This window comes from Homarus americanus, unplaced genomic scaffold (assembly GCF_018991925.1).
Source record: "Homarus americanus isolate GMGI-L3 unplaced genomic scaffold, GMGI_Hamer_2.0 scaffold51859, whole genome shotgun sequence".
NCBI classification, from domain to species: Eukaryota; Metazoa; Arthropoda; class Malacostraca; order Decapoda; family Nephropidae; genus Homarus; species Homarus americanus.
Genome location: NW_024711292.1, coordinates 18,107,977 through 18,180,065, shown reverse-complemented (window position 1 = coordinate 18,180,065; position 72,089 = coordinate 18,107,977). Strand labels below are relative to the sequence as shown.

Below are 72,089 nucleotides of genomic sequence, written 5' to 3'. Positions count from 1 at the left end.
GTGTTACAGGAGGGTATGTGTTACAGGAAGCTGTGTTGTGGGGTGGGTATGTGTTATAGGAGGGTATGTGTTACAGGAGGGTATGTTTACAGGAGGTATGTGTTACAGGAGGGTATATGTTACAGGAGGGTATGTGTTACAGGAGGTATGTGTTACAGGAGGGTATGTTTACAGGAGGTATGTGTTACAGTAGGGTATGTGTTACAGGAAGCTGTGTTGTGGGGTGGGTATGTGTTATAGGAGGGTGTGTGTTACAGGAGGGTATATGTTACAGGAGGGTATGTGTTACAGGAGGTATGTGTTACAGTAGGGTATGTGTTACAGGAAGCTGTGTTGTGGGGTGGGTATGTGTTATAGGAGGGTGTGTGTTACAGGAGGGTATATGTTACAGGAGGGTATGTTTACAGGAGGTATGTGTTACAGTAGGGTATGTGTTGCAGGAGGGTATATGTTACAGGATGTCTGTGTTACAGGAGGGTATGTGTTACAGGACGGTGTGTGTGTTAAATTGATTTTGCCGTATACAGCGGCTACTTTATTGTGCACCCCACACTCATCCTGTGAGCGGTAGCGCAAAAGGATTACAGAGTAGAGTTGACAAAGGGTCATAATAATTAACCCCCGTTGTCAGGATATTATGGCACTGAATGTAACACAGTCTTTCAATTACATTATTTGTTTAGTTCTATACATAAAGGGCAACTTATTCACAATTGCGTGAGTACAGGTGTGGAAGGCAGTATGTCTGGCCGCACACTTTGTTTATTCACATTTGAGTGAGAAGTATTGAAGCACATTGTGTATTTGGTTTTATACATGAGAACTGATATAGTTACTAAGTGCAAAAAAGTGGATACAATATTAATATGTCGGCTATCTTGCCATTAGAGATGAAGTGTTGTGCCATTTCACACACAGTATGCTTGGACCTGTCCCTAAAAGGTTCTATCTTCACACAGTCGAGGACGTAGTGTTCAAGTGTATGGCTATATGTCTGGCCACACACTTTACATTTAGTCTTGTTTACTGCTTGAGGAACATACTGCCAGAGGTACTTATATCCTAACCTTAATCTAGCTGTTACAACATCTTGTAATCTAGTGATTTTGTTACTTGCTTCATATACATGTAAACTATGGGTCGACTAGTGCCTATTTGCACTTGTCTACTTGCGTCAGATTCATCAATAAGTTCTTTCCTAATTACAGTTTTAAGGGTTCTTTTTTGACAGACCCAAATTGTATTCAACGGTGTCTTTGTTAAACGCGAGTTTGGCGAGGGCATCAACTCTGTCATGTTTTATGAAGCCTATGTGAGAGGGGATCCACAACAGTTTGACCTTGACACCCCGGTCAACAAGGTACGCATATTTGTATCTGACTTCAGAGACAAGCACGTGACAACTTGAGTTGAGGGTGTCAAGGGCAAGTAATGAGGATCGAGAGTCAGTGATGATGAGACTGTCAGTGACTGGTTTCAATGAATTTAATAGCTGTGAGTATGGTAACTAATTCAGTTTGTAGAGTGGATGCCCAGTTGTTAATTCTAACTCCTTTTTCAATTATATTACCGTCAGGTTGAGTCACAACAATAGCACTTCCAGCCCTCCCAGAGGCGGTGTTAAGAGATCCATCAGTGTAGATGGTCTGTGTGATTTTATCATCAGTCTGTAGAGTGTGTATGTGTTCAAGAGCTCTCACTTTGACAGTGTGTTGGAGATAAAAACTTTGTATAATTAATTTTTAGGCGGAAATGTCGGTATTGTGATATCGATGGGAACTGTCCGCCAGGGTGGCAGGAAGCGCTGTTGTGTCTCAACTTTGTACAGGTTGTCTAGTCCAAACGTCTTCATATATGTAGCTGTAGTTTGGATTCATTTAGAATCACCAGTCCCATGGTTCATACATTTTAGCAATTTTAAGGAAACAATGTTATGAGGATCACCACGCAGAAGCCTCAGGGCTATCATGAGGTTGACTTCACTTATTCTATCTTTGACAGTGGATATACCTAGTTCTTTCCTCATAATTATTAAGTACATTAGTGCTCATGGGACATCCTAGGGTAATTCTAAGGGCTTTATTTTGCATTTTCTGGAGCTTTTCAACGCCTTTTCTGTCACGAAGGACCAGGGCTGGTGCGTGGTAATCTATCATAGATCTTATATAGCCTAGGTACATTGTTTTAACAATTCTAATATTAGCACCATAATGTCGGCTGCACCCCGCTACACTTCTAAGAGGTTTCAGTCTGTCAGTACATTGGCGGGTTAGCTGTTGTATGGCAGGTAGGGTACAAGGGACGGAGACACCAAGATATCTAAAAGAAGAAACATAGTCAATAGTGTTGTTACCTATCTTGAACTTGGCGGGGCCGCGTTTGCGGTTACCAGCTTGTTTGTTGAACACCTTAGTTTTCTCAGTGGAGATAATAAGACCGAGGTTCTCACAGGCTGCATATACATTAGGGAGTGACAGTTTGGCAAAAGTTTTCAAAATCAAGTGGCTTCGGTTGGATTATTTGTCTATCGGCCACGCTGGTTCCGAATATGTTTGAATCTTTAACATCAGTGCATTAGAAGGTTTGTGGATACTTTTCGGTTCGACATAAAAAAAAAACAAGAATAATGGTAGACATTCTTTATTATTGGCATGTATGCTTCAATTTATCAGCAGCACACTAGCACAGTTGGCACACTAACATTGGCTGTCCCCACAGTGTCCCCTCAGTCCCAGTGTCCCCACAGTCTAGCACTGGTAGTCCTCTTTCTTAGCCCTCCGCTTGTTTCTCTTCCTGGCCTCCAGCTTGTTCCAGGTGACCTGGTCCTGCTGCCAGGCAGAGCTGGCCACGTCTGCCGCCTCCGTGGTGAGCTTCACTCCTCTTTCCACTGCGGTGGTGGTGCAGGGCAGACCTGGCTCACTGTACGGTTCCTCCAGAAATTGCTCCAGTTCCTGGTCACTGTGCTGGAACAGGATGGGAGGGGAGGAGCTGGCCTTCTGCAGATCAACCAACTCTGACAGCTTGGTGGCTGCCAGATTCAGTTGAGGGTTCCTCACTTTCCTCACTGTCTTTCTCTTGTGCCTTTTTTCCTTCTTCCTCAGCTGCTTGATGATGTTTAGGGCCAACTCCCTCTCACTCTTGTCCATGGAGGCCAGCAGTGAGACCAGCACCACCTCGTGCTGGCCGAAGTAGCCGTTGAACTGGAGGTATGGAGTAAGCAGCTCCACTTCCTCCAGGGTGCAGTACGTCCTCACCCGGTTGATGATGGCGAGGAGGTGGCGTGGGCCCTCCAGTAGCAGATTCCTCTGCCTGATCTCCAGGAAGGAGGGCACGTAGATAAGGATGATGAAGGAGGTCATCCGTCTCTGTGACTCGCTGGGGGAGGTGGTGCTCATGTAGGCCCTCAGCTCCCTGCTCTCCGTGTTTTGCCATCTGGCGTTGGTCATGGCTCCGGCCCGTGCCCTGGCCCATCTCTCCTCAATGTGGCCGGACTCCACCGTCTTGGCCATCTCCAACAGATACCGGGTGTCCCAGCTGAACTCCTCCCAGACGACGGAGGGGATGGCATCCAGGAGAGACCTGAGGTAGGTGTTGGTGACGGCCTCGAATTCAACCACCGGAAGGTCCCACACGTTGCCGGTCAGCTTCCGAGCCTCCTCACCACTCCAGGAGGCGGGACCAGTGGTTGGGCCAGCGTAATGGTTGAATAGATGGCCGAAGAGCTTCTCCAGACTGTGGATCAGGCAGTGGATGTGGAGGAGAGGCCGTCCCAACAGCCTTTCAAACTCGGCGATGAAACCGTGATTATAGCCACTCAGTTTGTTGCAACCGTCGCTAAGGACAACCAGGAGGTCGGTGGTGTCAATACCGCGCTCCTCCAGGAAGGCCAGCAGGCTGGTGGCCAGGTCTACCCCCTTTCCCCCCACCGGGACCAGGTGACCAAGGAACTCCTCACCAGGGAAGCCGATCACTGCACAGTCTTCCCTCTTTTCCATGGCGAATCTCTTGTGGTTCTTCTCACCTACACCAGTCACTATCTTGTTCTCATTGATCCTCTCATCTACCATGAGACCTCTGACCTTGAATCCCCTGAACTTTTCTTTTTTCTGTTCTCGTGACCTCTTCCTGACTCTCTCCACTTTCTTCCAGTTAGTCACTTTAGACTTGTCCCCTTCAGTTATGATGTTGTCTGCAGCTCTGATGGTGTTTGCGATGTGAGCCACTGCATCATTGGATACCTTGAACCTGTTAGCAGTTTCTCCGATCCTGTCCTCGGCTTCTTTCTCCCTTTTCCTTTTCTCTGATCTTGCTCTCCTGTCGACCATAGCCTTGAACTCATTGTCATTGACATCCTTATAATCACTATCTTCTTCCTGAGCACTGTCATCCACTGCCGACACTTTACACGACATCCTCTCCATCTCCTCCTTACTCTTTGACCTCATCTTCTCAGTTTTCCTCTCTTCCTCAGCCTTTTCTTTGCCCTCTTCGCTTCCTTCTCCCTCTCTTCTTTCAGCTTGGCAGTCACAATTTTGTCAACGCCATCAATGCAGCCCTCCCTTCCCGGTTTCCTCTGGGCTGCCAGGAAGCTTTTCTCTCGTTCGTGCACTTTGCTGTCGTCTGCCACATCAAACAACTTCTCAGCTATATCCTCGAACCTCATCTTCAGCTTCCCGTTCTTCGTTTTCTTCCTTTTCTGTTTCTGTCCATTTCCCTTCATCATCATCGTCTCCCTCCGCATCCTCCACAGGTCGTGGACTCTCATTTTCACCCTGATTTCAGAGATAGTGGGGACAGTGGCCTTCCTATACACATCCAGTACCTTCTCAGTCACCTTGTTGGTGGCATCCATATAATCAAAAGCATTTGTTCTTCTCCTTAACCTCTCGTTTTCTGCTTCATAAGCCAGGGCACTTCCAACTTCCTTGTTCAGAGGCAACTTGTTAGATGGCAGAGGCATCCGAACCCCGAACACCTTATCGTTACCCTGGCGCAGCTGAGTGTTGCTAATCTTAGGACGACCCATCTTGGTGGCGGCCCTTTGAACTAACTGCAAAACAACACAGAAAAAACAACTTTCAGCACTTCAATATCACCACCTATTGAACAATATTTTATTCAAAAGTACGGACTGAGATTTTGTCCTTAACTGTCCAAGTCAAGCTACTTGGGCTGAATTCATTGATCAGTCCTGGGACGAATATTACCAACGGCGTGAATAGATTCCGTGGAATAAATTCAGGGCATTCCCGTCCAGGGAGCCACAACAAACTCTGTAAATATTGCCATTGGCCTGCCATTGGCACATATACGGAGTTTGGTAATGTTCCATGAGCGGGAATATCCTGAATTCATTCCACGGAATCTATCCACGCCGTTGGTAATATTGGGCCCTGGTTTTCGAAATATACGTATGTGGTGACTTGCAGCAAAAATATCGGCATAATTTGTAGCGTATTGAGTTGTAAAACAATAGCATATTATGAACCAGTGTACACAGTAGTCGAATAATCCAATTCAATAACTTGATTTTAACAGGTTGTGCCACATTGTCAGTCCCTTTATTATTTACAGTTTTTTCGCGTTTTTCATGCCAAACCCAAAAGTATCCACAAACCTTCTAATGCAATGATGTAAAAAACTCAAACATATTCGGAATTAGCGTGGCCGATAGACAAATAATCCAACCCAAGCAATTAGATTTTGAAAACTTTTGCCAAACTGTCACTCCCTAATATACATGGTTCAGGGTGGTTTGCATTTCACGATGAGTTTTAGTATGTATAAGAATATCATCAGCATAGCTGATTGTGATATTGCTGGGGTTGTCTGGTATTAAATTTAATAATGCATTCATAAGAACATTGAACAAAGTGGGGCTTAGAACTCCACCTTGAGGGGTATCAAGTTGCATGTCTTTAACTTCACTTCTGTAACCCTGAAACAGTGCAGCAGCCCTTCTGTTGGTTAGGTAACCACTTATCCAGTGTAACAGCCTACCTCCTATATCCATTTTGGCTAGTTCGTACAATATCAGTTGTCTATTTGCAATATCAAATGCAGCTTTTAGGTCAAGAAATGTGGTGTATCTGTGCCTTTCATCACCATGCGCAGTTAGGAATGTGGTGATGCAATTATGTACATCTTTACCATGGGTGAAGCCATTTATGTTAGGAGACATGTGTTCTCTGATTCTTTATAAGAGTCTGCAAAGAACCATCCTCTCAAAGGTTTTACACAGGCAGCTGGTTAGTGATATGGGACGAAAAGCATCAGGCTGTCCTAGTTTCGGTATTGGTACAACAATACTGCTGCTCCATGATGTGGGTCGTTGGCCCTTGGCATGACTCATATTGTACAATACCAATAATGGATTGCCCGGCACACGCCTTAGTAGTCTAACTATGTTGTAGGGGACTCCGTCCTCTCCAGGGGATGTAGACCTACCCCTGGCGAGGGCGGCGTCAAGCTCCCACTCAGTATATGGAACATCACACACATCGTGCTGTTTGCCCAGCATAAAGTTAATATGATTACTTCTCTCTACAGACTTCGCATCAAGGATTCCCCGAGTCCTAGTTGGTAACATGTCATAGCTAGACACATGAGCCCACTTTGTTATTAGCTCATTCGACTTTTGCAGAGGGTTTGGATGGGAGACGTGTCTACTGTTTTTGCCTCTGATTGTGTTTATGTCTTTCCAGGCTTTGCTGAGGGATGTATGTTGGTTCAGGCTGTTGACATACATCTCCCATGCATTTTGGCTGAGCTCGTTTACACGTTCCCTGACAGAAGCAAGGGAAGCTTGATATAATTGCAACATTTGAGGTGTTCTAATTTGTTTGTAACACTTACCCACCCTCCTGACTCTAGCCCTGAGTTTTTTCAGTTTAGGGTCATCATATCACTGCTGTTGCCTGTTCCCATTATGCTGACCACGTTTTCTCCTTTTTTTGGTGGAGGCATTGTTGGTGAAGTATGTATAAGTCCTATCTATCAGATCGTCATGGAAACTTTGGTAGTTGTCAGGCTTGTAGTCCTTGTACCAGTCATGGATGAAGTCTATGAACTGGCTTTCATGTTTTTGCTTGACTGTGATTCTACGTCTGTTGAGTTTACCACCAGTGGGGGTATCATTGGCTACATGTATACTAGCTTGGATTGGGCTGTGGTCAGACATAAGATCAGTGACAACATCAGAGCTATGAGTTGTGTATGATAAATTAAAACCAATACACTTGTCTAGAGCCCCGCCATAGATGTGCGTTGGTTCATTATTACCTATAATTTGAACATCTTCATATGCGCTGAGAAGTAAGATAAGTCTCCTACCATTGGTGTTAGTGGTGGAGTCACATAATTTCTTGTGTCTAGTATTCAGGTCACCCATCAGGACAGTGGGCTCAGTGTGTAAAAAGTCTGGGAGATCTGTGTACTGAAGCTGATCTGAGGGAGCATAGGCGTTTAGCACGTTGAGTGTGGTACTGAAGGTGGGTAGTCTTTTTGGATACAAGAGGTACATGTGGGAGTGACTTCTTAACATACATCAAACATGTGTGAGTAGAACTGGGATCATAATACACATAATTGGGCAGACTGGGTGGGGGCTTACCATTAGGTGTGAGACACTCCTGCAGACACACAATATCGATGTCCTCAGTCACAACTTTATGGTGTAGGTCAGGGTATCGTTTTCTAAGGGATGAGATGTTCCAACTCATCACCTTCACCGCTCTGTATCTTTGTCTGGTATTAACACTGGCCATTATTTGGAAAGAAGCAAAAGGCACTGTATAATACTGTTCTTTTCTACGCTGCCTGTCCCTTCGGCAGCACTGCTCAATAATTGGTGAATTTCAGTGACAGACAAAAACACACTTTGGTTACACTCGACATAACCACCATTTTCTGTTTGTGTATGTTCATCTTCACTGACCATGTCCACAGAGGCATCAGTATCACTATTTTCCTCTGCGTGGACACTAGTTCCTGGTGGGTCTTGAGTTTCCACATCTGGTACTGACATCTGAATGTCTTCAGTTTGACTATAATCTTTCCATAGCTGCTGCACTGTGTTGGTGGTGTTCTTTTCCTGTAGTGTATCACAGAGGCTCTTTAACATATCAGTTTGAGCTATAAATTGAGCTTTGAGTTCTTTCATTTAATTTTTCAAATCATTGATCTCTTCACTTTGGGCGTGTTCACGGGGTGTGTTGGCAGCTATCTGTTGTGTCGGTACGTCTGTGTTGCCCCATGCTGATCTTTCGATAACTGCTGGTGATGATCCTGGAGCTTTGGTGGGGAGGGTGGGCCAGGGGTTGGCTGTAGGGAGTACCCTAGCAGCAGTAGTGTTTCTTGAGACCTGCCTGGGTGGCGGGTCTGGGCGCTGAAGGGGCGTAGGAGCTCTAGGACAGTCAGGGTACCATACAGGAACTCCAACTGTTTTGCAGTTAATACACTTCTGTTGAATGACACCCCCTTGAGCAACTGTATCTCTGCAAGCCTGTGTTGCATGTTGTCTTGAGCAGAGACCACACCGCGGCTTAGTCGAGGGGCATAATCTGGCCACATGGCCCCAGTGTTGACAATTGTAACACCTCCGGGTAGGGGACTGATAGAGAGTTACCTTCAGAGTCCGATAGGCACCACGGACCCGAATGGTCTTGGGTGGGTCCCCCGAGCCAACCCAGTCTGCAATGACTGCGTTCTTGCCCCTGAGCCGCTTCGTCCTTCTGATGGCGGGATGAGCTTCTAGTAGTGTAGGGGTCTTGTACTGATCGAGCCCTATGATTAAGATGGTTTTCTTGTTCGATGGTTGGGGTGATTGTTCCATGGTTATTCCCTCTATGCTATTTGTGAGGAGATCCTGTATGACTGCTGGGTCGCTTCTAATCAGAACATGATCTTGTGTACTGACTTTGAACTGAAACTCAGCGCCTGGGTGTTTATCTTCCGCATCGTTCAGCCATCGATAACTTACTTCAGGTGGTGTACCTACAAGGAAGTTTAATCTTACTCTCATGGGGAGTTGAGGTTGTAGTTGATGGTCTTTAAGTTGTTCTGCCTTTTTGGCCTTCTGCGTGTTCCTGGACTGAACTAGTTGAAAGCCACCATCTCCATTGGTGTCAATGTCAACACCATAGTTACCTGGCTCACTCAGAGCATCATGAGAGTTAAAGCGAGAAGCTGGGTCTCCAGTCAACTCATACATGGTGGAGTTACAGGACTCGACCTATATGCCTACGTCAGAGGGCCGAGGACTGCTTGGCACTCCTAGGATCTTGTTGTTCTGCCTTTTTGGCCTTCTGCGTGTTCCTGGACTGAACTAGTTGAAAGCCACCATCTCCATTGGTGTCAATGTCAACACCATAGTTACCTGGCTCACTCAGAGCATCATGAGAGTTAAAGCGAGAAGCTGGGTCTCCAGTCAACTCATACATGGTGGAGTTACAGGACTCGACCTATATGCCTACGTCAGAGGGCCGAGGACTGCTTGGCACTCCTAGGAAGTCAGTGGAAGGTTGAAGGAGGGTGTGTGTGTGTGTGTGTGTGTGTGTGTGTGTGTGTGTGTTACAGGAGGGTGTGTTTTGCAGGAAGCTGTGTTGTAGGGGGGTATGTGCTACAGGATGGTGTATGTTATAGGAGAGTATGTGTTACAGGAGGGTGTGTGTTACAGGATGGTATGTGTTACAGGAGGGTATGTGTTACAGGAGGGTATGTGTTACAGGAGGTATGTGTTACAGGAGGGTGTGTGTTACAGGAGGGTGTGTGTTACAGGATGGTATGTGTTACAGGAGGGTATGTGTTACAGGAGGTATGTGTTACAGGAGGTATGTGTTACAGGAGGGTATGTGTTACAGGAGGGTATGTGTTACAGGAGGGTATGTGTTACAGGAGGTATGTGTTAAGGAGGGTGTGTGTTACAGGAGGGTGTGTGTTACAGGATGGTATGTGTTACAGGAGGGTATGTGTTACAGGAGGTATGTGTTACAGGAGGTATGTGTTACAGGAGGGTATGTGTTACAGGAGGGTATGTGTTACAGGATGGTATGTGCTACAGGAGGGTGTGTGTTACAGGATGGTATGTGTTACAGGAGGGTATGTGTTACAGGATGTATGTGTTACAGGAGGGTATGTGTGTTACAGAAGGTATGTGTTACAGGAGGGTATGTGCTACAGGAGGTGTGTGTTACAGGAATGGTATGTGTTACAGGAGGGTATGTGTTACAGGAGGTATGTGTTACAGGAGGGTATGTGTTACAGGAGGTATGTGTTACAGAGAGGTATGTGTTACAGGAGGGTATGTGTTACAGGAGGGCATGTGTTACAGGATGGTGTGTGTGTTACAGGATGATATGTGTTACAGGAGGGTATGTGATAAAGGAGGGTGTGTGTGTGAGTTACAGTAGGGTGTTTGTGTGTGTGTATGTGTGTGTGTGTGTGTGTGTGTGTGTGTGTGTTATAGGTGTGTGTGTGTGTGTGTGTGTGTGTGTGTGTGTGTGTGTGTGTGTGTGTGTGTTACAGGAGGGTGTGTGTGTGTTTCAGGAGGGTGTGTGTGTGTGTGTTACAGGAGGATAATAATGATAATAATAATAATAATCAACGGTTTATTGAAAAAGTTCTGCAGCCCGAAGGCTGAAAATATACATTGGCCATAAATGACTTATTACATACATTGGTGGTTTAACAAAAGCCTTCATTAGAGAAAGGTAAAGGAACATACAGTGAACATTCAGATTAATGAAGGTGTTGAACAGCAAACACGTAGTGTAGTAACTCTCTCCCAGATGGTGTTATGAGGGGCCTCACGTGTAGTAATTCCCTCACAGATGGTGTTATGAGGGGCCTCACGTGGTGTAGTAGTTCCATCATAGATGGTGTTACGAGGGGCCTCACGTGGTGTAGTAACTCCCTCACAGATGGTGTTATGAGGGGCATCACGTGGTGTACGAATTCCCTCACAGATGGTGTTATGAGGGACCTGACGTGGTGTAGTAATTCCCTCACAGATGGTGTTATGAGAGGCCTGACGTGGTGTAGTAATTCCCTCACAGATGGTGTTATGAGGGGCATCACGTGTTGTAGTAATTCTCTCACAGATGGTGTTATGAGGGGCATCACGTGGTGTAGTAATTCCCTCACAGATGGTGTTATGAGGGACTTGACGTGGTGTAGTAATTCCCTCACAGATGGTGTTATATGAGTGAGGTGTGGCCCCAGGCCTTCCTATCGTAGACGGATTAACACATCGCCGGTTGTTGGATCTCACGGGCCGTTATCACTGGGTACCTGGGACCTCACTGTGTGAAGGTTAACTTGAATGCGACTTTTACTGTTGAGTTGTTCTCACTGACTCAAGCACTGTTCACCAATGTTCACCTCTGTTTAACACTGGTTCCATTCCTTTCCCAAATGAAATTGTAACTTCTGGCGAGAACCTGTTGATACTCCGGTGGGGAGAAGTGGTTCAGGGGAGGGGTTTGGTATGGGCCAACTTAACAGTTGACCTGGCTGCTCCGAGAGGAGCGCCAGGTACGTCTTGACCCTTCGGTGGTCAAGGATGTGTGTGTGTGTGTGTGTTAGAGGAGGGTGTGTGTGTGTGTTACAAGAGGGAGGATATATGTTACAGGAGGGTGTATGTTACTTGACGTTGTGTGTTACTGGAGGGTGTGTGTGTTACAAGTGGGTGTGTGTATTACAGGAGGGTGTGTGTTACAGAAAGGTGTGTGCATGTGTTATAGCAAGGTGTGTGTTATATGCAGGTGTGTTTTACAGGAGAGAGTGTGTTACAGGTGGGTGTGTGTTACTGGAGGTTGTTTGTTACATTAGGGTGTGTGAGTTATATGTGGTTGTATTATATGAATCTAGGTAAATTTCTCGAAATCAATTGCTCGACAGTAAATTGCTCGAAGTCAATTGCTCGAAAAATAATTTCTCGAACTATCAATTGCTCGACAGTAAATTGCTCGAAATAATTTCTCGAACTCGACAGTAAATTGCTCGAAATCAATTATTTAACGGTTGAATACTGTAGCAGTTCGAAGCTCGAAGCACCACGTCAGTTGAGCACTGCGCCTGCGCCGTCGAACGACACGTCAACGTAGCAGGTTATATAAGGAGCCTCAACACTCACCTTAGCAGTCAGACTTCTCGGGCTTTCTCTCTGGGCTGACTTACCACACGGTGGCAGGGCTACTCTCTGTACGTGTGGTTCTCCCTTTTTTCCCATAGCAACCATATTCATTGTCATTAGACTTGCCTTACAGTCTTCCCTTAATTGTTAATACTCGTCACTGGATTGTCTATTGTTGATATTGTACATTTTCTGGATTTAACATTAATATAACACCAAAAAAACTTCAATTGTTTCCATCAACCAACCATTAACCTACAATACTACTGTTCATTTTTCTTGATCTTTAAATACTCATTTTTTTCTTATATTTGTTTTCCATTTCTATTTCAGTAATTTTGGAAATCTCGAACCCTAGAGATGGATATAACTTTTGTTGAGAGCGAAAAAGGAAAGAAGAAATTATGTTTGATGCATATCTATATATTAAGGACAAAACAGTGAACAATAAGATTTACTGGAAATGTGAAATGTGCAAAAAAATGAAATGTTCAGCACGTGTTACCACTGTCAATGATAGTATCCAGAAACGAAGTGGGAATCACAACCATGCAGGAGACGCTGCTGAAATTGATGCCGCTAAAGCCATGGAGAAAGTGAAAGAACATGCAATAAATAGTCAAGATACACCACATTATATTGTATCATGTGCTTCAATGGAAGTAAGGGGTGCTGCAGCGGTGAAGCTCCCTTCAGTATCAAATATGAAAAGAACCATACGTAATATACGGATCAAGGAAAAATACTGGACCTGCTTTGCCTATTAGCTACCTCGATCTTAACATCCCAGAAGAGTTTACCAAAACCATCAAAGGAGATTTATTCCTTTGCGATTAAAGGATATTGTATCAAACTATGACGAAACAAACAATGTAGAAGAATATTTAAGAAGTGTTGCATACAATATTTCATACTAATAGAGTAAATATTGGCAATAATACATTTTTATTTTTTTAAGTATGAAGAACAACAAAAATAATAAAAATGTACCCGTTCTTATTTTAAACTATGACGAAACAAACAATGTAGAAGAATATTTAAGAACTTGTGTATAATAGAAATGTACCCGTTCTTAATTTTAACTGTTCAATTAACAATAATAAAGTTGTATTTTTTTATCTTATTTTTGGATATTCTTCATTAAACCACTATTTTAGAGCAATCTGCCTTTCGAGCAATTGATCGTTCGAGATATTATTTTTCGCGCAATTGATTTCGAGCAATTTACTGTCGGGCAACTGATTTCGAGAAATTTACCGGATACCGTATTATATTAGGGTGTGTGAGTTACAGTAGGGTGTGTGTTATAGCAGGAGGTTTTACGGGAAGGTGTGTGTTACAAGAGTGTGTGTGGTACAGGAGTGTGTGTGTTATAGGAGGGTGTTTGTGTTATAAGAGGAAGTTCTACAAGAGGGTGTGTGGTACGGGATTGTGTGTGTTATAGGAGTGTGTTTGTAATAATAATAATAATAATAATTAACGGTTTATTGAAAGAGCTTGGCAGCCAGAAGGCTGAAAATATACAGTTACATATTTGGGGAATGGGTTACGAATTACAAATAATATACAAGTAACATAAGTGACACAAATAAGACATATAATAACTTAGATGGGGAAAAGCTCAAACTACAGTTCATTTCAACATAGTGAAAGTGTAAGGAGCAGTGTTTACTGGGAGTGAATACACTGATTTATTACAAGTTATTGATAATTTTTACAATGGTTGGGACTGGGCTGTTCTTATAGCGATCAGTTCGTGCACGTATGGGCTGGATGCGGTTGTGGTGTCGAACAGCAATTCTCGGACAAGGGATCTCAGGTGGTAGTAGGAGCCGGTGTCGGGGATGGTGTAGAAGCTTCTTACCAAATTTGCAGATGAGGTCGTGGTGATGGTCAGTGAGAGTCGAAAGGGTCAGTGTGTTGAGCGCTTCTTGATATGTGGAGTAGGAAGGGGAGAGAATAATCTTGCATGCCCTCTTTTGCACTTTTTCTAGGTGTTTACGTTGTGTGGCATTTAGGGAGGAAGACCAGGTGGGGAGGCATAGGTGAGCTTGGGAAGTATGAATGTTGTGTAAACACTGAGGAGCTCGGTGTGCAGGAACTCCGAGGGACTTGAGTCGGCGGAGGAGGTGGAGACGGAAACTGGAGGATTTGACAACTTCACTGACGTGTGGTTTCCAATTTAGTTTGTTGTCTATGGTGACGCCGAGGAGCTTTGTGGAATCTACAACCTGGAGTGTGTTCGGACCTAAAGTAATGGAAGGAGGTGGGACAATGTCGGAGGAGAGGTTGATGTGCATAACCATGGTTGTTGGTGGCCCAGTTTTGGAGACTGTTCAATAAATCCTGAAGGGACGGTATAGTTGGAGCAGAATTGTTGACGCTGATCCCAATGGTGGAGTCGCCGACATATTTCCAGCAAGCAGGGGTTTATCTTAGGGCATCATTGATGAGCATAAGGAAGCAGAGTGGTCCCATCTTGTGCCTTGGGGACGCTACAGGAAAGTGGACTGAAAGGTGGAGTGACAGCTCCCCGGAAGCGTGCTGAAGCTTATGTCGGTCACTGAGGAAGTCTGTGTTATGGTATGAGACTTCTCCGAAGCCCGAGGTCAATAGCTTTGTTGATGATTATATTGTGGTCGACTAGGGTCGAACGCTTTAGTGAAATCAATGAAGGCGACAGTTGTTGATGTTTTTCGTTTCCTCGAGATGGCGGTATATGTAATCGAGAAAGCGACAAGACAGTGAGTGGTGGAGGAAGTTTTCATGTTGCCAAATTGCTGAGGGTCTACGACTCCTGCAAATATCAGCATAAGCCCAGTCGAACACAAAACTTTCACAGATTAGGCTGGGTATTGGGGTGATTGCAATAGGTCGTAGCTGATTTAAGGATTGTGGGCTGGTTGACTTGGGCACTGGTGATACATAAGAGGTCTTCCAGTCAGCTGGGCATCTGGCTTGACTGAGAGAAGCATTGATGATGGAGCAGAGGGGTTTAGCAAGCTCCGGGGAGAACTCCTTGAAGAGTTTCATTGGTAAGTCAATGGGGGTGGTAGAGCGTTTTAATTTTAGTTTGTCCAGGCGTTTTGCTACGTCAAATTCTTCTACTAAGTCAGTGGGAAGGGGGGCTGGTAGGTAAGCAGGGAGAGTGGTTGTGTCAAGCCGTGGGAGCGTCTGGCATATAGTAGCGAAATGGTTATTTGTTTGCTCAGCTGCGTCAACATTAGTGAGATGGCTAAGGAAGGGGAGGGGGTGTCTTATTGTTTAGTCCATAGAGTTCTTTAAGCTTACCATACCATTGACTGATGTTGGTCTGCTTCAGGTGTTGTAATTTGGTTGGGTAGTGGGACTTCTTTGCAGTGCGTATTTCGCGGATGACTCGGTTGCGAAGTGACCTGTAGCGGATGTGGTCATTGAGATGAAAGGCTCTGTCTCTCTGTTGCATAAGTCTTTTGATCCGAGGTGTGATCCAGGGCAAGTCAGCTGGGTGAGATCTGACGGACTTCTCGGGGAAGAAGTGGTGGTGAGCTTCCGTGGTGGTGTTGGTATAATTTATCCATTTGGTTTCCACGTCATCCACGCTAAGTACTTCAGTCCAGGGATGGTGAACTATCCACTGCCCGAAGAGGCGCACTGCAGAGTCAGTAATCGGCCTGTAGGTCTTGATGTAGGGTCTCTGTACTTGAGTGGGAGTGGCAGCTGGGGACCAGAGCACTGATAAGTGTGTGCTACACCCGATAGGAGGCATTGGTTGAGGTGGTTGGTACTGGTCCGCTAAGTCAGTTAAGATAAGGTCAAGGGTATTTTGACCGTGTGTGGGGAAGGTCACAACTTGTGATAGTGATAGCTGGTCCTGGATATCAGTGGTGTCAATTTCATTTAAATCCCCACATAATACTAACTTGGCACATGGGTACCTAACTCTGAGGTGGTCTGAGGTGGTGATGAGATGATTGATAAGAGTGTCTCTGGTGGGTGATCGAGGCGGATGGTATGCCACACAGATTATAATGGAAGCAGTGTTGCGTGGGTGGGCCCGTAGCACGACACGTCCCCATAATGCTTCCACATCTGCTGGGACTTGAACATCCAGGCGTGACGGGCGTAGGTCATCTTGACAGAAGAGGGCAACGCCCCCTCCGCGTCTTTGTGAACGAAGGTGATGAAAGAGTTGATATCCCTCAATATGACACGTTTCAGGCACAATTTGCCAAGCCTCACATATGGCAACGACGCTCGCTGCGGTTGACCTGACTGTAGTTGCCAGCTCGTCGAACTTGTTAGCTAGGGAAGTGACGTTGGATAGCAGTAAAGACGGGAGATCATACCATATCCGTGGAACTTCAGTGTGGTGGTATGGTCTGTCAAGGGTGGGTTTCTCCGGTTTCCTAGTGGAGGTTACGGTTCTAATGGGCTTATGTGCATGACGGCCTTGTCTACGGCTCCGCGCTTGGAATATGTTTAGTGAATTGAGTGGCGCGATAACACTGCCATCAGGATAACCGTTCCCACGCTTTAGATGGTACAGAGTGCGTCGGGAGTAAGTGATTGGTGGCCATCTGTTGAAATCTGTTGTGGGCGGACGGAAGTGTTTGTCACTGGCGGCACTTTGAGGGACACTGACACTGGTAGGGTGTGTGTGTGTGTTATAGGAGGGTGTGTACTATAGGAGGGTGTGTGGTACAGGAGGGTGTGTGGTACAGGAGGGTGTGTGGTACAGGAGGGTGTGTGGTACAGGAGGGCGTGTGGTACAGGAGGGTGTGTGGTACAGGAGGGTGTGTGGTACAGGAGGGCGTGTGGTACAGGAGGGTGTGTGGTACAGGAGGGCGTGTGGTACAGGAGGGTGTGTGTTATAGCAGGGGGTTTTACAGGAGGGTGTGTGTTATAGGATGGTATGTATTACAGGTGTATTCTGAGGACACGCTTTGTGAGTGGAACTTACCCATCACGTGCTTTGAACATGCTACTCCACTTAGGGTCAAATTAGGAACCTGATGCAAAGGAATTAAATCTGAAGTGAAATTTAAGTTCAACGAAAAATGATGATGGGTAGGCAAGGTCTTCAACGAATGACATGATATTACACAGTAATCCGGAGCCTTATAGTAACCTTTCACAACTAATTAATTATTTACCATCATCCTGGCACCGTAAAATGACGTTAGTTTCTTCAGGGAAGAAAAAATAATGCACGTTATGTAGATGTGCATGAAACACAGGTTTCTTTGCAATTGGTGTACACTGACATTGTTTTAGCGCTGTGCCAACTTTAGTTTGAATAATCACCAATTCACAAATTCCTTCAGCTGCAGGAATGCACGTGAAGACATAGGCTGGGCAAACGTAAATATGACGATTTACACCGTGATAAAACCCCAGGATCATTTACTGCCAACAAAGAGTAATCTTCATCTATTAGCAAAACTTCGGTTGGTCTATCCAGAGTAAACAGTGTGTCATTAGAATACAAAGGGAAAGGTTCTAATGCCATGTATTAAATTTGCGTTGCGCTAGCATAGGTATGTGGATGAGGATAGCATTGTGCTTGAGCGTTGACTCTAACAGAGGGTAATAATATTCCATTGTAAAGGCTGTAATGAGCGGGATGGTCTGCCGCTCGTTTGCTTGTTCGCGGCCCCACTTGTGGGGGGAAGGGGTAGACGGAGGTGAGAAGGTCACTGCTGCTTCGTCGCACACCAGACACTATCCAGCCAGCACCACAGCTGCTACTTCCCCAGCTGTTCGATTCCAACTCTGGTTGTTTACTCATCTGGGGCTTGTGGGCTGATTCCCCAGTCCTTCACTCTTCAGCTGTATGCTCAATACTCTGGGTGATAGAATGTATATAATGAATATATGTCCTTAGCCCATATTTATATAATATTAATTGATAGAGGCTAATACATAGTGCTGTTTATTTAATGCTTGAGTGAGTGGTGTCAGAGTTAAATTATTGTGATTATTTTCGTAGGAAAGAGATGTCAATTTCTAACGGTTGTTTGTTACCCCTTGGAAACCCATGGTTCTTGACTTTCCTTTTATAAGATCCTGATTAGGCTGGCAAGAGATTTATATCCCAAAGTCCAGGCCTTTACACCCATCTCATGTTCTGTGAAAATAGGAGTTAACTGATTATTTGTCTTGGCTATTTCTAAGGCTTCAAGAAGAATATGCAGAGGCACAAGCTGTGAATCCACACGCCCTAACCCGTCATCTACAATACACGAAATTAGCTCGTTTTTACCATTAAATAAAGCTTGAGCTGAAGTTTCTGCAGCATGCAAATACTCAGAAAAGTAAAGGAGCCACTCCAATGTAGGGACTGAATTCATTAAATCATAAACAACCCTCGGTAAATGTTTAGACTCTGAAATAATCGCATTAACTTTTGATTCCAAGGCATTAATTGCATGAAAAGTTTGAGTTACAACATGATTTTGTTCAAGAACGGTTTGGACGACAATGTTCAAACGGTCTCCTAACTTATCTACATCCTCGGCAGTCGCAGTGCCAAACAGTGCTTTGTATAAGACCAACAAAATTAAAAAATTCTCGCTTCTTCGCGTTTGGGAATGCACCTTCTTTGCAAGATCATATTGAGATGCTGGAATAGAACGTCCAGCTGCGATGATAGTCTTGTGAATACCATTGTCGAACTGTTAGGATTCTTACTTGGATCATCAAGGACGGACATAGCTGTCTGCAGTTGGGTATCAATGGACTCTATCTGGCGTGGAAGCTTGAGTAGTCCGTGCAACTCATAATTTATGTTCACTACATCTTCGACAATGAGAACTCGTCCCAAAGGTGCAACAATAGCACCTGGCTTGAGAACTTCCGTAGACGTATCCATCAGCACCGTGGTAACATGAAGGAATAGGAGCATTAATACGATGATCCAAGCTATACTGTAAAAAAAAGTTTGATGCATCTTAATACGGTTTCGTAGAACGTAGTTTTAAAATTTAAAGGATAATAATACAACACAAGATACACGACTCATTTCAAGAAAACTTTCTTGCGATCGAAATTAACTGCCCAACAGGACCTATTATAATCGGCACCTGTTATCTCCCTCCGAGAAGACCCATATTCCCACTAGCAGACATGCTTAAACTGATGAGAAGAAATATACCAGCATATTTTCTGGGTGACCTAAATGCACGACACCACGTCTTGGGGCACCAGGATAACAACGCCGTAGGCAAGATTTTAAACGCATTACTGAGTCACGGCAACGCACTACACCTTGGCCCGGAATTCCCCACATACATCAGAGCAGGTCAAATCGGATAATCCAGACATGGTACTAACAAACCAGCATCACCATCTTAACCTGCAAATGGAACCCGGCCCAATAACCACCAGTGACCATCTCCCTATCGTAGCCACACTCTCCACGTCGCCAATACAGATCTCTGCCAGGAAGAGATACAGCTACAGGTGGTCCAACTGGGAGGAATTCCAAAAGGAGTTAAACAATCTCCAAATCACCCAACTAAACAACAAACACACTTCCCAAACACACAACACACTAGAGACATGGTAGGAAAACGTGAGCCAAGCAATGGAACACCACATACCCAAGACCACTCACCGTACATTACCACACCCTCAATACTCACATTATTCCGAACCTTGGCCTCTTAGGTTGTAACAAAATCGCAAATTCAACTTCTCTTTGTATTATAGGTCCAAGGAATAGATCCCACCAAAATCATCATCTCATTACTATGGGGTATATTGAAATTCATGCAGTAGATTTAATTACAGAATATATTAACAAACAAACAATAAAACAAATATATCAGTTACGTACAATAATAAACAAATACAAACTAAATCTGATCAAATAAGTGACTCAACCGAATGACAAAATGATGAACATAAAGGTAAAGACTAAACACTTATTTAATTTAACATCCACCATGAACAACGTGGTTATCCACCACAGGAAACCTCATAAATAAGTAAGTTATTTTCCGTGGAATTCTAAAATATGATTAACAATAATCTTTCACAAATAATACTTGATGTTCTGAAAGTCGAGCAAGTTTTACACGTTATATCACTAGAAATAAACTGCACAATAAGAAAGGAGATACTCTGTACTTAACTTATCACTACCAGCCCTATACTAGCGTCACGCGGCTTGGGAGCTAAACAAAGGGAGCAGAAATGACGTCACAAACGAAAGACGTTCACGTTGCGAATCCACAACCAAACATTGAACGCTCACTCGTAACATCTCTCCCCTTAATTTAAAAGTTTAAGAAGCTCTGAATAAACTTTTACTCAACACAAGATAGAGTGACGACAATAATATTATCACACCCCGTTATATGATTGATTTCTATATTATAGGGTTGAAGAGCTAATAACCACCATAAGTCATTGATTCTTATTTCTCATCTTTGAACAAACTGAAGTGGATTATGATCTGTATAAACTATCACTGGGTAAGGTGATCCACTTACATACACCTCAAACTTTTCCAGAGCTAACAAAAGGGCCAATGTTTCTTTTTCTATTGTGGTATATCCACGTTGATGCTTTTTCAGTTTGACCGAGAAATAACAGTTCGGGTGCAATATTCCATCTTTTCCTTTTTGCATTAACACAGCACCAACTCCTGTTATACTGCCAGATTCTGGGGTCACTAAGTTAAGGGGATAACTTAACTATAGTCTTAATTTTAAAGGTTGCTGCCACCAGACCCCCTCTGGGCAGTATGTAGCTCGTTAGGTAGCGTGCAGAGTGGACTAGGCATTGGGTTAGGTTTTTCATTGACCAGATCGATAAGGGAAAAGAAGGGTGAAACCATAACATTTCTTAACTAATTTATTCTTTATAAAACATACTGCATTCTGGTAAAATACAAATGAGTTGGCCTTCCTCAGAAGAACAAAGATAATTTGGGTTACCCTTCTTACAGTAACACTCCACACGTCAGACTGCTCCACCTGTATGGAATATAGCACCGTAGGTTATCATACATAGTAACACCATCTCACTTCCCTGTAGCACCAGCTCACCACACCTGTTATACTCCACACCTGCAAGTATGGGAATCCTTGTACTTTCTAAGTACATATATCAGACACCTCGTTCGCACACCGCCCTCGGTGGGTAGAGACGAGAGTTTCACCAAGAGACATACTAGTGCTGTTTCTACGCCTGGTATTATAGGTCGCTCCAAGTGACGACCGCGGAGTTTCTCACGTAGTTCAGTATGTATTCCTACTCATGTGTGGTGGTATGCCGGGAATCCACAGGTTCGTAGAGGATTAGCATAGCTGGTAGTCACCTCACATGGTGGGACGCTCACAGGGATAATGGCCGACGCCCAGCAAGGTGCTCTGACCGCGTGGGACCTGAGTTGATGGGAGAACGAAGGATACTGAGAAATAATGCCTGATGGGCGGTTATTACCCCCTGTAACACATTACTACTTCGCTTTATACATCAGGCAAAGTCTTAAGCTGAAATAACTGCTATATAAGTCCTTTTTAGGGCGGGGGTGTAGCCCGATGGAGGACACTGACCTGAGTTGATGGGAGAACGGAGGATACTGAGGGCAGTGCCCTGCCGCTTCTCACCGCGTAGGCCTACAGTTTCCCATCTTTAATTTTTACTTTGATATTATGGTTCTCACCTCTCAATTTTCCCATTTATTGTGACCTGGTGTCTTATAAATCCATATTTTAACCCTAACTTCCATACTAGAATACGGTTCGGGCTTGACAGTTCTTGGGGAAATTAAGTGGGCTATATCAACAACTCACACCTGTAGGCCGGGTACAAGGGACGCTGCCTTGAAACAAAAGCCGAATGATCATAGTGTGGGTATATCTACTTCACTTAAAACTGCAATTAGGGATCCTCCCCTCACACATTGCCCAACTTGAACACAGACATAAGATTCTCTGATCACTGTACATGCCGTGGGTATACGTCACCCGAGGAAACAAGGTGTATTAAGTTCACTCCGATGCATACAAGATATTTCCTTTCAAGTATAGTTTCTGGGTCACTCCCAACACCTCACATAGTTCTGATACAGTTATCCTTTTTCCAGATCATTGTTCTCATGTATTTTCATCTGATAACTGCGGAAGTTATGTTCGCTACACGTTCTCAGACGTAAATAGTATGACCTTCAAACCACAATCCACACTTAGTCCTACAGTACACTAGTCCGGCTCAACTGGACTTCCCCAATCATTTTATGGATACCTTGAGTTCTCCTTAATGCTATGAATACATACAATTTATATTATATAACCGTACCTGGGTACAATACAACACATGATTCAGTAACATTGAGTAGGTGAGTTATCCTTTATCAATGTTTCCCATTCTCTGAGATTCTACAAGCGCTGTGGATTTGAATGTTATGTAGCGTAATATGAATTAAAGGTTTTTTTTTTTAGGAATGACAATGATGTGCGCAGTACATTGTGTCACACGCATCCGATTGTATCACAAACTGTTTCTTAAAGTCTGGGAGTTGCAGTACAGGTGCCGTCGCCAACAACCCACGAACCTTTTCGAATGCTGTCTGGCATTCATCAGACCACAAAAACTTTCTTTTTGGGCTAACCAAATCTGTCAGGGGAGTGACCACCCTGGCAAAGTTTTGGTAAAACCGCCTTTAGAACCAAGCCATCCCGAGAAATCTTCCGAGAGCCTTTCAATTGTGAGGTGCGGGTAGACTGAGAATATCGGCAACCTTGGCATCAATTGGAGCAATTTTCCCTTGTCCAACGACATGACTGAGGAAGATTAAAGTGGCATGTCCGAATTCACTCTTGGAGAGGTTTATGGTGAAGTTGAACTCTGCTAGACGATTGAAGAGTTCACGGAGTCGGCCAATGTGTTGTACCCATGTGTCACCGACGACGACCAGATCATCTAGATAGGCGTACACTCCAGGCAGGCCTGATGTCACTTTATGCATTGCTCGCTGAAATGTTGCTGGTGCTCCTTTGAGGCCGAAGGGCATAACTTTGCATTGCCACAGCCCCTCCGCAGTGACAAAAGCTGAAATCTGCTTTGCTTCTTCCGAGAGTTTGATTTGGTAGTAGCCTTTGAGAAGATCCAGCTTGGTGACAAATGATGCTTGACCCACACTATCGATGATGTCGTCGATGCGCGGCAATGGATATGCGTCAGCACGTGTCACCAGGTTGACCTTCCTGTAATTAGTATACATGCGAACACTTCCGTCGGGTTTAGGCACCAGCACACAGGGTGACGCCCATGCACTACTGCTCCTCTCCACTAGGTCATGTTCCAGCAGATACTCCACCTCCTGCTTCAGCTTCTCCCGCTTATCAGGGCTCATTCGGAAGGGTGCTTGCTTGATGGGAGATGTGTCAGGCAGCAGTACCAGATCGTGCTCCAGCAGAGAACACTGGCTTGGCACATTGTCGAAGATTGGCTTGAACTCCTGCAGCAGTTACATCACATCTTGAGACTGTTGTTGTGAAAGATGGAATACTTTAGAGGTAGGGTCACACAATATACTGGAATTACAGATTTTTATGGGGATATCCACTTGGAAATCAGTGTCTGGGACCACCTCCTCTCCTCCTGTTACTGAACAAACCACTTCACTCCTACCAAAATAAGGTTTCAACCTGTTGATATGAGTCAAACTCTCCAATTTTCTCTTACCTGGAGTCGCTATGACATAGTTGGTCATTTAATTTTTTAACTATAGTGAATGGATCCTCATATTTAGCTTAAAGGGGATTTCTATACAGGGGTATGAGTGATAAAACCCTATCTCCAGGCTTAAATTCTCTAGCTTGACAATGCTCATCATATTGCCTTTTCATTTTCTTCTGTACTTCTGACAGATTTTCACGAGCAATCTCACCTACTCTCTTCAGTTTCTCTTTAAACTTCTCTGCATACACTGACAAAGGGACTTTTATTTGATTACTTCTCCAACTTTCCTTCAACACAGTCACAAGACCTCTTACAGCATGACCAATAATCATTTCAAAGGAAATGAATCCTTGGGAATCTTGGGGTCTCTCTTTTATGGCAAACAGCATAAGTGGTACTCCTTTATCCCAAACCTTATGAGACTCCATACAGTATTTCCTAAGCATAGATTTAAAAGTCTGGTGGAACCTCTCTATGGCACCTTGGGTTTGAGGGTGGTACGCAGAAGCTAAGTATTGTTTAATACCCAATTCATTCATCACCTGCTGGAAAAGGAAAGAAGTGAAGTTAGTACCCTGATCCGACTGTACAATTCTAGGAATGCCATATTTAGTGAAGAAGTTAGTCAGAGTCTTTACCACACTCTTCGCTTTGATGTTTCGCAATGGTGTAGCCTCTGGGTACCTGGTGGTAGTACACATGATTGTTAACAAATATTGGTGGCCACATCGAGTTTTTGGGAGAGGACCTACACAATCAATTATAACCCTGCTAAATGGCTCGTCTACCACAGGAATGGGTTTCAGGGGAGCAGGTTTTATGACCTGATTCGGTTTACCAGCCATTTGACATTCATGGCAAGTTCTACAGTATCTGGCAACATCACCTTTCATTCTAGGCCAGTAAAAGTGTGACAAAATCTTTTTGTATGTGTTCCTAACTCCTAAATGTCCTCCCAAAAAGTCGTGTGCTAATTTCAAGATTTCTCCCCTGTGACAACTGGGAATCACAACCTGATGCACAACATTCCACTCATCAGCAGGATCAGATACAGATCTGAACTTCCTCATAAGTAACCCTGAATCCATGTAGTTCAGCTAATTCGGAGTCACTCTGCTGATCATCTATCAGTTTTTTCCTAGTGACAGGTATTTTCTGAATGGTAATGTTGTCACCAGAAGAGAGATCAGCTTCAGATTTTGGGGATTGAATGTTAACTGAATCTTTAGCTTCACTCACATCTCTCCCACCAATGTCACTATCAAATGAATCATCCTGACTGTCAAACAGATTCCCAATACCTAAATCATTCTCATCACTGCCAGGTGTACTACTATCAGAAATACAAAGCTCAGGGTCAACTGAAGGAACGGACTGTACCTTATTCCGAAGAGTCTGGCTCCTTGTAACTGCACATAAAGGAAATAAATCGGGGTATTCTTCTTCAATTAAACCAGTATTATTATCCTCTGTAGGAGTCGAAGATACCACAGGATCTGGCACCACGCTGGCTCCTGCAATATCATTACCCAGCAAAAATGTAACCCCTGTCAGAGGATGAGTAAGCTTGAACACCAATAGTGACCCAACCAGTCACAAGTGGAGTTCTCAAAAACACCCTACACAAAGGAACAGTGATCACTCCACCGACACCCTTCAGCACCAAATGCTCTCCAGTATAGGAATCTTCCACGCAGGGAACAGATCCTTTCAACAGAACACTGTGAGAAGCACCAGTGTCAGGCAAAATCTTCACAGTGTACTGATTACCTGATTCTTCAACTGCAACTGAACCATCAAACATGAAAGGTTCAAAAGAATCCTCCTTTGGGCGATTTCTCACTAAAGTTTTGTCAAACTTCTCCAGAGGTCCGAAATGAGAGCACTGGCTCTTCCCTTTTTGCTTCCAATTTTGGGCAATTCGCAATCACATGACCTGGTTTCTTACAATAAAACATGACCTGGTTTCTTACAATAAAAACAGACAAATGCTTTAGTCTTGGCATAGGTCTTGGAAACCTCACCTGAGTTTCCACGAAAATTTACTTTACTAGAAGAAGCAGTACTACTATCCTGCCTACCACCCTTTACCTTGGTTACAAAACCCTTTCCACCTGATTGATTTTGAGATTTAACAGGATGCATTTTGTGAGTAAGGGCATAGCTATCAGCTAATGCAGCAGCTTTATGAACGTTACTAATATCTCTCTCTCCTAAGTACAATTGTATATCTCTTGGAGTGGCTCTTTTGAACTGCTCTAAAATCATCAACTGAGTAAGTTCCTCAAAAGTTTCTACCTTGCTAGACTTTATCCACCTTCCACACATTTTATTCAATGAATAAACAAATTCTATATACGACTGTGCATCAGTCTTTCTCATAGTCCTAAATTTCACTCTATATGCTTCAGGAATGAGTTCATACGCCTTAAGAATTTCTTCTTTCACTAACTTATCACTACGACAAACTTCACTTGACAAAGACAGAAATGCTGAACGAGCTGACCCAGTGAGCACACTATGAATCATATCAATCCACGACTTTGCAATTTTCTCAAACTGCATGAAAAACTCTTCCGGATCCTCCTCGTCAAAAGCAGGCATAAGTCTCAAATGTTTTTTCACATCAAACAATTTTGTCTCAGATTCTAAAGACAATGCCTGTAAGTCTCGTTTTCTACTGCTAACCTGTGCTATTGCTAATTCATGCTGCCTTTCACGCTTTCTTTCCCTTTCTTTTCTTTCCTTCAAGGCCAACTCATGCTCCATTTCTAACTTTCTAATCTCTACTGCTTCCCTGAGGTCAAATGAAAGTAAAGTCAGTGTCCCCTTCTGTAGCAACTCTTCATTCACAAGTTCAGTTAGAACTGCATTTTGAATCTCAGACTTCCTTTGACTATGTTGATACTCAATTTCATATGTATCAGCAAGTTTCATCCAATTATCCTTTCGTAGAACAGTCTTTCAACATTTTCACGGATGGATTCTCAACAAACTCCTCAACATTAAAAGCAGCCATGATTAATCAATAAAGAATATCGATATCTAAATATTCCCAATAGTTCATGAGTGATAAAGGGATCTATCCTGGCAAGGTCGCCAATTTTGTTACGACCCTTGGCCTCTTAGTTTGTAACAAAATCACAAATTCAACTTCTCATTGTATTATAGGTACAAGGAATAGATCCCACCAAAATCATCATCTCATTACTATGGGGTATATTGAAATTCATGCAGTAGATTTAATTACAGAATATATTAACAAACAAACAATAAAACAAATATATCAGTTATGTACAAAAATAAACAAATACAAACTAAATCTGATCAAATAAGTGACTCAACCGAATGACAAAATGATGAACATAAAGGTAAAGACTAAACACTTATTTAATTTAACATCCACCATGAACAACGTGGTTATCCACCACAGGAAACCTCATAAATAAGTAAGTTATTTTCCGTGGAACTCTAAAATATGATTAACAATAATCTTTCACAAATAATACTTGGTGTTCTAAAAGTCGAGCAAGGTTTACATGTTATATCACTAGAAATATACTGCACAATAAGAAAGGAGATACTCTGTACTTAACTTATCACTACCAGCCCTATACTAGCGTCACGCGGCTTGGGAGGGAAATAAAGGGAGCAGAAATGACGTCAGAAACAAAGGTCGTTCACGTTGCGAATCCACAACCAACCATTGAACTCTCACTCGTAACACCATCAATCAAGAATTTTTCAGACACCATTTAGTAATTTATTAAAATTAATCATAGAGCAAGGATGGACGCTAGAATACAGAAGACAATATTACACCATACACGAACAACTAAGAAACATGTCCAAAGAAACATACGTGAATAACTGGGAGAAACTAATAACAGACACAGAAGCAATTTACCACAACCCGAAAGAACTCTGGCGGAAAATTAAACACCTAATGGGAATCTCCAGCAAAGAATCAAACTACATTCTAAACAGCATCCAAATCAAATTAACTGAACCCAAAGAACAAGAACCTGAATTCTGGAAATATTGGAGCAAAATATTTCAAATAAGCCAGGAAGACAACCTGAACTTCTGTATGAACACCGAGCGACAAGTAACCAATCACATGACACACACAACCCACATCTGGCAGCCAAGTCCCAACATAGACATAAACACTCTTGACGATTTTCCACACTGATCACCGCAGAGGAAGTACACAAAACAACAAACAATTTCAAGAACAAGGCCCCGGGCATCAGTAAAATAAACAAACCCATACTCCAGCATCTACCAATCAACATGATACTCCAACTCAGAAACATTTTTAATGCATCACTTGCCTCTGGTTACTTCCCAAGGAAATTTAAAACAGCAAGCATCAGACTTATACCAAAGCAAGGTAAATCCCCCACCCAAGTATCAAATTACAGGCCAAGCTCTCTTCTAGAAACACCGGGAAAAGTCCTAGAATAAATCAATAACCACCGACTGAGAATACACGGATTTAGAAAACACAGAGGAACCCATACAACCTTAGCCCTGATTTACGAAAACATAGCAAACACAATGCATAACAGTTATCAATGTAACATAGTATTAAGGGACGTAGCAAAAACATTCGACAAGGTCTGGCAAATACAAAATTACCACCCAAGAACTTCCCAACAACTTTACTTCCTTTCTTTGTAACTTCCTTGACAACAGAGAGGCCAAAATTATCATTGGTAACCACATAGGCCCAAGCATCAAGTTATACAGCGGTGTACCACAGGGAAGTAACCTCTCGCCAACACGACACAATATACACGGCGGACATGCCACCTCCGACACACGGAGAATACATAGCTTATGCTGATGACGTCACCCAAATCATCCGGCATCCAGGCAAGGGCAAACAGATGATGGCACAAAAAACAGCCCACGCCATCGAGCAAATCAACGAATATGAAAAAAAGTGGAAAATACAAACCAATACACAGAAACTAAAGATAATACACATAGCCAAAATAAACCCTGCACCAATCACAGTCAGCAACGTACCTATATGTTAGGTTTTAAATGGAAGAAAGTGGTTTTCTTACCGTAGAACTCGGATACCTTCACACTGAGATTATGGTGTATCACTACGTAGAATTTCACTCTGGTTCCGGCATTCAATGCGTTGTGTACTTGATAAATGATGATTTAATGAATTCCATTAAGTTCACAACATCCATCTAAGTTATTGGTTATACTTTGTCATAACCAATCAGTCATTACCTTTGATAATAATAATAATAGAGGGGTCACAAATACGGGCAGATAATTGCACTTACGTTTATTTGGCACAATTCCATACACTGGGCTTATAATTTGCATGGATAGGTCAGTCACTCACATTCGCGCCACAGTACCGCAAGTTATAAGGGAGAGTCTGTCAACCTGGAGAATTAACCATTAGATCTTTTAGGCCGGCCTGGAGTGCTCTTGTAGCAAACAGGCCCTCACCAGTGATCACTTCCTTTACAGGGTGCGTTAACTTTTCACTGGACTTAACAACAATCTCGGGAATTTGCACACACAGACTCGTAGCACTGGTAGGACTGTATGGCCCCTGTTCTAAATCCGCAAAGCAGGAGGTCTACTCTCACCCAAGGTCTAAAGCTCACTGCCTAAAATGTGGTTTTGAGGCGTGAAATGACCCCTATCGGCTGGCCGGGTACCTTATCTCTACCTAAACAAACATTTGGGATGGGTTGTGCCGGAGGCCCAACGCAACCCATGACACTAAAAAATACTCCAACGAAGGCAAAATTCTGGGACTCACAATAACAAGAACAGGCATAGCAAAACACATAACACAATGCAAAACTGGAAGACCTCTTATGTATCACCAGTGCCCAAGTCAACCAGCCCACAATCCTTAAATCAGCTACGACCTATTGCAATCACCCCAATACCCAGCCTAATCTGTGAAAGTTTTGTGTTTGACTGGGCTTATGCTGATATTGCAGGAGTCGTAGACCCTCAGCAATTTGGCAATATGAAAACTTTCTCCACCACTCACTGTCTTGTCAGCTTTCTCGATTACATATACCGCCATTTCGAGAAACGAAAAACGTCTGTAGCTGTCGCCTTCATTGATTTCACTAAAGCATTCGACCTAGTCGACCACAATATAATCATCAACAAAGCTATTGACCTCGGGCTTCGGAGAAGTCTTATACCATGGCTTACAGACTTCCTCAGTGACCGACGCCAAGCTGTACGCTTCCGAGGGGCTGTCTCCACCTTTCAGTCACTCACCTGTGGCTCATCAATGATGCCCTAAGAGTAATCCCTGCTCGCTGGAAATATGTCGACGACTCCACCATTGGGATCAGCGTCAACAATTCTGCTCCCGACTATACCGCCCTTCAGGATTTATTGAACAGCCTCCAAAACTGGGCCACCAACAACCATGTCACCATCAACCATAGCAAGACCATGGTTATGCACATCAACCTCTCCTCCGACATTGTCCTCCTTCCATTACTTTAGGTCCGAACACACTCCAGGTTGTAGATTCCACGAAGCTCCTCGGCGTCACCATAGACAACAAACTAAATTAGAAACCACACGTCAGTGAAGTTGTCAAATCCTCCAGTTTCCGTCTCCACCTCCTCCGCCGACTCAAGTCCCTCGGAGTTCCTGCACCCGAGCTCCTCAGTGTTTACACAACATTCATACTTCCCAAGCTCACCTATGCCTCCCCGACCTGGTCTTCCTCCCTAAATGCCACACAACGTAAACACCTAGAAAAAGTGCAAAAGAGGGCATGCAAGATCATTCTCTCCCCTTCCTACTCCACATATCAAGAAGCGCTCAACACACTGACCCTTTCGACTCTCACTGACCATCACCACGACCTCATCTGCAAATTTGGTAAGAAGCTTCTACACCATCCTCGACACCGGCTCCTACTACCTGAGATCCCTAGCCCGAATTGCTGTTCGACACCACAACCGCATCCAGCCCATACGTGCACGAACTGATCGCTATAAGAACAGCCCAGTCCCAACCATTGTAAAAATTATCAATAACTTGTAATAAACCAGTGTATTCACTCCCAGTAAATACTACTTCTTGCACTGTCACTATGTTGAAATGCACTGTAGTTTGAGCTTTTCCCCATCTAGTTATTATATATCTAGTTATTATATATCTTATTTGTATCACTTATGTTACTTGTATATTATTTGTAATTCGAAACCCATTCCCCAAATATGTAACTGTATATTTTCAGCCTTCTGGCTGCCAAGCTCTTTCAATAAACCGTTAATTATTATTATTAACGTTTGTCCAATCACAACTCACAAAACTACGAAGATTTAGCAAAATGGACACCAAAATTCAACTACACCTATTCAAAGCACTTGTCCGCCCCCACCTGGAGTATCCACCAATACCACTCAGCACGATCAGCAAAACCAGCCAACTTAAACTTCAATCAGTACAATACAAAGCTATCCGTAGAGCATCAAAGCAACTCCCCTCATACACCACCAAAATACAAGAACTTCACGAATTATACAATATCGAACCACTGAACACACGTACACACAGCCAAGCCCACAGAATCTGGAGCAAACTTGAAGAGTTGGAGGACCCAATATTCTCCCAGTTAAAAGAAGAAGTAACTACTAAAACACACAGCTGGTGGCCCAAGAGCCTCCATGCTAACATAGAGAAAAAGACCCACTTTACACATATATGTGAACAAATGACACCACCATCTAACAAACATAAATTAACACCCATTACACTAACGAATGCCTAGCTAGCTTAGCTTCCCCCCCCCCCCTCCACCTGCCTCCCTTGAGCGGGCGGGCGTCTGCTGTGTGTGGCCACCACCCCAACCAATCAATTCGTCTCAGCTAGGTGGACAGCCCACCTGCTATCAACCCCCTACTACTTTACTTCCCGTTTCCATGATTTCATTCTCTCTCTCCTCTCCTCTCCCAGGGCAAAGTCACTTGCCACTTTAATTCATTATCATCATCATATGGCTAGCCTAGCTGATGATGTAACATCAGTGCCCTCATCAAGACAAATGGAAAGCAATTTACAAGAACCAATGTATTTTGTTAGCTGTTCTACTATGTTTGCTTCCATCTTTAATATTCTATCTTTCACTGTGTTTCTACTCACTGGCAAATCCTTAATGCGCTGAATAATTTTTTCCTTTCTGAAAAACTGTTAAAAAGGAAAGGAGCACATTCTAGCCACGATTCTTTAATATACTCCCCATCACTGAGTGGTTTTCCATGTTGAGCAATAATCTTTGAAATCTCAAAACCAGCAGCAACTGTATGTTACTGACCATGGCCAAAGTGAGAGTGAAGATCTACGGAACCCCGACCCAGGGGTCTCGGATAGGGCTAAAAAGCTATTGAGTGACTTAAGGGTGAGAATAAATAGACTTGTGGATCTGAGAGATGGTTACATCATCCTAACAGAAACAGATGAAGATGCTGATAAACTACTTAAGTCTAGTGCCATGGACAAAATGAAAACTAACGGTTACGAGGTCATTGTCCCACGGGAATACGGCGCCAAGCTCACCCTTGTATGTAAGAAGTTAGACAAAGATGTAGTGGAAAATAACGCAGAAGAAATAAGAGATAAAATACAAAAGCGAAACAATGTCAAGATTGTGGAGTTGTATCCTATGTATGCCCATAATATAATCAAGGTAAGCTTTGCAGACACAACGGATGCAAAAAGAATGAAGGGGAAGGGGCTCTATGCATATGGCACTTCCATCTCATCACACCAAATAGAATATGAAAAGTATACGCCCATCCAACAATGTATGAAGTGCTATAAATACAATGACCACATGACCAAGCACTGTCCCCTGCAAGGGGGAGAGCATCAGGAGCGTCTCCTCTCCACAGCTGGACGAGTCTAAAGCCACCACTATATACTTGTCTTACCTGCATGCCCATCACATGAACATGGTTCAACCAGGTTCATTCTCGAAACACCTCAACGAGACACTAACCAGGAACAACACTGTACCTGTTTAAATAAGCGACAAAGTCCCTTCAAAAGAAATCCTTAAGGCAGTAACCCACTCAACGACTTATCGACGACCTCAACCCACGCCAGAAATAGACCATGACCTCCCTGACTTAGGCAAAAGTCAGTATAATCGTAGCCCCGACGTGGCCAGTCAGTACCCCTGGGATCACAGCTCCAACGACACCATAAATGTCCGTGACCCCAATACATGTACTCCCAGCGACGACAGTGACCATCGGACTGCAACCACAGTCAATGGTTGTGACCAGATGATGGCGACTCACTCTACAGAGGAACAAGACCCTCGAGCTGCAGCGTCAGTTGATTACTTCAACACGTAGGCCCAGGACCAGAACACCTTCCTGTACACGGGTGACGAGAAGTTCTGCTAAGAAGTTCCGTCCCCCTAGAAATGGCAGAAGCCGAACAAACACTTCAAGCGACGCCCAAAGCTACAGTCTCCGAAATGGCAGTCGTTAGCAGGATGAAAATTGTCCAATATAATGTCCCACACTGGTCCCTTAATAGACGTAACGAACTGTCTAACTTATACTATCAATTAGACCCAGACATCATTCTGTTAAACAGTACTGGCATAAAGGACGAAAGTATGCTGGAAATTTTTGGCTACACTGTATACCAGAGGAACATGACGGGTGAGCTGAACGATGGTGTCGCTGTGACCGTCAGGTCACGGCTGAGTCACAGAGTGTTGCCAGACTTCGAGGATTCAGTTCTGGGAGTGCAGGTGGAGACAACTAGGGGGCCTGTTATCATATGCACAATGTACCTACCTCCCAGACGTCCTTACTTACCCGAACAAGACCTCAACCAGTTGCTACGCCACAGAAAACCAACATACATCATAGGGGACTTAAAAGCGCGCTACGCCATACTCGGACACGGTAATGAGAACAACGTCGGTGTGGCGCTGTATGACAACATCAGAAAGGGAAAATTACAACACCTCGGGCCAGATTTCCCGACATTGATCAGACGTGCCAGTGCCACAACACCCGACATAATCCTCTCTAACAACGAGGCCGTCCTGAACAGGCACGTTACCGCCGGACCCATCAGTACCAGCGATCACCTGCCAGTCGTCGTGACGCTCTCATCCAATCCCATTATGATCCCCGCCAACATCAGGTCAAACCTCAAACGTGCAGACTGGGACTCCTTCAAGGAGTCTCTCAGTCTCAAGCAGGGGAGAAACCTGGAAGAAGCCAGCCACAATGACAGCGACGACGCGGTCGAACAATGGTACACGGATGTGAAGACGGAGATGGACAACAACATCCCGACCACCACTCACAGGACCATTCCCCATCCTCACACTAGTCACCAGCTGAGGCAGCTCAGTGTCCAGTATGATCACGTGAGACAGCTAGCCAGTATCCGCGGGTGGACGCAAGAGCTGAGAGACCGGTACCGAGAGCTACAGATGGACATCCAGCACGAGAGCTAACGTCTACATGAACAAAAGTGGGCCGCCTTGGTGTGGGAGGCAGCCAACAATTACCGCGATTCTGCAGCCTTCTGGAAAGGGATCAAGCGACTGATGGGTTCCACCTCTAGCGCGGTCCCTTGCCTGCTCGACCAAAACAATGTGAAAATATTCGAGGAGGAAAACCAAGAACAACTACATCGGCGATATTTACAGAAGATCTTTACCATTAGTGAACAGGAGAACAAGGGCTTCGACATGGAGTTTGAGGAGGACATTTTAGGTCAGTTGCAGGACCATCAGCAACTGCTCCATCCGCTCCCACGGACTGACCTCACTAGACTGGTGGACGGAAGCTACCTGACGGAGCGCATAGTTCCTGCAGATGTGTCAGCCGTCATAAAGGGGTTTAAAAACAAATCACCTGGGCAAAGTCACATTAACAAGAAGATCCTGGCTCAACTCCCCGACAACATGATAGAGAGGCTTGCTCATATATGTAACGCCTGCCTCGCGTCTGGATACTTCCCTAAGATGTTCAAAATTGCCGTTATTCGCCTCATACCAAAACCAGGGAAGCCTCCAAACAAAGTCGAAAACTTTCGACCAATATCGCTGCTAGAGGTACATGCAAAAATCTTCGAAAAAATAATAAACAAGCGATTGCGGATGTATCTGGAGGACGAAGACGTGCATAATCCCCGCCAGTTCGGCTTCCGCCAGTACCGAGGCACATCCACCGCCATAGCTCAGGCCTACGAGCAGATCGCCAATGCCATGACTGGCCGCCTGCAGTGCAACATAGTACTGAGGGACGTCAGCAAGGCGTTTGACAAAGCTTGGCACGCAGGGCTGCAGCATAAGATCATACAACTGGGGCTACCCGAAAATCTGGTGCGCCTGCTGTGCATCTTCATTATGGACCGCAGAGCCAAAATCAAGATGCAAGAACATTTTGGAGAAGAATTCTCACTATCGAGCGGCGTGCCTCAGGGTTCTTGTCTCTCACCAACCCTTTACACACTCTACACGGCTGACCTGCCACCCCCAATCGTCGGCAACGAGTACGTCATGTATGCCGACGATGTAACACAGATCGTCACCTGCCCAGGAAGGTCCACGGCAAGGATGGCGCGACTCACTGCTCGGGCAATAGAGGATATCTCGGAGTATGAACATAAATGGAAAATAAAAACAAACAAAACGAAATTCGAGGTCATACCCATAGCCAAATTCAAACCGGTGCCATTGATGATCGACGACGAAGAGATTGCGTACTCTAAACAAGGCAGGTTGCTCGGCCTCAACATCTCTCGGACGGGCATCATTCCCCACGTGAAGGACAGACTAAATAAAGCCAAAGTCTCCGCAGCCAAATTAAAACGTTTTAAACTGATGCCTGAGAAGATACAAGTTCACCTGTACAAGGCGCTGGTGAGGCCTGTGTTGGAGTATTGGATATTCTCAGAGCGACTGTTCTGTTGAGAACTAGTACATCAGTTGAAACACCAGGACGAGTCGAACTCAATGTAGATTTACATGATCGTCTGTTAACTCTGCACGTTTCCGTAAGACAGATCACGCTAGTCCCCGTGTACCCGCGAGGTAAACGAACAGTAGCTCTGGTGATTTCTTCATTCCGAAAATGGAGAGTTCCTGTTAAAACTGAAGGCACAATCGTCCAACTTTTGCTACTCTAATCACGCTGGGTAAGTGAGTTTGTGGTGTCATGAACACTCCTTGACTCAGGATCCATCTTCCTCGTAGTAAGAGCGGTGGACAAAACATTCACACCTTGCAGAGAGCAATGGTTCTGACTTGCGCATGGCACTGAAGGAAACACCATTAACCGTGATAGAATGTTTGCTTGGGTGAACATCTATCAAGTTGGATTGAAGAGTTGGAAGACCTATTAATCCGTCAGCTGGTAAATAAAAGTCCTGGACTACATAAAAATCTGCAGAAAAGTACGTACCATGTCTAGAAAAACGTGTTGGCACTGTTACCTTTCCTGTTATATCCAACTGCGTACCGGACACACCTGAGAGGTCAGTGTCCGTAGGTCGAATTAAAAATGTTCGGTGAGGGGATCTTCGTTGAAGTTCTTGATAGGACGTTAACGAGATGACATTCGCACATGCACCCGTATTAATGTCCAGGGCCAGCTTAACTGACCCAACCCACGCCCGAACCGATAACACGTTAGGTTTGTTCAGTGCTGCTATTAAAGAAGATGCAACCGAAGTGTTGTCATACATCGGTAAAGGAGTACCTAGCCCACGTCGGCCTGAACCTGGCGTTGGTCTTCCCCCGATTTCTTATGAAAACGACGACGACGCGGCTTACGATGTTTGGTTACCTGTGATACGTCAATCCCTATCTCCTTTCATCGTGGGAGTATGGGCGGGAGACTCATGGTAAACACACCACATATCAGCTGTCTGGTCTGAATCAGACCTGGGATGAGCAGCTGCTGCGTAAGTCTTAGATGGGTCTTGCCTTGAGAAGTTGATTTATTCTTAGATTTAGCACCACGACGCTGGAGCTGGTAAACAAAAATCATCTGTATGCCCATTCTTCTTACAATGCATAGGCAGTAAGTAGCAGACAGCTACCAAACAGGGAGGTACTACCGCCTGGGAAGATATTGGAAACAATGTATTATCTAATGGTAGATCCTGCTGCCGTATGGAATCACGAAAATTGTGACCAAATCCCAGGTTGCTGATCTGCCTTTTTACCTCATTTACGCACAATTGTAGGGTCTCAATTGTTTCTCGTACTACTGACAACACAACATACATATAATGTTTCTCACTTTTTAATCTTTTTTAATTTCTTTATTATTATTATTATTATTATTATTATTATTATTATTATTATTATTATTATTATTATTAATTTATTATTTTATTTTAAAATTTATATTTTTTATTATAAATTTTATTTACTGTGAATTATTATTATTATTATTATTATTATTATTATTATTATTATTATTATTATTTGATTATCATTATCATTATTACATTTTCGCCCCCCAGGCCCCGATGTGGGTCAGTGACCTGTGCCCGGGTGGGCTAAACCCCGTAAAAAAAAAAACTATCAGGTATTGTATAAGTTGGCTCATAAGGGCGTCGTAGATGTGTAGGTGGTCACACTTGGAGGTGATATGGCATCCCCAATGGTTATGATGCGCCATCACAGTTCTTAACACATTTAATATCACTTACAACAGTGTTACTAATTAGTATTTAACATGAGAGAACTGTACACAAGTGGGCAGATTTAATTGGCAGATAGAAGGAGGAAATGGCGTAAAAGAATATGTGATCCCAGTTGTATATTATTCTTTATACATTATTGGAACCGGGAGTTCCCAAACAAGAGTACGGACGGTGGAGAGGGAAAGGGGGGGGGGGGGTGAAATCCCCGAGATATGTTGATAAACCTATAATTGTTCAGTGCTATTAATAAAATTTTACGGAAATGTCATCTTAAAGACAATGAAAAATGCTTGTTATAATTTATCACATTGATTTTCTTTATATACGCTTTTCTCATATATTTTAAATTAAAAACTAGTCAAATTTTGTATTCAGAAATGTTCTGGGAAGCGTTTCCTGTGTGTAGTGAAGGCACTTAACCCAGTGACCATCACGCACTACAACAGGAGTATCATTCCGCCGTCCGCCCGAGAAGGGTGACTGCTGACTCCAAATATTTTGTGCTAGTGTCTTAGTTAAACACAAACCGCCACCATGCATGATGTATTCTCCAGTATTCAGAATCTTATGAAAATAGATTCCATTCACATCGACAATAATATTTTCAGGCTTCACTACAAGGCAACGATGTTCATATTGGTGGCGTTTAGTTTATTGATAACACAGAGACAGTACTTTGGTGACCCCATCGACTGTCTGGTAGAGGGTGTAGACCAAAATATCATGGACACGTACTGCTGGATCCACTACACCCACACCATCCCTTCCTTGACGGGGGGCGTGACGGGCTTGGATGTGGCTCACCCGGGTGTCGCTTCTGATGCAATCCCCGGCCAAAAAGTGAAGCTTGAGGTTAAGCATCACAAGTATTATCAGTGGGTTGCACTCTTCTTATACTTACAGGTGAGTAATACATTGCAATTCTCATTTATTTATTTTTTTAAAGGTGACAAAAATAGATTGTGTTGGATTTACGGCAAAAGATTTATGGGAGGTCATTGAAAGTGGGTACCATTAAAGGAATTACGAACAGAGCACACTGTAGAGTAGACTAAGGCTTTCCATTGGTACACAAGGAGGGAGTGTGACTGACAATGCTCTCGATCATCTTCACCTCCCTAACTGCATAGTTAGATTTCCATTCACAGTTGGGTGAACTAGAGGTGGTCTGGGAGCGGACCAGCGACCCTTAGGCCGCCACATCCTTTATAGGAGGTCAATAGGTTAACTCTAATAAAACGTTTGGTGATTAGAATGGGATTTAATGACTATACCTAAAGAGGAAGTTGTTTTGACAGGCAAGAGAGAGAGAGAGAGAGAGAGAGAGAGAGATTTTACAATTCACTCAACACAAGTCTTTGCCAACGTTTATTACTTATTTGATATTTTAATGTTTGTGGACTGTTAATGTTGCTCGTTAGTTGTTATGTCCTTAAGTTAATATGTGAAGGCTGGCTTCTTCACAATTATAAATAAGTGTCCGGGAGAGACGTAAATGATTTTACTGTTTAGTGTATTGTCGAGGTTTGAAAAACGAGTGACAATTGATACCCTTAGCTAGGTTAACTTGATGCGAGAATGGGCACTGAGAATATGGGATTCGGTCAGAGATTACTTTATAAATGAGGTGAATCTGACGTGAACTGACTTGTGATGCCTAGGTCTAGTGTGAAGTAAAGCTAAACAAGACTGGTGACGATATAAAATGGGACTGACGAGGAGGACAGCTGGCCTGTTTTAGCGGGCTGGTTAGGGACTGTTGTGGGTCCGGTTAGGCCTAATGTGACACATGATGCAGCAGAGGTTTAAAACTAGTATGAATGGATGTATAATAGATAATTTTAAGTGAAAAAAGAAGGTATTTCTAAACCTTATTACGTATCTAAAATCTCAATAATTCGAAGATATCCCCATGACTTGTTTCAGGCCCTCATGTTCTACATTCCTCGGTACTTATGGAAGATGTGGGAAGGTGGTAAAGTGAAGATGTTGGTGACAGACCTCCATTCTCCAATCTTGGACGAAGACGCCAAGATGACCCGCAAGAAAATGTTGGTCAGCTACTTCCGTATTAACCTAAACAAGCAGAACCTGTACATGTTTAAATTCATATTTTGTGAAATTTTAAATTTTATCAACATCATCGGCCAGATCTACTTCACTGACAGGTATGTGTATGCTTGTGAAGCGAAAACTTGCACATATAAAAATAATTTTGCCTGAAAATGAAAGAATGGAAGTACAGTACATTTCAGTCACACGTTACTTTTCAAAGATCTGAATATTGAAGAAAATGAGCGGTACTAATGTTGCGATTATCATAGTTAGTCATAAATATTTAATATTCTAGGTTCCTGGGCTATGAATTCACGACATATGGTTCTCGCGTAGTTGACTTCAGTGAGCAGCAGTTAGGGTCGCGCCATGATCCCATGGACGAGGTGTTCCCCAAGGTGGCCAAGTGTACCTTCACTAAGTTTGGTGCTTCTGCCACTCGCGAGAAATTCGATGGCCTCTGTGTGCTTCCTCTTAATGTTGTCAGCGAAAAGATCTTCATTTTCCTCTGGTTCTGGTGAGTATGAAGCTATTTAAAGCTGACTTACTATGTTGATTTCTTTTTTCTTTTGTTTTGTACTTGTACAATAAAAATTAATGGTGATGTTAAGCTAAACAAGGATAATCGCCGATTAAGCTTTGAAAAGCAACTGACGTTTCTGCCGTATAGGGATAGCGTTTTTGTTTTTACTGCTACAACTTAATGAAAATTAATTCGTAATTGACATAATTTGCTCTGTTTCATTTAAGACGTCGTTTACTATCCTAAGATAGCCAATTTATACCAAAAGTAGGTTAGAGAAGTTTAGATTAGGTTAAGTTAGGTTCTGTATCAAAAACATGCATTTTGATTTTGATCATCTACAATTCTACATGATCGTGCATGGCTACTCAAAAAAAAAAGAAATCCACGAGAAGTTATCGTTAATCGGCAATTATTCCTATTTAGTGTAACAGTGATAAATTCTCAACAAATGAATGTATCCCGTATAATTTTTTTTTACGTTTATATATCTGTTAATAATGGCTTTTAAATCTTTATCATTATTTACACAAATATGCTGAAATAATTTACTCCTCAATTGAACTTGTAAAATAACTAACAAAATAAACCAACCGGAGAGTCAATTTTGTGGTGTATGTTTGGTGAGTCTGGTTATTGTGTGTTGTCAGGTTCATCATCGTGGCAGTGTTCTCAGCTGTGGGGCTGGTGTACCGCAGCATTACCTTCGTTCCGGCGGTGAGGCGGATACTGCTGAGGGTCAGGTCTCGCCTCTCTACAGGAGACACTGTAGAATATATTGCTGACAAGTGCGCGATTGGTGACTGGTTCTTCCTCTACCAGTTAGGTCAGTTTTCTCCTCGATCTTATTAAGCACTTTTGATAAGGTTGTATGAAAAGTTAAGTATTTAGGTATATTAATCTACACTTACATACTTTTATTTTTTTTACTATAAACACAGCACTCATGGATGTGTTAAGGCCGTTGTTAACTTGTTGTACTTTACTTTACAGCAAAGAACATGGATCCGTTGATCTACAAAGAGTTTATCAACGAACTGGCTTATGACCTTCAGGGGAAAAGCGCGTAAAACTTGGCATAGTGTAGTGAAGTTCCAGACAAAGTGTTTATCTCGTAAGTGCTGTGTTACATGTTTGAAACTTGTCTTATTTGTTACTGAAATAGAAAAGTCTTATACACGAAGTCAAATGTGGGATTAATCTTCTTTATACTACGCAATATGCAACTTATTCTGTGTTGTAAATATTATTTTTTTAAATAAAAAGCGATAGATATTCAAATTGCCACACACACACACACACACACACACACACACACACACACATATATATATATATATATATATATATATATATATATATATATATATATATATATATACTTTCAAACTAATATGCCAGTACAATGATCAATGGGTAAGAATTACAGGTTGTGAATAGTGTGCAATGTATAATGGATCATCGTACAATACGTCGACTATGCCACAATAATCTTACACTGTGTAGTCGTTTCATGAGTCTACTGTTAATAAAACAGGATCTGTGTTTCTTTAAATTACTCCTGAATTTGTGAATTATTTTTTTTTAGAGAGAGAGGTTACATTTATAAGTAAATTTTATTTTATAATGGGGTGTTCATTGCTCTATAAGTAAGAGGTATGTTGTATATGTGTATTTGTTATTACGGTAAAACATTCCATAATATAACTAAGGTGTATTCATGAACGCTAATAAAGCCACAACTATTATTTTAATATTGTTTCGCTTCCCCCTCAATACCCACAGCAGTTGTTAGGTTAGGATTTCACATCATGGACAACAAAATCTATCAAAGCGCCCAAAAGTAATAACAATGAGATATTGCTAAAATACTAGTGCGCTGGACAACGAAGAATCAGTGCCGGATTTAGACCTGTGGAGGCCCATGGGCAGCCTCTTTGTGGAGGCCCCCCTCATTATAACTACCCAAGAGGGTGGGGTGGCGAGTGAAGCGAGCCTAAACATCTGGGAGTTCCGGGGGGCACTGTAAGCCCCCCCCGGGAAAATTTTGAAATTTGAACACTTCTTTGGAGAAATTTGAAGCCATATGCAGTTATATTGAGGAAATTAGAACATTGAGAAATTTTTAATTAACTGTATATTTATTGATAGTGTACAAAGTTCCAACACATACACACACAAAAGTGAGACATGACTGGAGTCATTCATGTGGTTTCAAGTCGACCAGCCCTGATATAGCTACTACCGCACATGTCAAAAATTTTCAAGAGACTTCACAGAAAAGAATATATTATTAGTTATTACAGAAAGATGATTCTTTGCATTATTAATCAGATAGACCTTTACTCAAATAATGGTTCTGTCCAAGAATGCATGTATAGGCTTCTTTAAGTCCAAGGTCAGATAGCTTCAGAATAAGTATTAACTCAACTATAAATAAAATTGAAGTTTTGCATCCAATACTAAAACAAATAAACAATTTAATGAATTTGATAAAATTATAACAAAAGCATGAACATGTTAGAAAAAACAAGAATTTTAATAAAAATAACTACCATCGACCATGGATAATGGATATATTGAACACAAACATTGATCAATTGCAAAATAGAAAATAAACATTACCTTTATTTACAGACCAGGCACTTTACGTGACCTGGCAGCTGCAAAGTTTTTGGAAATGACAACTGAAAAGATCATTCATTACTGAGCGGCGACGACTTCACTTAACAAGCACACATGACAATTTTCTCTCTCATTTTACATCTGCCAGACATGTTTATGTCTACTCGTGGGAAGTTCACGAATCATGGGCGACGCAAGTCTCCTCTTTAACCGACAGACACATGACAACCGATGTGCAGATGCTGCACGACCCAACCCCCTCCGACCGACTGTCAACAAACACAGCGCCCTGTTGGCATTCGTAATGGAAGTGATAATGAAAGAAATATTTTATTTGTTTTTTTTTAATCTCAATTTCGTTATTCCATGTAGTTAATTTTTAATCAATATATATTTGTGGAATTCTAAATATATTATTAGCAACACAAACAATAGCATTCATTAAAAATATAGGAAAACCAGATATTCATGAATTTCAAGAAGTAGCTAGCCTAATTTCTATCACGCTTCTTGCTGAACATAGTTTTACGTTATGGAATAGATAAACATAAATTTTAAAGAATGAAAATAAAAATAATCCAAATGAATAAACAAATAAATGAAATATTATAATATGTGGAGGCCCCTGGGCAGCTGCCCACTTTGCCCACTCCTGAATCTGGCCCTGCGAAGAATCAATAAATATTGCGATAAGACGAAGATGGTCGATTAGAAGGTGTACAGTCACAATCCAAAGTATTGACACCCCTGGGTGGGTGTTCGAGGCCAGTGTATTACTGTACCAGCAAGTAAGCTTGCAGCTGGCCTACTTGGCCTTGAGTATTACAGCTAAAGTTTATATAAAACAAACAATGATGATTTGTTGTATAAAAATACTTTGTCTGGATATGTGAATAACTACTTGCTAAGTCCAACCTGTCAAGAGAGCTGTAGGCATGTCTCAATTTGTTAAACATTTTCTTAAACAGAAGAAATTTTGTTGTCAAACACTGCAAAATAAAATTAGCGTTATACGATTATGGGGTAGCAAGTCAACGACCATGGTCGTATAACCATTCTATATCATCAACCGCCACCCCAAGAGGAAGAGTTCTCAGAATCGCACATTTTGCTGACCACTGACACTTAGGACACAGATCGTGGTTCGCGAATTCAATACGCCATTGGATTCTTTAAACAAAGTGGATCGGAGTAATTTTTACAAGGTAAATAATTTTGAAGTCTTTTTTTTTTATTCTCCAATGACAGTTGAAAATTAAGAGAACTCGAGATAATTGGAAATCATATATCAATGACGAGGTCGGTAGTAGGCTATACACAGTAGCCAGCCAGGGAAATGCTTCCACCATGCTTTGGAAGGGCTTAAGACAGGGCTATTCAACTTCTTTAGAATGAGGGCCATGTTTTGAAATTGAAATCGACTTCCTATTTCTGATCTAAGCACTTACACAAACATAGAAGCAACAATAAACAGCTTAAATTATCTTTGAACAGAATTTATACATTTAAATATACATAACGATGCAATTGACAACAATAAATGCAGAAATTAACACATTGTGGATAGGCCATACTCAGCAAGTCACTGAAATACATCTATTCTCATATTTTTCTGTCTTTGATTATGTATGTGTGACAAGTACCGTTTATCATCTAATAGGCTACATATCTGTAAGCCTTTGGTATATTTCTCTTCTAATGGGAAAAATTACACTTCTTGGATCTTAGGAGAGTAGCAAAGTTTGACTCTTAAGTAGTTAGAGCGATGCGTAGACAATGATGGAGATGCTGACTGTTTGTGTTCCCCCATGCTGACTGTTTGTGTTCCCTCATGCTGACTGTTTGTGTTCCCCCATGCTGACTGTTTGTGTTCCCCCATGCTGACTGTTTGTTGTCCCCCATGCTGACTGTTTGTGTTCCCCCATGCTGACTGTTTGTGTTCCCTCATGCTGACTGTTTGTGTTCCCCCATGCTGACTGTTTGTGTTCCCCCATGCTGACTGTTTGTGTTCCCCCATGCTGATTGTTTGTTTCGATGGCATTCATATGCGAGGATGAACACCCACACGTATATGTTGAGCCAAATATTAGGATAAACAGTGGAAGTCTCCTGGCTGATTTCCTTAGTCCAGAATTTTACACATTCCACAGACTGCATTGACTGTCGCAGGTCATCTGATGATTGGATGTCAACATGTGGTGATTGGATGTCAACAAGTTCGACTTGTATGAACTGGGACAACGAGAGGGTTAATATTTTCTTTATGATTGCTCAGAATCAAACACAGGGTCAACTAAAAGTGACCCAAGGGCCGGATTTGGCCCGCGAGTCGCCAGTTGCATAGTCGTGGCTTCAGGGATGCCTGGATCCTTCCTCCTCCGTGTTACGAGTGTCGGCTTTTACTTTCTACCTCACTTAGGCCGGGTCACCTGGCTTGCCTTCCTTCTTTCTTCCAATCATCATGTACAGTTGCCTGTAGGAGTAATGTTCCACACTTTTGTGGCGATTTCCTACATGTGGCACCGGAGCTCTGATGAATGAGACGAGTTTTCAACAATAATTACGAAGGAGATTAATTTGTAACTAACTGGTGTTACAGCTGTATGCGCTGCCAGTACGACTCGCACACACCTCGTGACGTGCCTTTGTGCCACAGGGAGGGAGGAGGGGGTGTGCCATTGATCCTAGGGAATTTGGAATCGCGCACACCAGGGTGTTGGCAGTAACAGGTGGAATTGGCTTCAAAGGCTGAGGGACAATGCCTGACAACGTCACCTCAGCCGGCTCCTCGCGTAATCTAATGTCCATGGCTCACTATCACAGCGCAGAGCCTGGCAAGGCCTATAGAAGAGGAAGTCAACCCACGCGCGGGTGGGCAAGGCTTTGCTAAAGTCATCAGGTAGACTCCCACACTCCTTCCCCTACCTTTCACCCCTTATAAACAGATGTTTCATGGTTATTCCCTTTATGTTAGTGGCGAGGAGAACCATTGCAGACTGGATTGGCTCGGGGGCCCACCCAAGACCCTGCACGTCCATGGCTTATCGGACTCTGAAGGTAACTATCAGCCTCCTACCCGAAGGTGTTACAAGTGTCAACACTGAGGCCATGTGGCCCGAGTATGCCCCTCCCCCTACCAAGTCGTGGTGTGGTCTCTGCTCACGACAATATGCAATACAGACTTGCAGAGATACAGTTGATCAAGGGGGAACCATTCAACAGAGGTGTATAAACTGCAAAACAAATGGAGTTCCTGTATGGCACCCTGGCTGTCCTAGAGCTCCTACACCCCTCTCGGTGTCCAGACCCGCCACCCAGGCAGGTCTCAAGAATCACTCCTGCTGTAAAGAAATCCCCAATGGCCAACCCGTGGCCCATCCTCCCCACTAAAGGTCCTGGATCATCACCAGCAGTCAACGCAACACAGACGTACTGACACAATAGGTAGCTGCCAACACACCCCGTGAACACGCACATAATGAAGAAATCAATGATTTGTAAAAATAAATTAAAAACGCAAAGCTCAATTTGCAGCTCAAACTAATACGATAAAGAGCCTCTGCGTTGCTTTACAGAAACAGAACACCACCAACATAGAGCAGCAGCAGCAATGGCAACTCAAGATCTACCAGGAACTCCTGTCCACACAGAGTAAAACAGTGATACTGGTAACAGTTTTACTGATGCCTTTATGGACATAAGTCAGTGATGACGATACAGCCTGATGTTTTTCGTCCCATACCACTAACCAGCTGCCTGTGTAAACCCTTTAGGAGGATGGTTCTTAGCAGACTCTTACATAGAATCAGAGAACACATGTCCCCTAACATAAATGTCTTCACTCATGGTAAAGGTGTACATAATTGCATCACTACACTTTTAACTGTACATGGTGACGAAAGATACAAGATACACCAAATTTCTTGTTCTAAAAGCTGCATTTGATATTGCCAATAGGCAACTTATATTGTACGAACTAGACAAAATCTATATAGGAGGTCGGATGTTACACTAGATAAGTGGTTACCTCACTAACAGAAGAGCTGCTGCACTATTTCAAGGTTACAAAAGTGAAGTTAAAGATATGCTACTTGGCACCTTCCAAGGTGGAGAACTTAGTCCCACTTTGTTCAATGTTATTATGTATTATTATATTGAATATCAGACAGCCCCAGAAATATCAGCTATGCTGATAATATTCTTATACATACTAAAACTTACCGTGAAATGCAAACCACCCTGGACTATGTACACGCAGCCTGCGAGAACCTCGGTCTTATTGTCTACACTGAGAAAACTAAGGTGTTCAACAAACAACCTAGTAACAGCAAACGCGGCCCCGCCAAGTTCAAGATAGGAAACAACACTATTGACCGTCTCTTCTTTTAAACATCTTGGTGTTTCCATCCCTTGTACCTTACCTGCCACACAGCAGCTAACCCGCCAATGTACCGACAGACTGAAACCTCTTAGAAGTGTAGCGGGTACAGCCCACATTATGGTGGTAATATTAGAATTGTTAAAACAATGCAGTTAGTGCTATACAATATCCGATAGATTAACACGCACCAGCCGAGATCCATCGTGGTGGGAAAGGTATTGACAAACTCGAAAAAATGCAAAATAAAGCCCTCCGAATTGTCCTAGGATGCCCCATGAGCACTAAAGTACTTAATATGAGGAAGAACTAAGTATACTCAGTGTTAAAGATAGAATAATTGAAGTCCACGTTAAGATAGCCCTGAGGCTTTTGCGTGGTGATCCTGATAACATTGCTTCCTTAAAATTGCTAGAATGTATGAACCATGGGACTGGTGAATCTAAATGGATCCATACTAAAGCTACACATATGAAGATGTTTGGACTAGCTAGACCATCTGTACAAAGTCGAGACACAGGAGCACTTCCTTCTACCCTGGCGGACAGTTCCCTTCGATATCACTCTACAAATATATCCGCCTTAAAGATTAATTATACAAATTATTTATCTCCAACACCCTGCCAAAGTTAGAGCTCTTGAACAGACTGATGATAATATCACACCAACCATCTACACTGATGGATCACTTAACACCGCCTGTGGGAGGGCTGGAAGCGCTATCGTTGTAACTCAACCTAACAGTAATACAATTGAGAAAGGAGTTAGAATTAACAACTGGGCATCCACTGCAAAATGAATTAGTTGCCATACTCACAGTCATTAAATTTATTGAAACCACTGTCACTGACAGTCTCATAATCACCGATTCTTTATCCTGCCTACTTCCCCTTGACACCCTCAACTTAAGTTGTCACGTGCTTGTCTCTGAAGCCAGACACAAATATGCGTACCTTGTTGACCGGGGTGTCATGATCAAACTGTTGTGAATCCCCTCTCACATAGGCCTCATAAAACACGAGAGAGTTGATGCCCTCGCCAAACTCGCGTCTAACAAAGACACTGTTGAATACAATCTAGGTCTGTCAAAAATAACACTTAAAACTGTAATTAGGAAGGAACTTACTGATGAATTTGAGGAAAGCAGACAAGTGCAAACAGACACTAGTCAATCCATTGTTCACCAAGATGAGATGCATCAAGTGAAACATGTATATGGAGCAAGTAACACAACCACTAGATTACAAGATGTTGTAACCGCTAGGCTAAAGGTTAGGATATAAGTACCTCTGGCAGTATGTTTTCCAGCAGATATGAACAAAACTAAATGTAAAGTGTGTGTGGTCAACATATGGCCACACATTCGAACACTACGTCCAAGCACATTGTATGTGAAATGGCACAACACAATCTCTAAATACAAGATAGCCGACATATCAAGATTGTATCAACTTTTTTTGCACTCCGTAGTTATATCTTTTCCCATTTCTCCTGTAGATCCACGATGTCTTGAATAAAGACGAAAGCTAAGGTGGTCCAGTGTTTCCAGTGTGGTCTTATCGAGATCATTTCCCATGTATGGAACCAAACACACACCTTGTGCTTGAATACCTCTCACGCAAATGTGAGTAACAAAGTGTGCGACCAGACATATTGCCTCACACTCCTGTACACATGCAGTTGCGAATAAGTTACCTTTATGTACAGAACTAAACAAAGAATTTATTTGTTATTCTCTGTAACATCCACTGCCATAATATCCTGACCACGGGGGTTAGTTATACAGACCCCTTATGAAATCTACTCTGTAATCCTTTTGCGCTACCGCTCACAGGAAGCGCAAACATAAAATTTTATGGTTCCAGATATTGCACTGTGTTATCCCAGTAACTCATAGAAAAAATAATAGAGTGTCTAATCTCGCATATAACTTTAGCTAAGGACACAATTCAGTGCAGGGGAGAATATTCAGTAGTAGGAGAAGGAAGGTTAAAAGGAAAACAATCTATTTCAATATTTTGTTACGGAAACTGAGCAATCAAGGAGGCAAATGTCTCAAGTTACTTTACTTTAATGTTTACGTTTATTTTAATCTCAAAATTTAAGTAATTTCTTTACCTGTGTGGGTCTAGGGGCTTTTTGGTTGAAATAATTTAGTCATTATACCTTTTAACTCATGCCAAATTACGTAACAAGTGACAATCTGTTTATGTTGTAAACTTTACAAGGGACTTTTTACTGAAGGATTAGTTATACAGCATTAGTGGGTTTAATTGAAATAGTAGATACCACCCTCATGGTTGACAGGACAGTACCCAACACAGTATAAGTAATAGGACAGGAAAAATATGCAAGTGATTTTTAAATATAATACACTTATCCTAAACAAACACAAAAAACATATATACAAGGGTGAAAATTAATGTACTCAGCAGTACTAATACACGTTATACTAGATGGCCAGTAGATTCCCCGTGTACAGGTTAGTGCTGGAACAGTGGATCATTGCACGACAGAGAAACAGGGAGAGATAAGTAGCCGCTTGTGGTGTTGAAAGCTGAACTGACTGGCCCTGGGTGCCCAGAAGAGACATCACCTGGCCCTCAAAAGCCGACAAGGTTTTCCGCCAATCAGGAACCAACTTCTGTCTCTTTGTTTACTTCGTTGCCTTGTTGATAACGAGTAGTTTGGGTGGTTGTGGAGTAAGCCGTGCAGGTAGAGGTGAATGTGTGGTGTATATACAGGTAAGTGTGACCCTTCTATGTTACAATTTAAATAAGTGCATCTAGCGATAGGTAAAGTATAACTATATGTACAGTTACCTACAGGAGGAGTGGGAAGAAGAGGAGAGGGAGTGGGGAGAAAAGGAGAGGAAGTATGGGAGAAGAGGAGAGGGAGAGGGGAGAAGGAGAAAGGCCCTGAAAACTCATTGCCAAAGGCTGACAGAATTTCCAATTCATTACACAACACTACCAGGGCGCAGAGATTTATTTGATTTTGAAATTATTTTCAGAATCGCTAGTGCTAAATGTATTGCAAACTTAAGAAAAATATATACAATTTATATTCATTAGTTAAAAAAATATTTCTACAATGGACTGCATATTCTGTCAACCTCTGGCCACCCTTTTCAGTGCCACCGAGCAGATCCAATCATTAGCAGTACTTTTTCTTCATCTTTAGGAAATGTATGGAAGTGTATATTTCCCTCTCGTCTGAACAAAGAATTACACCGAAACACCGTACAATTAGATGGCATTATATGACAGAGAACACCAGTTTTCACAGGTCTCTCGACCTGTCTATTCGATTATTTTTTAATTTTTGCGGGATTAGCCCACCAGACACAGGTCAATGTGTGAAATGGCACAACACTTCATCTCTAATGGCAAGATAGCCGACATATTAAGATTGTATCCACTGTTTTGCACTTAGTAACTATATCAGTTCTCATGTACAGAACCAAATACGCAATGTGCTTGAATACCTCCCACGTAAATGTGAATCACAAAGTGTGAGGCCAGACATACTGCCTCACACGCCTGTACTCACGCATTTGTGAATAAGTTACCCTTTATGTATAGAACTAAACAAATTATGTAAATGAAATACTGTGTAACATTCAGTGCCATAATATCCTGACAACGGGGGTTAATTATTATGACCCTTTGTAAACCCTACTCTGTAATCCTTTTGCGCTACCGCTCACAGGATGAGTGTGGGGTGCACAATAAAGTAGCCGCTGCAAGCGGCAAAATCAAAATCAATGACCCAGATCAGGGCCTGGAGGCGAAAATATAATAATAATAATAATAATAATAATAATAATAATAATAATAATAATAATAATAATGTAATAATAATAATAAATAAAAATTAGAATAAATATTAAATAAAAATATATAATAATAATAATAATAATAATAATAATAATAATAATAATAATAAAAATAATAATAATAATAATAATAATAATAATAATAATAATAATAATAATAATAATAATAATAATAATAATAATAAAATCAATAATGAGAAACAATATACACTTTTTTTATACAGTATGTATTTTGTGCTGTCAAAGTAAGAGAAACAATGGAAACCCTGCAATTGTGTGTAAATGAGGCAGAAAGTCAAGTCAGCAACCTGGGACTTGGTCACAATTTTCATGATGCCCATATGGCGGAAGGGTCTACCATTAGACAACACATTATGCTTCCAATATCTTCCCAGGCGGTAGTACCTCCCTGTTTGATAGCATTTTGGGTCAGGTGGGGATGATCTCCTCTTCTAAAGACTTTGGAGCCTGGGGCTAGTACGTTGTAGTGGAATTTTCCACTACAACTGCGTAACAGCCCACCACCAAGCGTATCCGCATTCCAATGTGCCGCCTGCCCTAGCAACCAGGCGAGAGCTGTCCCCAGATGTTACCGTATCTTAGCAACGAAACTATTCACCGGCTACTTCTCGGGTTTTCCCACCATGACTCATAGCGGCTGCTGCGGGGTATATAAGCTCTGTCTCTCCCTTGAGATTCATTCTGACCATATTTCTTGAACAAGCAACATCTCCTCCAGCAAGCTCCACGCTGTTAACAATTCATTCAACCAGGAGGCCAGCAACAGGCAACACCTTCTCTAACGAAGCTCCTGCACATCTACCTCCTTCAACACGATACTCCCGAACGTCTTCTACTGAGCTGCTCCCCACCACACGGCATCTCCAGCACCAGACTGTCTATCATATAACTTATATATATATATATTATACAAGAAAACCACATTAGAGTTTCCTTCCATCCTGAGTGCTAGACAACTTTAATATCTCGATACCCCTACAATGGTGACTCCCGGAGATAAGCATTCACACGGGATGGAGGACGAACGGATCTCTCTGCCGATTTTCAACCACAACGTCGAGGACTGGCTCGACCATGTGGAAGCAGCCCTCGCCGGTTCACGAGCTACCGACGGACAAAAGTATTGCGCCCTGCTTTGTGCCTTACCCACGGAAGTGGCCACGCGGGTCTCACAAACCATTTCCAACCCTCCAGATCACAACAAATTCGCTACCCTGCGGGCTGCCTTGAAGACGTGTTATCAACAGACCAGCCCCAATCTCCTGCAAGATCTATCCTCTACCTCCCTCGGGAACTCAACCCCGGGACGTCTATGGGAGGAGATGTGTCGGCTGAACTCCCGTCACACGGACAGACTCCCCGACTCTATCCTGCGCCAGCTTCACGCACAAAAACTACCCACAGAAGTACGCAACATCCTGTCCGCAGTAGATTACTCTACGACACCGGAACTATATGCAACCGCGGCAGATAGAATTTTTAACGAATGCGCTGCTGCACCCCTTGCCGCCACGGTCACAACAGTACCTACCATCGAACTTGTAAGCCGGGTCAACACCCCTCAGCCGAGCAATACCTCACAAGACATCAAGGACCTGTTGCAAATTTTGAACCGCAGGATGGACACCATTGAGCAGTTCTGCTCCTCCATACCCGCTGCTGCGCCGGTTCCTGACTCACACACTACGCCCTACAAGTTCCGACACACAGCAGCCTACCCCCAGCACAACAAATTTACCCTCTGCTGGTATCACCAGACTTTCGGCCGCTATGCTCGAAACTGTGAGCCCTATTGCACCTATTCGGGAAACGGCAACACCGGAGGCTGGTAGACGCCTCGGCCTCCGTCCCTCCAGGCGTCTCATTACTGCGCGTCACCGACCGCACCTCCGGCAAGACGTTCCTCATTGACACCGGTTCATCTGTCAGCCTCATCCCTCCCTCACTACGAGACAAGTCAAAGCAACCCTCGTATGACCTGTTCGCTGCCAACGGTACCTCCATCGCCTCCTACGGCGTACGCACCCTCGCCTTAGACCTCGGTCTGCCCAAGGCTCTGCGTTGGTTATTCGTGATAGCAGACGTGTCTCAACCCATCCTTGGTTTCGACTTCCTCACCTTCCACAAGCTCGGCGTCAAACCAAGTCATCTATGCCTCATTCATGAGCCTACAGCACGCAAGATCCAGGGTTCTCGTGCCAGACACACGGACGCTATCACCTGTCTTGCGCCTTCCAACGAGTTCTCCTCCCTGCTCGACGAATTCAAGGAGCTTTTCTCACCCCGAGTCTCCCTACCCCCACCACCTACGTCGGGAATTTTCCACCACATCGAAACCAAAGGACCACCAGTCTTTTCACGCCCTCGCCGCCTGCGCCCTGAGCTCCTGTACACAGCAAAAGCAGAATTCAACAAACTACTGCAAGACGGCATCATTCGCCCTTCAAGGAGTCCCTGGGCATCGCCTCTTCACATGGTTCCTAAGCGAACACCCGGCGAGTGGAGGGTGTGTGGCGACTACAGAGCCCTGAATCTCGTCACCAAACCTGACAGGTACCCTATTCCGCATGTCCAGGACTTTCACCACAAACTTCATGGCAAGACTATCTTCTCGAAGATCGACTTGGAGCGTGCCTTCCACCAGATCCCAGTAGCGCCGGCAGATACCCAGAAGACAGCCATCACCACTCCGTTCGGACTCTTCGAGTACACTTTCATGAGTTTTGGCTTACGCAATGCAGCACAGACTTTCCAGAGGTTCATGGACCATATGCTTCGCGACCTCGATTTTGTCACCGTCTACATTGACGACATCCTCGTCGCATCTTCGACGCCTGCCGAGCACCACCACCACCTACAACTCCTTCTCCAACGCCTGCAGAACAACAACATGAAAGTTCATCCTGCTAATTGCGTCTTTGGAACCTCGGCCATCGATTTCCTCGGTCACAGAGTCTCGCCCAGTGGCATACAACCCCTACCACAGAAAATAACCGCGATTAGGGAGTTCCCCAAACCTGAAACGGCGAAGAAACTCCGGGAGTTCCTGGGTTTAGTCAACTACTACCACCACTTCATTGACAAAGCTGCCACCGTCCTAGCCCCCCTACACGACCTTCTCAAGGGACGCCCAAAGAAGTCTCACAAGTCTCTCATGTGGACTCAAGAGGCTACTACGGCATTCACCACTATCAAACAGCACATCACACGCCTCACCCTCCTGGCCCACCCCGCACCTAACGCCCGGACCACTCTCACAACAGACGCTTCTTCTACTGCAGTGGGCGCCGTCTTACAGCAGGAGATCAACGGAACTTTCATGCCCGTTGCTTTCTTCTCACAACGGCTTCAACCACCACACCTCAAGTACAGCGCTTTTGATCGAGAACTCCTGGCCATATACTTGGCTGTCAGACATTTCCAACACTTCCTCGAGGCCCGTCAGTTCACCATCTTCACTGATCACAAGCCCCTCGTCCACGCCTTCGCTTCAGCTTCCCAGTCACATACACCTCGTGTCCTGCGCCACTTGGCTTACATCTCGGAGTTCTCCAGCGACGTCCAACACATTAAAGGCAGCCACAACGAGATCGCCGACGCCCTCTCTCGTTGTATATCCACCATTCTTCCCTCATCTCCACCCATTGATTATGGGCAGCTAGCCGCGGCTCAAGAGAAAGACGAAGACCTGGCAGCATACAAGACATCCCCCTCAGGCCTCATACTCCAAGAACTCCCTGTTCCTGGCACAAAGATAAAATTGTGGTGCGACGTATCCTGTGGACAGCCTAGACCGTTCGTGCCTCACGTCCACCGCCGCGCTGTTTTCGACCGCATCCATGGTCTCAGCCACCCGGGTGTGCGGGCCTCCCAGCGCCTCCTCACGCAACGTGTCGTCTGGCCCGGCATCAAGTCTGATACTAAGAAATGGGCTGCCCAGTGCCTGGCCTGCCAGTCCTCCAAAATACATCGTCACATACGGGCCCCCTTACAAGCTTTTCCTATTCCCAAAGGCCGTTTTCAAGTAGTTCACCTCGACATCGTGGGACCTCTACCATCATCCTACGGTAGCACCTACATCTTCACCTGCATCGACCGTTTCACCAGGTGGACAGAAGCAATTCCCATGCCCAACGCTACAGCAGAGACTACTGTCCGCGCCTTCATGTCCGGTTGGGTTTCCCGTTTTGGCCCCCCAGCAACCGTAATCACTGACCGAGGAGTACAGTTTGAGTCACAACTCTGGCAGCACCTCCTACAGTTCCTCGGCACGTCTAGACAACGCACTACAGCATACCACCCTCAAGCCAACGGCATGGTAGAACGTTTTCACCGGCAGCTGAAGGACGCACTCAAGGCACAGCACGACCCTTACAGCTGGACTGATGCGCTTCCCTTAGTGCTCCTCGGCATCCGTGCGTCACACAAGGAGGATATGGATTGTAGCCCAGCAGATCTGACACTAGGCGAGCCCCTTCGGCTACCCGGGGATTTCTCACTCCCTCCTGATCCCAACCAAACCACTCCAGCCTTTCGTCACGACTTACTCCAAAAGCTACGACAAGCAGTTTCTGCATTCAGAGCTACTGCTCCACGCCAGCCTACTCGGCGCCCTGAACACATCCCTCCTGCACTACTCACAGCCGAGTATGTTTTCGTCAGGCATGATGCTCACCGCAACCCACTACAACGCCCCTACGATGGACCCTTCCAGGTGGTTACCCGTTCTGCAAAGTTCCTGACAATTATCCGGAATGGCAGACATGACACCGTCAGCATAGACAGAGTCAAACCGGCCGCCTTACCCGTCGGGCCCCCAGCCCAGCAGCACCATCAACAAACTACGCCTGCACCAGTCCACCCGCAGTTACCACCGGCAGCAACACCACACCCACGACATTTCTGGGCACCCTCTTTTCACCCTCATGTACAACCATTGCTTGTACAACCTCCTCTAATCCCAAACCCTCTTTCTCCTCCTAATTCTCCCACAGGTTTTGTGTCACTGGACGGAGTTGTTACACGTAGCGGTCGAGTCGTACATACACCTGCCCGGTATGTGTTATGTGTGGGACACAACCCGGACAACATCCAGCATCCCGCCGCGCCTGGAGGGGAGGGGGAGTATTGTAGTGGAATTTTCCACTACAACTGCGTAACAGCCCACCACCAAGCGTATCCGCATTCCAATGTGCCGCCTGCCCTAGCAACCAGGCGAGAGCTGTCCCCAGATGTTACCGTATCTTAGCAACGAAACTATTCACCGGCTACTTCTCGGGTTTTCCCACCATGACTCATAGCGGCTGCTGCGGGGTATATAAGCTCTGTCTCTCCCTTGAGATTCATTCTGACCATATTTCTTGAACAAGCAACATCTCCTCCAGCAAGCTCCACGCTGTTAACAATTCATTCAACCAGGAGGCCAGCAACAGGCAACACCTTCTCTAACGAAGCTCCTGCACATCTACCTCCTTCAACACGATACTCCCGAACGTCTTCTACTGAGCTGCTCCCCACCACACGGCATCTCCAGCACCAGACTGTCTATCATATAACTTATATATATATATATTATACAAGAAAACCACATTAGAGTTTCCTTCCATCCTGAGTGCTAGACAACTTTAATATCTCGATACCCCTACAACGTATTAAATAACAAGAAAATTCCGTATCGAAAACCCACTCCTTTATCGACTCGGAGAGAGGGTATGGGCATCGCTGCACTCTGGACAAGGTGAGGAGTCAGAGGATGGGCATCAGTGTATGTAATCTCACCAAAATTTTTTCGAACGCTATAAGCAGTATGCAATCTGAAAAATGAACGAAGAATCTGAAACCATTTCGAGATGACAAGCCTCATTCCGCTCATTCTCACATCCATCGTGCCCAGGTGTTGGAGAAGGTTTTGTTGAAATTGAAATTGAAATATTTTATTGACAATAAAAAAAACTATTACATCAAAAGGACAGGGTAGTATTGTCATGGGTTGCGTTAGGCTTACCCACGCAACCAACTCCAAAGTTTGTTTTACCAGAGATAAGACGCCCGGCGAGGCATAACTGGGACATGTATTTTTCAATTAGTGTATGTTAGCCAGCCTTTAGGGGGGGTGGGCAGTGGAACAGTGTTGTACTGTTCATCGCTTCACACCCAAAAACCTCATTTTGAGTAGTATCCCCTGAGCCATGGGTTAGTTAAGACGTCGTCTCCATCCTCTCCCTCCTGAAAGGGGGCGGGACACCACACCACACAGAGTCCTCCACCGCCACTCCGTCCTGTGAACCGTCGTCGACACGAGACTAAGCGTGTTAACCTAGGTTGTTATCCCCGTGGAAATATCACGTGTGGATGCCTGGTTGCGACAAGAGCAATCCAGGCTGGCCTATCAAACCTACAGTAAATGGTTAATTAATTCACGCTTACAGAGTTCTCCTGCACGACACCCGTCTACCGTGACCGTGATCGACACGAGACTAAGTGTGTTAACCTAGGTTTGTTATCCCCATGGAAATATCACGTGTGGAAGCCTGGTTGCGACAAAAGCAATCCAGGCTGGTCTATTGCACCTAATGGTTAATTCAAGTCACGCTTACCAGTTCTACTTGCCGCAACAACCGTCCACAGTGACTGTCAGTGACGCGAGACTATGTGTGGTAACCCAAGAGTACCTTTTTGTTGTTATGGCCGTGGGAAGAAGTTCTTGTGATGAAGCCTGGTTGCAACAAAAGCAATCCAGGCTGGCAGTAAATGTATCACTTGAAGAATTAAGGCTCTGTTAAGTCACACCACAGTAGGGTAATCACATGTGTCCCCAAGTTGGAAATTCCCTGTTTTAGAAGATTAATTTTATTACAGCGTGAACGTGAGTAAATCATATATCCATGCAAATTGTAAATCATTGTATGGAAGCTTGACAAATAAATGTAAGTGCAATTATCTGCCCGTATCTGTGATCCTATCTTATTATTACTAAAGGTAATGACTGATTGGTTATGACATAGTATAACCAATAACTTAGATGGATGTTGAAAATTAAATGAATTCATTAAATCATCATTTATCAAGTATAAATCATGGAATGTCGAGTGGTGGAGTGAACTTCTACGTAGATATGCCATAATCTCCTGTAAGTAATCAGTGTGAAGGTATCGGACTCTACGGTAAGAAATAAGAAATATGACATATTATTATCTTTATATAATATAATTTACTCATACTTACCACCGATCCACCCCAAAACCATGACAAGTATACTACCCCTACCCTCACCTTTGCCATCCCCTTCTGGGCTTACAAAATGTTATAAATGTTATAACAATACAATAATTAATTTTACATCAATGAAATAGTTAATTTTGACATGAACACTGTACCTACTACATTAAAAGAACAGACAATATAATCTTATGCAAAGTTAAATGTCATAATCAAGGAGCAAAATTTGTATACATTGCAAGAATTATTTAAAAATTGTCATTATTAATTACCCAACAAAATTGTTTCTTTAAAGTAGTGATCTCACTGCTCCTGTTTGGCTGGATTTTTTTCACATCCTAATACATAATGTTGTAGTGTATGTTCATCTCTAAGATGACACAGTTGACAAGGTTGACCCGCCCCTCCACTGATCTGCCAGTAATATTTTTACCTCAATCTTAGTCTCACTATAACAGTGTTAACAGATGGTAAGTTAGTCCCGTAAGTTACACTGGTGTTTTGTAAAACATACAAATAGTGCTGAAAACTCTCGCTACTTATGGCAATCACTTCTCTTCTTGCTTTTTCCCATTCCTCTCTTTTTCTTTTCATTTCCCTCTTTATCGTTCTAATACTTACAATGCTAACAATATCTATATACATCTTTTTCTGCAGCTTTTTGGCCAATTTGCCAGCCATTTCATTTACATAAATCCCCACATGTGATGGAATCCATACAAACTGCACAGTACATTCCATTTCTTACATTACTAGGACCAGTCGTTTACAGATATTAACAATATGAAAGTTACATGTATTTTTACTCTGCAAAGCTTCTAATGCACTTTTACTATCAACAAAATTTTATGTTTTTTTACATTTCTCTATAATAACCTGAAGTCCTTCACAAATTGCATGGAGTTAAACCAGCGTGGATGAGCTGCACAGTCAATAACTGAACGTATAGTACTGATATAAACTATCCTTAAAATAGGAATACCTGCGCCATTTCCCTTCCATGCCAAAGCTCTTAAAGGTCCTAAACGCCCTTTACATGCATTCTCCTGGTATTGCATCTCACTTACTTTACTGTTGTAACATCACCATTTGTATTATATAAATATTTACCCAAATGTATAATACCAAACTATTCACTAAGTTATTCAACAATGACTAAGTGGTTATTCACTAAGTTTTTCAACCATGACTCAGTAGTGTACATGTCATGCATTGCTGAGGTGACATTTTCTTCGGGGAGCAAGCAAGGGCAGGCTGAGGTCAGCGCATGTCAGCAGCAACATATCTCACGCGTTTCCTCTTTGAGGCCTGTTCGTTCTCTCTCCCTGGGTCAGTGACAGGAGACTCATATCACTTGTTACCCAGTGATCACCTCACTTAAGTGTTCTCCTATAAGTGCACTAAGACACTTTTCTTAGCAGAGAAGGTACAATATACTCTCAACTGAACTCAGTACCTGTGAAACTATATTTTTCTACAATAAAGCAAAACCAACAAAGTGTTTACTTCAGCCCTGCCACTTATCAATTCAAGAACTAATATATATATATATATATATATATATATATATATATATATATATATATATATATATATATATATATATATATATATATATATATATATATATATATATATATATATATATATATATATATATATATATATATATATGTAATATTCAGAAATTTCAAATGCCCCGCCATTAGCGATACTGAGCGTTCAAGGTCGTCTGAGGGAAGAGAGCGCTCCCCGCCATAGCGAGAGGTTGTGGAACTAGGCCTAAGTGATATTAAATGTAATTTGCCGAATTAATAATGATGCGATTCATGAAGTTAAGGGACTATTATTGAATTTGAAATTATTATAGATCGTTTATCAGTCTGAATAATGTTACGGGTGTCCCAAGGAGTTATTAGTTAGGCGGAAAATATGTCACGTAGGCCTAAGCTAACGCCTTGAGAGGAGACGCGACGCTGGCTGGTCCTCAGTCACGGGGAGCATTCAGACAAACAAGACCTCCCTGCGCGTCCGTCACAGAAATAGTCACGTGGCCTAGTCACCTGTGCTGCGCTATTGCAGTATAACAAGTAAGTCTCATTCGATCTCAGACAGGGTTAGATAGGGCAGTGGTAAAGTAAACTAGAGCTAACAGTGAGTTCATTTCAGGGTTTCCGTCAGAACCCACTTGACCAGAGTTGACCGGAGTTTGACTGCGAGAGATTGACTGCCGTTTGAGACTGCCGTTGATGATTGAGGGTGGCGATTGTCGCCATTGGACCGATCAGTGTAGGCCTGTCACTGTTTAGCGGGGTATCAAAGGATCTCTTGAGGGAATCTAGCCGTCTGGGTGCCCAGCTGACGACGGGACGATCGTTGGGTCAGCAGCTCTCCTCTACCTCGGCTCACAACACCACATGTCTCGAGCAGCTTAGTGAAACCCTCTTGCTAACGGGAAGCTAAAGCTTCTCTCAACTGTACAAGGTCTGATTGGCTCACTCCCTTCCGCTTTATGGACGCACTGGGAGTACACTGAGGCTATCTGAGTAAATTAATGGTCACACACTGAGACCATGAGTCTAGGACTCTAGGAGATACCTAGAGGAACATTTTATCTCCCTTATTACGGGTGTATGTTGAGTTGGGTGGAGCATGGTTCACGAGTATTGGTGGACCCAGTAACATATTAATAATAGTGAATATATTTGGGGATAGTTAATACCATTTCTCAGTTACTGATATTATCTTGACGTGTGTAGTTTAATATTTCTTAAATAATTTTGATAGTATTGCTTTTTGAATGTTTGTGTCATTAAGTGGAACCAGAGTGATACTGTGAGTTGATTCTTTTAATGCATCTAATTTTTCTTCATAATTCTGATCTCAGGTATAACCTTTGTTCCCCAGAGTAGTGGTTAAGTTAGGTTAGGAAGTGTGCATCTGTTGGGGTGATATAATTTTGTTGAGTGCCCTTAAGGCCTATTCATTGTAGGGTATTTAATTTTTTATTTTTTATTACCATTTCCTCAGTGACTGATATTATTTTGTTGAAAGCCCTTAAGGCCTATTCATTGTAGAGTATTTAATTTCTTATTTTTTATTACCATTTCCTCAGTGACTGATATTATTTTGTTGAAAGTCCTTAAGGCCTATTCATTGTAGAGTATTTAATTTCTTATTTTTTATTACCATTCCCTCAGTGACTGATATTATTTTGTTGAAAGCCCTTAAGGCCTATTCATGGTAGAGTATTTAATTTCTTATTTTTAATACCATTTCCTAAGTGACTGATATTATTTTGTGAAAGCCCTTAAGGCCTGTTTCATGTGTGCAAGCAACATTTCTTAATACTTCAAATTTATTGTTGCCTGAGTTTCTAATAATTTCTATATCATGTATAACTTTTATTCCCCAGAGTAGTGTTTTAAGTTCAAGTTAAGAGGTGCGCATATTGGTGTACCATTATTTGATTCTGTTTGTAGTGTTGGAGGGAATATAAGTGTCTAAATTTTACAGTGTGTCTCATTCATCCCAGTCACAGACGCTATCCTTCCACGGGTCATGGACAATTCATTTTGTTTAGTAGATTTAAGTGTTCTTGTGCTGGTTCGGGATTTTTCTCAAAGGGGCGCTTCCACTGCCATTACCATCTAATAATCTTTAATAAACCCCAAGTCAAGTGAGAAAATAAAGTCCAGTAAATTCCGACCGGTTACAAATGGTAGCAGAGCGTGGTTATTTTTATTTCGTGACTGATAGTTCTGTGGTTGGGATAATGAGCGTAATCATGGAGTGGATGGAAACGGTAGAGAGTGTGACCCCAACTCTACTCATGCTCGCCGTGGGAATGGGTTTGTTGTGGTTGACGGTGCGGGGTTACTCGGAGAAAAGGAGAGACAGCCCGGGGTTGGTACAGTTGAGAGAAGAGTTCATGGAACGTATTGGGTAGCTAGAGGGGAAAATCCGGGGAGAGTACCAGGAACGATTGGAACAGTTAGAAGGGAAGATCAATGCGGAATGTCAGGCATGGGCGAACGAAATCAGGGGGGAGTATGGAGTATATGTACAACAGTTAAGGGGGGAGCACCACACACAATTGCAACAGTTTGAGAAGGGACATCAACAACACCTAGTTCTGTTGGGGGATGCACTAGATAGGGTAAAGACACAGTATCAAATACAGCACGATGAGACAATGTGGGAGATGAGGAGACACAATAGTAGAGAGGGAACTAGTCTCGGGGCTGGGTTGACCATGTCTAAGTTCGACGGTAGGCCAGGAATAGAGGTAGGGAAGTGGTTAAGAGAGGTTGACCGAACCCTCAAGCTGCTAGACGGAGACGAAGTCAGTCGAATCCAATTCATAATAAGGCATCTTGCGGGGCCTGCGGCAGATCGCGTATACAATGCACGCAGAGACTGGGAAACCGTAGACGAATTAACTTGTTATTTGAAGCAGCAATACGGCGGGCAGACGGCCACGTACAACGCCATTCAGAAGGTGATGAATCGGAAACAAAGGAGCAACGAAACGCTTCTTGAATATTATGATGCTATGCTCGATTTAAACGATGAGTTGAACCACCATGGTCATAAATATGATAAGGCCCTGTTGGGAGATGCAATCACTCGGGGGCTCAAGGAGGAATAAAGCCGTATGTGGTTATTGGAGGAGATCAAGAAGTATCCTCACCGTGGTCTAGACGAGTGGATCACGGGGCTGAGAGAGGCGGAACAAAAACGAGAGGCTTTGAGGGAGGTACCGCTGACTAAAGGAAGAGAGAACGAGCCGCAGGCTGGAGGCTCGATTCTCCCGATGTGCTATGCGTGTGGACAAGAGGGCCACCTCAGTTTCAATTGCACGAACAGGTCCGGACCAGGAGAGTGTCCCAAGGGGATACGTGGCCAATGGCCAGTATCGAGTTGGAAATAACAATCGGAACTGGCGGTCGGGAAATGGTCAAGGCCAGGCAGTCCCCGCCAACCGTTTCTGGCCTCACCAATAGATTCCACCGGCGATGTTATGAATCAAGAGAGAGCGGACCCATGGTCAAGCGTGGTTCGCATGACAAATTTAATCACAACAGAAGGTACCTTAAGGCTGAAAGCAGAGTGTCCTAAGGTTTCGGTGCTGGTAGCGGGTCGTGAAATGTGGGGTTTAGCAGATACTGGGGCAGAAGTGTCGTTAATTGATGAACTTTTCTACCGTCGGGAGTTGGAGCCTGCAGGCGTGGTGTTGCAGCCCACTCGAATAAGGGTAAAAGGGGCGTCAGGGTTTCCAGTGCCGTGTGTGGGGTGTATTCGGGTCACTATGGTCGTATGTGGGGTGGAAGTCACTGATGTGGGGATGTTGGTTTGTCCAGGGATTGAGACCCAGGGTAAGGGGCAATCACATGTTGGGTTGTTGGGGATGAATGTGCTGGGGGAGGTTGCGGAGATCTGGCCGCACATGTATCACTTGTGCAGGGAAGCCAGGAGCACCGCTCAGTGGGAAAATTGCTTGCATGAGGTTAGGCAGTTATGGGCAATAGAGGCCATCAGCCTGGGGTATTGTACGACAGAGAGGAAGAAGAGACCAACCATTCCTCCACGGAGTACTCGGTTGCTGTCAGTATGTGTTCCCTCATTAAGCCAGGTAGCTAACAAAGAAGTAGTGATTGAACCTCTAACCATAGAGGATGGAGGTTGGATGCCTGAGGGTGTGATAGTGTTGCCGACAGCTGTAAGAGTGGTGAGAGGCATGACCCAGGTGTTGGTGGCTTCTAAGTTGTTCTTTCAGCACATGAGGACAGTGCTGTTTTTTTTAGGGGGGTCGAATGTTAGCGGGAGAGAGAAGTGGAGAAGACGGGAATGCTGCGTTTAGCAAAAGGGGTAAGATGCAGTTTCTTAGAACAAATTTTTAGGGGGGTCGTATGTATGTTTTCTCAGCACATGAGGACAGTGCTGTCTTTTTTTAGGGGGGTCGATTGTAATATTCAGAAATTTCAGAGTAATTTCAAATGCCCCGCCATTAGCGATACTGAGCGTTCAAGGTCGTCTGAGGGAAGAGAGCGCTCCCCGCACATAGCGAGAAGTTGTGGAACTAGGCCTATATGATATTAAATGTAATTTGCCGAATTAATAATGATGCGATTCATGAAGTTAAGGGACTATTATTGAATTTGAAATTATTATAGATCGTTTATCAGTCTGAATAATGTTATGGGTGTCCCAAGGAGTTATTAGTTAGGCGGAAAATATGTCACGTAGGCCTAAGCTAACGCCTTGAGAGGAGACGCGACGCTGGCTGGTCCTCAGTCACGGGGAGCATTCAGACAAACAAGACCTCCCTGCGCGTCCGTCACAGAAATAGTCACGTGGCCTAGTCACCTGAGCTGCGCTATTGCAGTATAACAAGTAAGTCTCATTCGATCTCAGACAGGGTTAGATAGGGCAGTGGTAAAGTAAACTAGAGCTAACAGTGAGTTCATTTCAGGGTTTCCGTCAGAACCCACTTGACCAGACTTGACCGGAGTTTGACTGCGAGAGATTGACTGCCGTTTGAGACTGCCGTTGATGATTGAGGGTGGCAATTGTCGCCATTGGACCGATCAGTGTAGGCCTGTCATTGTTTAGCGGGGGATCAAAGGATCTCTTGAGGGAATCTAGCCGTCTGGGTGCCCAGCTGACGACGGGACGATCGTTGGGTCAGCAGCTCTCCTCTACCTCGGCTCACAACACCACATGTCTCGAGCAGCTTAGTGAAACCCTCTTGCCAACGGGAAGCTAAAGCTTCTCTCAACTATACAAGGTCTGATTGGCTCACTCCCTTCCGCCTTATGGACGCACTGGGAGTACACTGAGGCTATCTGAGTAAATTAACGGTCACACACTGAGACCATGAGTCTAGGACTCTAGGAGATACCTAGAGGAACATTTTATCTCCCTTATTACGGGTGTATGTTGAGTTGGGTGGAGCATGGTTCACGAGTATTGGTGGACCCAGTAACATATTAATAATAGTGAATATATTTGGGGATAGTTAATACTATTTCTCAGTTACTGATATTATCTTGACGTGTGTAGTTTAATATTTCTTAAATAATTTTGATAGTATTGCTTTTTGAATGTTTGTGTCATTAAGTGGAACCAGAGTGATACTGTGAGTTGATTCTTTTAATGCATCTAATTTTTCTTCATAATTCTGATCTCAGGTATAACCTTTGTTCCCCAGAGTAGTGGTTAAGTTAGGTTAGGAAGTGTGCATCTGTTGGGGTGATATAATTTTGTTGAGTGCCCTTAAGGCCTATTCATTGTAGGGTATTTAATTTCTTATTTTTTATTACCATTTCCTCAGTGACTGATATTATTTTGTTGAAAGCCCTTAAGGCCTATTCATTGTAGAGTATTTAATTTCTTATTTTTTATTACCATTCCCTCAGTGACTGATATTATTTTGTTGAAAGCCCTTAAGGCCTATTCATTGTAGAGTATTTAATTTCTTATTTTTAATACCATTTCCTAAGTGACTGATATTATTTTGTGAAAGCCCTTAAGGCCTGTTTCATGTGTGCAAGCAACATTTCTTAATACTTCAAATTTATTGTTGCCTGAGTTTCTAATAATTTCTATATCATGTATAACTTTTATTCCCCAGAGTAGTGTTTTAAGTTCAAGTTAAGAGGTGTGCATATTGGTGTACCATTATTTGATTGTGTTTGTAGTGTTGGAGGGAATATAAGTGTCTAAATTTTACAGTGTGTCTCATTCATCCCAGTCACAGACGCTATCCTTCCACGGGTCACGGACAATTCATTTTGTTTAGTAGATTTAAGTGTTCTTGTGCTGGTTCGGGATTTTTCTCAAAGGGGCGCTTCCACTGCCATTACCATCTAATAATCTTTAATAAACCCCAAGTCAAGTGAGAAAATAAAGTCCAGTAAATTCCGACCGGTTACATATATATATATATATATATATATATATATATATATATATATATATATATATATATATATATATATATATATATATATATATATATATATATAATAATAATAATAATAATAATAATAATAATAATAATAATAATAATAATAATCTGTACTCACCCCTGAAGATGTGAATTACACGAAAGTGCTTGGGAACTTCGTGTTTTCTTGTTTCCTTGTGGTTATCAGCATATACCTGGATCACGCGCACCTACAGTGATTTACTTGTATGAACACGTCCACAATGAAAACGTGGACGTGGATAAGATAAATCTTGATAAAATCACACGGGAAAAGGGAAACAACGGAGCACCTTAGCTTTCGTCTTTATTCAAGACATTTTCAGAGGCAACTGAGTTGCCTCTGAAGATGTCTTGAATAAAGACGAAAGCTAAGGTACTCCGTTGTTTCCCTTTTCCCGTGTGATTTTGTATATATATATATATATATATATATATATATATATATATATATATATATATATATATATATATATATATATATATATATATATATATATTATAACTTATTTAACTCTTCTCAACAAATCCAAGGATGTTGCCTCGTGAGACTTACCGTGGGCCTGTAGTGGACGTCTCCCCTACAAACTGTGTATCGCATTCCAATGTGCCGCCTTCCCTAGCAACCAACCTGATGTTACCGTATCTTAGCAACGGAACCAGTCACCGGCGACTTTCTGGGTTTTCCCAACATGACTCATAGCGGCTGCTGCTGGGTATATAAGCTCTGTCTCTCCATTGAGATTCATTCTGACCATTCTTATTCAACAAGCAACACCTCCTCCTCCGCCGCTGCCTGGCAGCCTTCGCTTCTCCTCGCCTGCCTGGCGGTCCTCGCTCCCGCCAGCGAGCATGGCGACCCACCAGCTGTCCTTCTCTGAGCTTCCTCACCAACCAACTCTCATTCTGCCCATCTTCCTGAACAAGTAACACCTCCTCCAGCAAGCTCCACGCTGTTAACATTTATTTCAACCAGGAGGCCAGCAACAGGCAACATCTTCTCTAACGAAGCTCCTGCACATCTACCTCCTTCAACACGCTACTCACCGAACGTCTTCTTCTGAGCAGCTCCCCACCACACGGCATCTCCAGCACCAGACTGTCTATCATATAACTTATATATTATACAAGAAAACCACATTAGAGTTTCCTTCCATCCTGAGTGCTAGACAACATTAATATCTCGATACCCCTACAGGCCTCCATGTGCCCAGGTGGGATGGTCAAAGTATTACACTATAAGTGTGTCAAATGAGGAGTGACTGATCCACATTTAATTTAAGGTTTTTGAAATATGTAGTTAAATTAAACACGATTTTTCATATAGTTACGCGAATGATGGGAATAAAAAGATATAGATGGGGTGTGGTGGAATCATCGTGGTCTGGCCACAAGCGCTGTAAACGACATGTGGATTCACTGGGTGGTTTGGAATTGTTTATTTCCATTCATACTTTCGTAACTACAACCTATGGTAATTTTTTTTTCGTGTTCATATATAATGAAGATAATGCAGAGTATAAAATGCCATATACAATATTTATACATAATATCATCTATACCGCTGTACTATGACTGTGTGTTCGCTCGTGTGTTGCCTAGTGATAGTTACATCCGAGCAAAGACTACGCTCATGCTCGGTTGGGTGGCGGGCACTGGTAAACACAGCTGTGAGTGCTAGCTCCCAAATTTGGGATGTTTTTGAGCCCATTACATTATCTAAAGGATATATAGACTTACCTACTTGTGTATAAGGACCTGAGGATGAAATAAGTATCGTCAAGCAACTTTGGTGTTGGGAACTTACTGTTTACCACACGAAAATAACTGCTCGGGGTCCCATCACTCCTGGCTGGGTGTTGTGGGATGTCAACATTGCTCCATGGAAAGTGAATTATCGCTTAAGAACTCTACATGGAAGAGTAAAGAAAAGATAGTATTGGACGAAGTTCTTGAAGACCTTGAGTTGAGTAGTGATGAGTCTAATACGAGTGATGAAGCACAAGGGAAGTTCGAAAGTGAGAAAATACAGCTACAACAAGAGGTAGTGAAAAAGAAAGAAATTTCTAAAAGGATGAGGGAGACAAGCTGGCATGAGGACAGTGAAAGCGGAGAAGAGAGAGAGGAGAAGAGACAAAAACATCTAGGACAAAACTCGGGTGTGGGTGGTAATAATAATGGAAATAACAGAAAGGAGATAGTGGAGAATGGATCAAGAACAGAGCAAAGTATGGAATTTGAAGGAAGCAGACAAGAACACACACAAGGTGAAGTTGGTCGTGTCAGGAAGAGATTAATTTTTCCACAGTCATGCCCGATGACCTTCCTTGAAAAATTAAAATGGGCAGTACAACTAGGACGGGAGCATCGCAGCTTTGAGCCTCTTTTGAAAGAAGGCACACACAAGCCTTATCTTACAGTGGGGACCATGGAGGCTGTGGAAATGTTGACAACCGTTGGGTACAAGGGATTACTGATGGTTTTGCCAGAGGAGAGCGACATACTACTTACAAAGGTTATAATCTTCAGGTACCCTGTAATACTAGATCCAGAATACTTATTGGATGACGAAAGATTTGTTTGGGTCAAGAGGCATTTAATAAGGGGAGAAGAGAGAAGCCAGGTTATTGCTCTAATAAGAGGAAAGGTTCCAGAGAAAGTGTTCATTACAGGAGCAGGGTATAGGAAGGTGGCACTATATGTGGAGGAACCAATAATGTGTCTCAAGTGTTGCAGATGGGGACATCAGGCCTGGAGCTGTCAACTGGACCCACGTTGTAGATTCTGTGGGAAGAAGCACGAAACTAGCAACTGTAAGGACAAGATCAATGCAGGAGAGAAAGTGAAGCCTTGTTGTTGTAATTGTGGTAAAACTCACAATGCTAGTTCAATTACATGCGAGATGAAGCCACGTATGAGAAGTGACCAACAAAGGAATTATTCAGAGAACACTGAAGACGTACACTGTGGTCTGACAATGACAAGACAGCAGGAGAACACACAGACAGTGGAGACAGTGATCCCTGAGAATGCCTGGCATGAAGATTCAAGAAGGATAAGGACTGCGCTTGCGGCCGGAAGAGTTGTTGATGCCAGGAACAAACAGAGTAATAAACAAGTAGCAAGTGAGAGTAGTGGTGCAGCCCTCCAGGTTAGTGATAAAACTGTGCAAGAAATTCTGGGAGAAGAGGTGCGTAAGATGTTTCAGATTTTGCAAAAGTTAGGTCAGAAAATAGAAGTGATAGAGAAAAGACTTGATACAGTGATAAATAAAGAAAGGGAAAACAAAGATGTGAATAATGTAGAATTAGAAGGGAAAGAGGAAAGTGAAGAGCTCAAGCTTTTGAAAAATTTAGTGTTTAAAATAAGTATTAAAGGGAAGGAGAGGAAAATAAAGGATTGTGTAGTGCAGGGAGCAACAACTGAAAGTTTTAAAAATGTGTTGGTAAAGTGTAAAGACGCTGATAAAGAAAAACTTTTGAGGAAATGGGAATCTGTGCAGGAGGATTGGGCCTTCTTAAAGAATCTCATTGGAAAGGATATAAAATGTGTAAATATTAATCATGGATCTAGCTAGCCTTAAGATAATGTCCTGGAATGTTAATGGTCTACGAAATAGAGTGACAGATGTACACTACTTTACCCTTAAAAATAATATTGACATAATTACCCTTCAAGAGACTGGGGACAGGAAAGGCGACCTGCTTAAACTGTCAGGATATAAGGGATTTCATCTCTATTCGGGTGAAGGTATAAGAGGGGTCTCAACATACATTAAGAATTCCATACCAGCAGCACTAGTTGGAAGCCCGAGTAGAGTACAAGGAATAGAAAGTGTCTGTATATAGTTATATTTGAAGGAAGGAGAATTGAACATAGCAAATTTGTATATTTCTAGAGGCTGTTTTGACCTCAACTTCTTACCAGATTGCATGTTTTTGGACTCAACTTTGGCTGTAGGAGATTTTAATGCTCGACATCCAAGATTCGAAACAATGGGGAGAATTAATTGTAATGGTATAAAATTTTGGCAATTTTTACAAGATCACCCAGATGCTTACTTGTTAGGAAATGAGGAAGTGACTCATATTAAAGGAGGAAGGTTAGACTATGCTTACATGATAAGCAGTCAGGGAGTCCAGGGAGAATGTGAGATAATAAGGGAGCTAGTCAGTGACCATTTTGTTGTGTATGTTCAATTACCATTAGGGAAGAGACAGGTGAGATATAGGAGGAAGAGATTGAAACTAAACAAGGATGACACAGAAGTGTTTACCCAAAATATAGAGAAATGATGCAGAAATTATACACCAGTCTGTATGGATAGCTTTTATAATGACTTAGTTGAGGAGATAGAAAGATATTTAACAAAGTCAACACAGAAAAAAATAAATGATAAGAGACATGGGGCTAGGAAACACTGCTATACCAATGACAAAATGTTGAAGGGATGGACACAAATGTTAAGGGCAGCACATAAAGATTGGGTAAAGAATGGTAGAAGAGGAGAAGATAGGGAAATCTTCATGGATATAGCCAAAATATGTGGGCAGGCTAGGAAGGAGGCAAGGGAGAAATATTGGCAAGACTTTGTACAGCACATTGGGGAGAGTAAAAATCTCAAAGAAATATGGCAGGATATTAACAAAATCAGAGGAAAAAGGAGTAATTTTATTAGCCATCCTCATCCAGAGGAAGAAGCTAATAAACTGGTTGACAAGTGGGCTAAAGCTGTTAGTGTTGCCTCCCTGCCTAACAGGACAATAGAAGCATTAGATGAGTGGCAAAATGAAAGAAGATTTATTTTATCAGCTCTAAATATTTGTGATGTAACATGTGTAGATATTACTCAAGATGAGTTATTAAATGCTGTTAAAATAGGAAAATCTACAGCACCAGGCGAAGATGGTGTGACTTATGAAATTTTGAACTGCTTAGTTGGTATGGAAAATAATCCATTATTAGATTTATTCAACATGAGCTATACAGAGGGTAGATTACCAACAGAATGGAAGAAAGCGATAGTTATTCCTGTCCCTAAGGCAACTGGTGGATACAGGCCAGTGTCTTTAACATCTTGTTTTTCCAAGATGATGGAGAGAGTATTATTAAATAGGCTTGTATATATTGTGGGGGAAAATCTATCTTGTAATTTATTTGGTTTTTTCGAAGGGAAATGTACTTCAGACTGTGTTATAAAATGTTTATCAAATGATGCAGACAGATGTAGAGTTTTTGTGGATTTACAAGGAGCATTTGATAAAGCTCACAGTGAAGTAGTTATGAATGAGCTGGCTGCTCTAGGGGTATGAGGAAAGTTGTTACACTGGATAGGTGACTACTTGCATGGAAGGAGAATCTGTGTATGGTATCAGGGATGTTTATCTGAGGAAACAGCACTTGAACTAGGCACTCCCCAAGGGGGGAGTATTGAGTCCAATGTTATTTAATGTGTTAATGAACAAGATAGCCTCACACAAATATCCCAAAGGAGTTGTAACCATCATTTATGCAGATGACATCTTATTTCAAGGAAACTCTGTAAAAAAATTGCAGATTGCATTAAATAATTTTAGTGTTCTTTCTCAAAAGATGGGCGTAGTTATCAGTGAAGAAAAAAACCAAGTGTGAATGTAAAAGAAGAGGAACTGAATCCGTTTTTCTAAATGGAAAAATTGTTGAGAAAGTGTCAAAGTATAAATATTTAGGAATGTATATTGGCTTTACTTGTGAAAGTAAAGAGGCAGAAATATATCATGTCCTCACTCAATGTAGAGCAAGATTACAGCCCTTGAAGGCTCTAGCATGTTGTGGTAAAGGTGCTGGGGTACCCATACTGAGAATGATGTATATTTCTACCATCAGATCACTTATAGACTATGCAGCACCTGTCCTCTCTTGTACTGGTGAAGGAAG

At 43.0% G+C, this 72,089-nt stretch overlaps 1 protein-coding gene across 1 annotated transcript; it reads left to right on the top strand.

Moving 5' to 3' along the window:
- Positions 1-37,956: 37,956 nt before the first annotated feature.
- LOC121854391 (innexin inx2-like) lies at positions 37,957-41,857 on the top strand. Its single transcript, XM_042349092.1, has 5 exons — positions 37,957-38,428; positions 39,452-39,693; positions 39,876-40,097; positions 40,754-40,929; positions 41,097-41,857. Exons 1-5 carry the CDS (start codon positions 38,060-38,062, stop codon positions 41,171-41,173), a joined length of 1,086 nt encoding a protein of 361 aa, XP_042205026.1. The 5' UTR covers positions 37,957-38,059; the 3' UTR covers positions 41,174-41,857.
- Positions 41,858-72,089: the final 30,232 nt, after the last annotated feature.

Excerpts from the sequence above, each read along its gene's own strand:
- LOC121854391 (XM_042349092.1), top strand. The coding sequence starts at position 38,060 with ATGCATGATGTATTCTCCAGTATTCAGAATCTTATGAAAATAGATTCC. Across the intron at positions 39,694-39,875 it reads CAGATCTACTTCACTGACAG|GTTCCTGGGCTATGAATTCA; the intron begins GTATGTGTATGC and ends TTAATATTCTAG. Across the intron at positions 40,098-40,753 it reads TTCATTTTCCTCTGGTTCTG|GTTCATCATCGTGGCAGTGT; the intron begins GTGAGTATGAAG and ends GTGTGTTGTCAG.